General features: G+C 34.5%; 8 protein-coding genes and 1 long non-coding RNA gene across 20 annotated transcripts; 4 read left to right on the top strand and 5 right to left on the bottom strand.

Annotated features, from left to right (window-relative positions):
• Positions 1 to 1100: 1100 nt before the first annotated feature.
• LOC112281081 (peroxisomal membrane protein PMP22) lies at positions 1101 to 4284 on the bottom strand. Its single transcript, XM_024517253.3, has 7 exons — positions 3757 to 4284; positions 2914 to 3021; positions 2546 to 2650; positions 2241 to 2316; positions 1937 to 2007; positions 1597 to 1682; positions 1101 to 1406 (listed from the first exon to the last, which is right to left on the bottom strand). Exons 1-7 carry the CDS (start codon positions 3826 to 3828, stop codon positions 1349 to 1351), a joined length of 576 nt encoding a protein of 191 aa, XP_024373021.1. The 5' UTR covers positions 3829 to 4284; the 3' UTR covers positions 1101 to 1348.
• Positions 4285 to 14954: 10670 nt separating this feature from the next.
• Positions 14955 to 15682, bottom strand: LOC112281755 (ferredoxin, chloroplastic-like). The gene has a single exon (NM_001426571.1). The coding sequence runs from the start codon at positions 15522 to 15524 to the stop codon at positions 15087 to 15089; it is 438 nt and encodes a 145-aa protein (NP_001413500.1). The 5' UTR covers positions 15525 to 15682; the 3' UTR covers positions 14955 to 15086.
• Positions 15683 to 17759: 2077 nt separating this feature from the next.
• Positions 17760 to 18667, top strand: LOC112281692 (ferredoxin, chloroplastic). The gene has a single exon (NM_001426570.1). The coding sequence runs from the start codon at positions 17934 to 17936 to the stop codon at positions 18369 to 18371; it is 438 nt and encodes a 145-aa protein (NP_001413499.1). The 5' UTR covers positions 17760 to 17933; the 3' UTR covers positions 18372 to 18667.
• A 14221-nt stretch (positions 18668 to 32888) lies between these two features.
• LOC112280945 (peptidyl-prolyl cis-trans isomerase FKBP16-3, chloroplastic) lies at positions 32889 to 35417 on the top strand. The gene is made up of 7 exons (XM_024516912.3): positions 32889 to 33060; positions 33625 to 33878; positions 34043 to 34126; positions 34243 to 34292; positions 34497 to 34545; positions 34688 to 34762; positions 34917 to 35417. The coding sequence occupies exons 1-7, from the start codon at positions 33030 to 33032 to the stop codon at positions 35034 to 35036; spliced, it is 663 nt and encodes a 220-aa protein (XP_024372680.1). The 5' UTR covers positions 32889 to 33029; the 3' UTR covers positions 35037 to 35417.
• A 2115-nt stretch (positions 35418 to 37532) lies between these two features.
• Positions 37533 to 41006, bottom strand: LOC112281503 (glucose-6-phosphate/phosphate translocator 1, chloroplastic). The gene is made up of 6 exons (XM_024518102.3): positions 40954 to 41006; positions 39456 to 40184; positions 38655 to 38880; positions 38290 to 38515; positions 37893 to 38106; positions 37533 to 37716 (listed from the first exon to the last, which is right to left on the bottom strand). Exons 2-6 carry the CDS (start codon positions 40038 to 40040, stop codon positions 37702 to 37704), a joined length of 1266 nt encoding a protein of 421 aa, XP_024373870.1. The 5' UTR covers positions 40041 to 40184; positions 40954 to 41006; the 3' UTR covers positions 37533 to 37701.
• Positions 41007 to 51606: 10600 nt separating this feature from the next.
• Positions 51607 to 56449, top strand: LOC112281427 (ranBP2-type zinc finger protein At1g67325). Of its 7 annotated transcripts, none has more exons than XM_090249593.1 (11): positions 51607 to 51810; positions 52672 to 52745; positions 52981 to 53026; positions 53202 to 53323; positions 53462 to 53714; positions 53930 to 54012; positions 54215 to 54278; positions 54533 to 54648; positions 54848 to 54893; positions 55016 to 55173; positions 55821 to 56449. In XM_090249593.1, the coding sequence occupies exons 2-11, from the start codon at positions 52737 to 52739 to the stop codon at positions 55821 to 55823; spliced, it is 900 nt and encodes a 299-aa protein (XP_090105719.1). In that variant the 5' UTR covers positions 51607 to 51810; positions 52672 to 52736; the 3' UTR covers positions 55824 to 56449. The 7 variants fall into 7 exon arrangements, with proteins under 7 accessions (XP_090105719.1, XP_090105717.1, XP_090105718.1 ...); XM_090249591.1 differs by having other exon boundaries at positions 54197 to 54278; XM_090249592.1 differs by having other exon boundaries at positions 52645 to 52745.
• A 1211-nt stretch (positions 56450 to 57660) lies between these two features.
• On the bottom strand, positions 57661 to 58962 carry LOC112281429 (uncharacterized). The gene is made up of 3 exons (XM_024517941.3): positions 58461 to 58962; positions 58009 to 58228; positions 57661 to 57880 (listed from the first exon to the last, which is right to left on the bottom strand). Exons 1-3 carry the CDS (start codon positions 58931 to 58933, stop codon positions 57713 to 57715), a joined length of 861 nt encoding a protein of 286 aa, XP_024373709.1. The 5' UTR covers positions 58934 to 58962; the 3' UTR covers positions 57661 to 57712.
• A 445-nt stretch (positions 58963 to 59407) lies between these two features.
• Positions 59408 to 64345, top strand: LOC112281430 (protein DETOXIFICATION 46, chloroplastic). 4 transcript variants are annotated; one of them, XM_073533570.2, is made up of 10 exons: positions 59408 to 60953; positions 61194 to 61321; positions 61493 to 61581; positions 61800 to 61937; positions 62126 to 62194; positions 62416 to 62526; positions 62709 to 62837; positions 63038 to 63115; positions 63419 to 63523; positions 63844 to 64345. In XM_073533570.2, exons 4-10 carry the CDS (start codon positions 61818 to 61820, stop codon positions 63943 to 63945), a joined length of 714 nt encoding a protein of 237 aa, XP_073389671.1. In that variant the 5' UTR covers positions 59408 to 60953; positions 61194 to 61321; positions 61493 to 61581; positions 61800 to 61817; the 3' UTR covers positions 63946 to 64345. The 4 variants fall into 4 exon arrangements, with proteins under 4 accessions (XP_073389671.1, XP_090105721.1, XP_024373713.1 ...); XM_090249595.1 differs by having other exon boundaries at positions 59435 to 60953; positions 61194 to 61581; positions 62709 to 62759; positions 62796 to 62837; XM_024517945.3 differs by having other exon boundaries at positions 59509 to 60953; positions 61104 to 61196.
• Positions 64246 to 66693, bottom strand: LOC149989370 (uncharacterized). 3 transcript variants are annotated; one of them, XR_016502538.1, is made up of 2 exons: positions 65193 to 66693; positions 64246 to 65003 (listed from the first exon to the last, which is right to left on the bottom strand). It is a non-coding gene; the product is annotated as an uncharacterized LOC149989370 (long non-coding RNA). The 3 variants fall into 3 exon arrangements; XR_016502539.1 differs by having other exon boundaries at positions 65157 to 65506; XR_016502540.1 differs by having other exon boundaries at positions 64246 to 64943; positions 65157 to 65434.
• Positions 66694 to 70536: the final 3843 nt, after the last annotated feature.

The following is a 70536-nucleotide window of genomic DNA, read 5'->3' as shown; positions in this document are numbered from 1 at the left end:
CATCTACATCCATATCAATTATTTGTTATGCTAATTACAAATAAATTTGTTCTGATAAATTTTAAAATTTTAAAAATAATTACTTAGTATATAAATTTGGTATAAAGTTTTATTTTATTTTATTTACATTAAATACTATCTTTAAAAAACTTTGTTATATGTGGAGAAGTATTTAGATTTTTTTTAATGTGTTTTGAGCTTTATTATTATTTTAAAAAAAATTAATTAAAAAAATAATCTTTTCATAATTGAAAGGTTAAGATTTCAAAGCAGTCAAAGTCTAAGATTATGAATATAATAAAATATGTTGCATACAATCAATACCAACTATGAATTGTTTTACAAAAATAATAATCAATGTAGTATGCACATAAAAACTAATATTGTGTTAATGTTCTTTTATTATATTTATTTATAAAAATAAAACCATTAAATAATAAATTAAATTACGTATTTCATTGCTGACACTAGGATCTTGAGATGCATATTGTATGCAAATTTGTCAAATTAGATGAGATCCAAGTTAATATAAAACGAACTACTTGTTTATTTATTGGTTGCTATGAGAGGATAAGAAAAAGAAAGTGAATATATTTAAACAAACAAAGTCATCAGTGTTCCTAATGACAACCTCATCAATGAAGATTTTTTTTAAATGGAATAATTTATGTAATAGAAGACATATCTTAATATTCCACACGAATTGTTGAGAGTGAGGTGATTGAGGTCAAAGATCATCAAGAATACAGGATTATAAGAGATTCATGCATCAACATAGTGGTGGACTCGTAGTAATGCATATTTAGATTGAAGAGGGATTTACTTCCCTCAGGTAGAGACTACAGTCTTGTCTTTCCATCCCCAATTAAAAATATATGTGTACAGATTCCATCTGATGGCACCATTAGTTTCCTAACTTTCCCTGATACTTCATCTCCGTAAAACCTCACAAGGCACAGGCATGCAAATTCCAAAGAGGATTGCACCAGAAGTATTTCTATAAGATAAACGTGTTTCAATCCAACCGTTGGATTCTGGAGATTAAAATGGCGAAATTGAAAGATGTTTCGATTAACAAGAAGGGCAAGGGCAATAGGTGATTTAGTTGAAAAAGAGTAATCGATGAATTAAGTGCAAAAGCTGGATGGTTTTCTACAAAGAAATAATTAACGTGTTTCAGTTTACTAAGATTTATCCGAGATCTCAAAATTCTGCATCATGAAATTCTGTTACACAAAAAAAGAAATCAAAACTAGCAACTATTATACACCAACAGTCAAGAACTTTACGTAAGATCTGGATCCTAGGTAAAGCACTCACCCGGACTTCTACAGCCTCTTACAATGCTCTATGCAGTGGCAAGTTTGGGAACCGATGCCTTGGAACGAAGTATCAAGAATATTCCCCTGAAACGATTCCAAACAAACAAAAAGTCATGGAATCGTCATTTCAAGCTCGAAAACAAGAATCTCAATAAGCTGTAGAAATAAGCTGCTTCAAAGTTTCACAGAAAGATGACTTTGAGTGAAGTGCTCCCTTTGCAAAAAGCATATCCTGAGAGCAGTTTTCATGTTTACGAGGACCTCAGGCTCTTACCAGCACACAGCTGCTAAGTTGTGGAAAAGAACTCGCAGCTGAATGGGAAGGTACTTGTAATTAATCAACCCGACCAACGGCCAGAACTGCATCACATCCGCCACCCCACCAACATTGACGAGTGAATTTAACATTCGGTCTCAGTTGAACTTCATGCAGCAAATTTACAATGGCGTCACCGCTCCCCATTCTGTTTAGAATGTTAATTATATTCTACATGCAAAGAGAGGCTTGAAATAATTCGCAACCCCCTGTTTTTTCACACAGATACATCTGACCGTTGAAATAAAAAAAGCGCGATAACCATACAGAAAAGAGCATATCAGATGCAAAATGGTACCCTCCAAGCATTTAGCTGTACGGATGGAAAATGTGATTTAAGCTGACTCTTAACCGAGCTCCATTTTCTCCCTGGGAAGATTATCATTAAGTTGAGTTGTCAAAAACCAACACTTTCATTCAAAGGCTCACGAAGAAACAAGGGACCATATACTCACTTCATTCTGAATCATACACAAAAGCAAGTCATTGTCACCCTAGTCTCTGCTGTTATGTAAAAGGAAACTGCGGCCACCGATTCATACAAGATGGAACAATTGAGAATTAAGCAACTGCAGGAGATAAGGGGATCATCGAAAATTTACCTTCAACCACCATACCAAGGTAGGTCATAAAAAGAAAGTTGTTCCATGGGCTAGATGTCAGCTGCTCCACAATAACCTAAGAGGAATAATTGCAATTACAGTAATTTTCAAGAAAGTTTACCAACAATGCCTGGGTAATTACACTTGGTGATAATAATAACAATAAAAAAAAAAATAGTAATCATCCGTCATTTATATGTTTTTACATGTATAGAAACTCAAATACTTTAAAACAGTTCATAAAAATGAAAAACTGAGAAAGAAAATGAAGAAGCATCAAGATATTGTCAAGCTGCACAAAGAACTGACTTGCTGACTATTGTCTTGCTATCGCGAGCTGCAGGGACGAGTTTCTCCATAAGCCAGTGGAAGTAATGTCCGAATGGTCCTGAATAACAGAAACCATAGAGCTGCAACCCAGGAAATACAATTGGCAGGAGGAACTAGACAGGAGAAGCACTAAGATCCAGGTCTTCGGGCCAAAATTTAGAGAATCATTGTTGATCACCAGTGAAGGCCAATTCTCAAGCTGAAAAAATTGAGACAACCATAGTAACTTTGCAAGTATTGTTATGTACTTGGTCAGATGTCATAAACATAGCTACATTAAAGTGTGCATTTTGACGACTTAAAACATTTGCAACACGCATCCACTAAGCCTTCAAGTCCCAACCATGAGAAGAAAAGAACGCTTAAACTGCAGATTCTTCGCTCCAGCCAACTTCTGAGCAACCATGTCAGCACTTCCTGCCAATACTCCTGATGTTCCTGATGTAATGGCCTGCACCAACAACCAAAGGTGTTAAGACGTTAGCACATTCACATTGATAGACCCTACACTCGAAGCTGGAAATATTAAGAAGCCAGACAAATGTAAAAATAGTTGATTAGATGCTATCGCAAGATGGTCTTGAAATGAACCATTAATTGAAAACGATTATTAAATGAACTCGAGCACATGAAGCCCCAAGAACAAAAATTCTATAACTCTTAAAACCTCGGTATAAGGACAAAAGCTCAGCTCCACATCCCTCAGGCAAAGGTGCACACAAGGGTTTAAACATGAGATATGAAGAGAAACCTCTGCCTATTACATTTTCATTCCACTGTGCTCCTCTCCATTAACTGCCATAACAACGCTAAGAATTTACGAGATCATCAAGCAGGTATCACCTCAACAAATGATGACAAAGAAAAGCACACAACACTTGAGCATTCAGTCACTCGAAAAAATCAACAGAGTTCAGCATAGTAGTAGGTTTGCGTGTTACAACCCGATTAAGATGATCAGCTACAATGTCAGTGAATTAGAAGATGAACAAAAAAAATCCACAAGAGTAAAAGAAAAAAACAATTGCCAACCAGCGGTCGGATCACAGCCTTTGCCAACTTTGTCAAAAAATCAGAAAGAATGCTCGACGACGACGTAGTCTATAAATGGATTTCATATATCCCCAGGTGACAATCAACTAACTTACCAAACTATAAATCAATTAAAGGCTTTCCTATTCCTTACTTTGGTGCGCAACGGGTGCTGCTGCAAGTTGCTCAAATACCGATTCCATAGCGACTTCACTTCGTCTGCCATTACTCCAACTCAACTCTGCAGACCCCCACGATCCTCCTCCACTCACAACCAATTTCTTCTCATCCGCTCGTCCATTGTCCTCCTCTTACACTCGCTTCGCTCTCGCTCTCTCCCTCTTTCTCTCTCCTTCCGTGCAAATTAAAGAAGCCAAGAGAAAGACGCATCGCAGCACAGTCGCAAAGACCCCGTACGCCCAAAATACCTTAAAACAGGCCAGGTGGAACTCTACTTAATGATTCTTAAGGGCCATTTCTGACCAAACCAGCGGGATCAGTGTCACGCCCACGCCATGTGACCGTGACCCATAAAAGCCGTTCAACCTCTCTCTCTCCACCCTCTTCAAACAATTTCTCAAACAATTACCTGCTGCAATGCACAATTGACTCACTACTGCAACTCGTCCAACACAGACCCTTCCCCTCCTTCCTTCACATCGGTACAATCTCATCTGGAAGAACTTACGAGTCTCATCACAACGTGGCTGCATGAATTGCGCTGCGGCAGCTGCAGCGAGTGACGATCGGTGACGATCAGAAACTCGTGCTGCGACTTCCAGACTGCGGCGCCGTTGGTCCAAAAGGGAGTGCCATGCTTTGGGAATAGAGCCGTAATGAATATGTAAGAACTGGTTTTTTTAATAATAGATTCGACATTGTAATATTCTGACAATGTTTGTAGGAGTTTTTTATGTTGTTATTGTACACTGTCACACAAACATGTGAACATTACATCATAAATCCGTGTAAGACAGTAAAATTGGTAATAAGGTATCTTCTCGATGACACATAGTCTTTATACTGTCGCACATAACAATGTCAGATATTGATTACTCAAACGTGGCTTAACAAAATATTGAACACAATCATGACTCTGTCGTTTTTGTTGTGTCTAGTTTGGTACAGGGTTTTATGTTTACGAGATAAAGTGAGAAGTCACAATTTTAAATTTTTTTGATTGGTTGGAATTCAGAAGCTTCACTTAGTGGGCTGCATATTTAGAAAAAATAGCCTAAGAACATTATGAGAAAAAGATAAGGTGGAATGCATTTTTTTTTCTTGATTTTTTTTATTGGACCAATTTTGAGGGGTGGTTTTTAGAAAAAATTGAGAAGACATGTCAAAAAATTTCTCAAAAAAACCAATTTTAAAAAAATAAGAATATATTTTTTTATTATTTTTTAGTTATTTGAGTAAAGATTTGAATTGGTAAATTTTGACTTGCAATAAAAAGTGATTTGATCTATTTCTTGGTCTCTTCTTGTTTTTTAAAATCCATGACTTGAAAGTTTATCATATAAGTATTTCAAATTTCTTGTTAAATAATACTTTTTAAAATAAAAGAAGATAATGATATTATTAAAGCCAATTAATAGTATTTTTTATTAGTCATGTAATTATAATTATTTTATTTGAAATAAACTATATTTTAATATAAAAAAAAATTAAAAAATCTCAATGGCTTTTCCAACATATATCAAAAGAAGTACAAATTATTAGTTTAGTTTTAAAATATCTAAAAATATCACTTTTATTTTAAAGTGCATTCAAAATGAACTATAAAAAAGGTCAAAATCCTTCTTCCATATTGCACTACAACAAGATTAATCTTGTAAAGTTCAAAATCTCATTTTAATCAAATAACAATTTAGAATCCAAAAAGTAGAGGTAGTTGGAATGTAATTAGATTTTTTATCTATTTGACTTTAACAAGTCTTATAAAAAAAACATCTTAAATTTATTTTATAAGTAGCTCTAAGAGTTTTATAAATTTTAGAAGAAGATAAAGATAATAAAAGAATATTAAATTGTTAGGCCTTAAATTAAAAGTTATTAATTTAGTAACATATAAAATAAAAAAATATTCTAATTAGCCACAATAATCTATTTATGTACTAATTTTTTTTCTTAAAAATAAGTTATAGCATAAAATACTACAAGAAATTGACCAATCTTAAAATTTTAAATTAAATTAAATATTAAAAAAAAAAACAAATTTTATCTGAGTTCCATATTAAAGTAGCAATAATCTAGTCAACCATAAAGTTTAGAAGAGATGAAGCAAAGATTGCTTGAACATATACATTAGGTCATTAAATAGATAATAGATGTAGAAGAATTTATCAAAGTAGCTATTAAGATAAAAATAAATAAAGTAAAAATATCAAAAAAATATAGAATTATATAAATTCTAAGAACATGTAAAAATGGCTTATATACTTGTTGATAGATATAAAATATAAAAATAAAAATAAAATAAAAAATAAAAATAAAAACATAAAGAAATCCTAATTTAACTACAAGATAAAGTATAGTTTTTGAAAATAGTCTCTTATATCAAAATTTAACTTTAATAAAAATTTAAAAAATATAATAATGATAATAATAATAATAATAATAATAATAAAAAAAAAAACTATAGATATAAGAATATATAGACACTCCTTTATTGTGGCTATTTGCTATAAAAATATTCGAAAAAAATGAAGAAAGAATTATCATTGATAGATCAAAAATAATGGTTGTCATTTTGTTATCACATTTACCTTTAGACTATTAAAGACATATATATTTACTTAGATAAAGAATATCACGTAAATAAGTAAATATATATAGATTTAATAATATATTATGGTGAAGCTTTTTAGAATCTTAATAGATAAGAATTTGAGTTTAGATGTATTTGTAGTGAATTGGTAGGTTGAAAACTTGGCCAATAAGTTGGCCATGTGTTGTAGATGTTAGTGGCTTGTGGTACAAATTGGTCATGTAGCACACATGTAGGAAATTTATCTTGTAAGTTAGACACGTGTCTTATAGGTTGAATACGTGTTAGAGGTCTTATAGAACATTACCATGTAGCTCTGAAATAGTATATATGGAGACAAAAGTAAAGTCTTTTTCACTCTTGTTAATAAATTTTTTATTCTTAGTCTTGTTTCAAGAGTCTCTAATCTTCTTGTCTTTGTCAATAGCCATTCTAGTCTTAATATTATACCATCTTTGAGTGATTATCTATCATTTTTGAGCAACATAAGAGTATATTGACTCTTTGATTTTTCATAAATCATATCCTTGATAGTTAGATAAGAGTACTAATTAATTAATTTATTTATTTTAGAAGTAAAAGTATTCTCTCACTTCTTTTGTTATACTTTATAGCTTACAAATTACAGAGTATTAAATTAATATTTTTTTTTATCTTCTAACATTGATTCATTTCTTAAAAAAAATAGACTACTCTTCTTTGTAAAATATTTAATTTAATACTAAAGATTATAGATTATCCATTTGTAATTTTATTTGTGAACTTATTAAAGTTGTTTTTTATAAAAATAAAAATAAAAATTATAAATGCTACACTCAACAAAAGTAAGAATAGATTTGCAACTATTGTAGATCTTCACCAACTATTCAACATTCTTAAGGTAAAAATCTCACATATTATCAATGCCAATTATAGAAGTGCTATTCTTATACCTATAAAAGAAATTAACAATGAAGTTTAAAATCTATATCTAAAAGTTTTGCAGTTGAAAGAAGCAAATAGATCAGACACATAATTGAATGCAAGAAGTCTTACTACTACAAGTATGAAGGATGCAAGAATAAGTATATTAGAGAAGTTTGATAAAATAAGATACAAAATTTGAGGTTTTTTATAATAAGTAAAGTACTATTTAAGATTACATTCTACCTAATAGTTTGATGGATTTATTCAAGTTGGATCCATGTAAACATTTTTATCTAGAAGTGTTTTTTCTTGATTTGTATCCTTAATGGAAAAAGATTGAAGATTATTCTTTGATCTTAATTCATTCTTAGAATATTTTTAAACTAAATTTGATGAAAATAATTGTGAAAGTGTAGAAGAGACCAAATTTTCATCTTTATGACAAAGACTACATTTTTCTATCATATATGCTCCAAAATTCCAAAATCTTACTTGCAATGTAGACTAAAATGACAAAGCTCTTATCAACTAATTTCAATATGAGTTGAAAGATAATATGAAAGACTTATTATTGACAATATTGAAAGCAAAATTATTAGAACAAGTTATTATTTAAGTCATTCAATGGAATAATCAACTTTTTTGAAAGATGTTAAGAATAAAGATTTGATTAGAGAGGTACAAGTCAAGTCATGGCAATAATTATTAAGTTTTTATAAACTTATTGATCAAGGCCAAAATCAATGCAAATTAATATGGTACATTTAAAAATTCTTAATTAGCTAAAAAAAGATTCAATATTATTAAGAAGATTTATACTTACATTATAAAGAACCTAAACACATTTTTCAATATTTTTCGAAGAAAAAATGTAATTACAAAATAAAGAGCATGCTTGCCACAAAAGACAATATGTCAAAAAACATATTTTTTAAGCTACAATAGAGAATATGTTACAAGAATCTTATACAATACCTAGTAAAGATCATATTCTTTCCTCAAATCATTCACCTTGGTTTATAATAGATGTTTTTTTAGGACCAAGAAATTAAAAAGTCTTTGTCTTATTAGATTTAAGATCTTTAGCTTACTACATAGATAAAGTTTTTTTTAAAAAAATAAGAAATATCTTTAATTTAAAAAACTAAATCTATATATAGAAAATACAATATAGTATACATAAAAATAAAAAAGTAATAATAAATAAATTAAATGAATAGAAGTCTCCATTTCAAGCCATGTATGGACATTTTGAATATAATGTCATGTTTTTTGGATTCACAAATATATCAAGTACTTTTCAACATGACATTAATGATGTTTTTTTTAGAATTTATAAATGGTTTTATTTTTTATTATTTAGATAATTTTTTAATATACTTTAAGATTATAAAAGAGCATGAACTTCATATTTGTTGTATATTATGAAACTTAGAGATGTAGACTATATGCCAAGATAGAAAAGTGTGTATTTCACACAACTCAAATTGATTTCTTACACTATATCATTTCAATGATGGTCTTATAATGGATCCTAAAAATATTCAAACCATCATGGATTGAAAGAGTTCAAAATCAATAAGAGATGTGTAATATGTTTTGAAATTTCCTAATTAATATGAAAACTTTATTAAGAATTTTTCTTAAGTTGCAGCTCTATTTATATATTTGACTTATAAAGAAAAATTTGAGTAAAATAATGAAGTTGATGTGGCATTTGAAGCTTTGAAGAATTTTTTATTTTTGCATCAATTTTATATTGCATTGACTTTTCAAAGGCATTTTTTATAGAAACAAATCCATGAAATATTATTTAGGATGTAATATTGTGACAAATGAAAAAAAATGATTAACTGCATCTAATAGCTTTTTATTTGAAATATGTTTTTAGCAACTCAAATCAACTATAAGATTCATAACAAAGAACTTTTTGTAATTATGGATTCATTATAAGAATGGCACCAATATTTAGAAGGTATTTCTAGTCCAATCATTGTATATATTAGTCAAAAGAACCTTGAGTGTATCATGTCATTACATATTTTGAATTGTCAATAAACTTATTAGAACATGTCTATATTAAGGTTTGAATTTAATATCATTTATCAACCAAAAATATAACAAGGTTTGTTTAACATACTTTTTGAATATTCTTATCTTATACCAAAAGAATAACATACAGCTTTTGATGAACAATAAAGAATTCTTTTGAAGCCAAAGCACTTTTATTTTTTAGTACTAAAATCAATATTGACAATTGATTGAAGTTTTTTGAGCTCGTTTTTTTAAATATGTCCTAAAATCTTATTATTTATGATATAAAGAATAATCTATTTAATTTTCATAATACTTCAAATCTTGAATTCAAGAATAATCTTTTCTATTTTGAAAGTCATTTATATGTTTTAGAAGGTGAAGTACAATTATGAGATTTTGAAGTTCATTACAACTTTTCAACAGCAAAACATTTTGGATACAATAAGATTTCAGAGCTAATATCTAATGATTTTTGGTGGCTCCAAATATGAAAGATAATTAAAAACTTTTTATTATCTTATAAGATATGTTTCAGATCAAAAACTTTGTTTTATTAACTTTATAGATTTATTTTGCCATTATCTATCTCAATACAACTATGGTCTTCAATTTCTATGGATTTTATCATAGATCTTTCAATTTGAAGTTATAATTCTTAATTTATGATAATAGATCGTTTTACTAAGATGATATATTTTGTACTATATATTAAATCTATTACAACTAAAAAAATATCTAAACTTTTCTTTGATAATATTTTTTATGAATTGCCATAAGATATTGAATTAAACAAAAGAACTCAATATTTATCAAGATTTATTAGAAACCTTTCAAAATATTGAAGATAGATAAAAAAATATTTGGCTTTCTATTCTTAAACTAGTAGACAAACAATGCAGATGAATCAAATTTTAGAAAAATACTTGAAATATACCATCAACTATCATTGAGATGATTAAATAAATTTTTTTTATTAATAGAATTTGTTTATAATATAATTATATATTTTTCTTTTCAATAAATATTTTTTTGTAAAAATTATAATTATCATCCATGATTTGATAGTTTTGACTTCTTAAAAGTTGATAATCTAGTTGCCAAAGATTTTACTAATTATTTATTAAAACTACATGCAACAATAAAGGCACAATTTTAAAAAACTTAAGAATAAAAAAAAATCAACACAAATGCCTGTCACAAAGAACAACTTCAATTCTACAACAAGGTATAATTACTTTGTCATAATATCAAATCTATTTACCTTGTTATAAATTGGATTATTGTAGACTTTAATCATTTGTTATTTATAAATAAATTATTTAAGTTGCTTATTGATCATATTTATTAAAGTTTAATAAGATCCATCTAATATTCTATATATTTGTTATTGAACCATATAAAATAATAAATATATTGGAAAGAAGGCAAACACTACATCTTATAGAAGTAGATAATTATCAAGAATTTAATGTCAAAGAAGACTTAGACTCAAGGTGGCACTAAAATAGGTTAGAATATCTTATACATTTATGTGAATGTGATATTAGTGAATATACATGGAAGCCAACTAAGAACATGTCAAATACAGCAAAGAAGATTGGTGCTTTTCATTGCTAACATCCATCAAAATCAAGATGATAAACAACAAATTTTTGCTATAAAAGACATAAGGTTTATAAATGATTATATTCTACCTTCTATTTTTTCTATAATTTTTATGTATTTGTGGCATTAAGAAGATAGAGAACTAACAACTAACAAATTCAACTCAAGAACTATTATTTGCTAACTTACCAAGCAAGACATTACAATTGTCACAAACTTCAAGATAACATAATAGAGATGAAGAACTTTAATAACAATATGAATTTTTTTGAATAAATGGTCAAATACAACATATTTGATATCACAACCTTAAAAGAGACTTTTGATATTTAGTGATATTATTAGAGGTAAGAGCCGCATTTGACAATATTGTAAATGTTTTATTTGAAGAAAATTACAAAGGCATTAACAATGATTAAATATCAAGGTGATCTTGTTGCCTTGGTATAAAACACTATCAATAGTTGAGAGGACCTATCAACTACATTCAAAAGGAACAAATATCAAAGTATGTAGCAAACACAATTTGTTGCATTTTGGATATTTTTAACATATGACTACCACTCCTTGTGGTATATATTAATATTGTTTATACAAATTGGCCATATAACATACATATAAGAAACTTATCTTATTAGTTTGATATGTGTCTTATAGGTTGAATACATATTGAAGGTTTTATAAAAACATTGTTATATAGCTTCTAGTTATATAATATATATGGAGACAAGAATGAAGCATTTTTTATTTTTAGTAATGTCTTTCGAATTCTTAATCTTGTCTCAAAAGTCTCTAATATTTTCATACTTGGCAAAAGCCACTCTAGTTTAATTTTATACCAACTTTGAGTGATTATTTATGCTTTTCTAGTTAGACAAGAGTACATAAAATTTTGGTTTTTTCATGATTTATGACCTTTATATAGATAAAATGGAATTAAATCCTCATGAATATTAAAATATCAAGATAGTTGCAAAAATAATTAATCATTTTTTATTTTAAATACTTAGTACTTTATTAATTACTAATTTAAGTTTATTTATTAGTTTTAGTTTAAATTGAGTATTTTCTAATTGTAGATTTTGAATCAAAATATTCAATTTTCTAAATGTAAAATTAATATTTTACCTTTGTATTTGATTCATGTGTATTAATAAATAAAAAATTACCAAGACTATTTTTATAAAATAAAAATGAGTCAAATAATAATCATATTACATAATTTAATTGATAACTTATTACAAATAAAAAATAAATTACAAATTTTGTAAAAATCAATATAATTTGTTTATAATGTTACAAATTTTGCATTCTTTCATATTATTATAAAATTTTCTATAAATGTATCTACATACAGGGAGGAAATTGTAGTGAAATATTATTTACTAACATTATATTTTGTTGTTTTCATATACAAACATATATATGTATATATATATATATATATATAAAGAGAGAGAAAGAGAGGTGTTAAAGCCCGATTCTGCATTTACTTCTCATAGTCATTTCTGTCTATTTCCATTTTTATTCCTTATTCCATGTCCACCATCTCCTTTTCCCAACCCTAGCGCCTTGTTCCCTATCCCTATCCCTTTTTCACTATCTCCCAAAATTAATCATCACATAGTATGAAGGTATGGCTTTAACAACATTAAGGTGTAGTTTAAACGACTTCTTATTACTGTATATATACATATATATATATTGTTTCTTTACTATCATCACTGGTACATTTCCCATTTTGTGATTTTTCATCTAATATCGTTTAATATTATGATCTATGGTTTTTATGATTTGATCCCTTACAGCATAGATGCCATTTCCAGTCATCGTTGGACAACACCACACACTTGGCACATCGTGTAGCATACACAGCCACTTACCGCCGTGGCTCTTGTGAGGATGCCATGTGTAAAACCAGAGGTAGTTTTCTAGGGTGGCCACAATCTCACAGTCAGTAGTTTTAAAATGCCTATCTAAAACTCCGGCAGTGCATTTCTGCAACAATTTCATGATGAACACCCTCCACGATCTTGGATCCTCCGATAGCAAGAAGCATTCACGCTATTCTTCAAGGTTGTGAAGGGATCCATTTAACCAACAAAACATTGTGCATTGTAGATCATAAACAGCGGATAGACTACCCGCATGAGCAATTCAACGTGAAACAGAAAAAAAATATTGGGTTTTCCCTCCCATACGAGATCTTTTCCCAGTTTTCATAGTGGTTTAATTCACTCATGCATGGAAAAAAAGACAACGAAACGGAAACTCGAAGGATGGACAGGAAGTTGAAAGCTACGGGGTTGCCATATCAAATACACAGCGAAGTCCAATTTAAGAGTCGGGATAATATTCCGTCCAGGAATGCCCACAGGGACCTGGTGAAGAACTGTCAACAGGCCCAAAGTACTACACCCAACTGTCAACAAGTTTTCATCAGACATGAGAATAATCACGATTCCAACAACTTGTCACAAAACGCTGCTCTTTCTCGCCAAATTCGTATTCGTAATGAGGGAGTAAATGGGTGGCAAAGTAGGATAAGGAATTGATGGTTGAAACTTGTTAGCTGTCTCCTTAACATCATGAGGCACGAAGAAATTGTTATAGAGGTACATAACACAGACATATCTTCACTGCATTCTGTACTGGTATTAATTTAGTAAATGGACAGGGTATCGGCTATTCTGGAAGGTTCTTACTTATTCATGGATCTGACTATGTCAACAGTCCAACAAATATTCAAAAGAAACGAAGAAAAAATATCGTCTAGACTGAAACCTGCAAAACGGCGTCTGCTTGAATCAATCAGAGAGTGCCCAGTGCAAGATGAGAAAATGCCAGCGATACTGCAATCAGCGAAATACAAGTTCTGATTGAGTTAAAGGTACGAGATCTGCCGGAGATCTTCACCTGCATTAGCATGGCGTAGATGAGATAACCTAATGATTCCAAAACAGGGCAAGACCATAGTCCCGAAAGGAGATTTTTCGACATACAACCCCACTAGTTCCCGATATTATGGCAATCCATAATATGAAATATAACCGCAGGATCAAAAAAGGCGAACTTATTACGTACACATAAGAACTTTGTAGCAATGCGGATTTAACGCCATATGTCACCATTATGCCAGGCAATAGAGCTACTAGAATCAGGTAAAATGATCCGATTCCACCAACGCAAGACACTCATCTACCACCGTTGGACAACTCATCTACAACAGTTGGACAACTACAACTGTACCAGCTTTACTGTGAGAGTATAGATTAACACATACCACCACACTCCTAGGAATTGAACGACGGAGAATTAGATGCTGAGGCACATCCGACACACCTGGTGGCACTTGCATGTGCGACTGTAAATGCATTCCTGCAGTAACACTAACCTCTGCATGGTGATTGCACTGTCATCTGCAATTATGTACAAGGTACAGTAAGTTTTCCAACCTATGTGCCCAAGGACTTGCCCTGTAGTGATGGGATAGAAAAGACAACTCAGAACTGGATCACTTAGCGCAACCCCTACCAAAACGTATCTTGCATCTCCCACAGCTAGGTACAGCTGTTATATTTTATACTAACCTGTACATGTCCATGGCGAACACAGCCACGCACTGATAACAGATTTCCTGTGCCTGACCCTGGTTTCGGGAATGCGAATCTACTTCAAAGTGCGAGGGAATCCGAATTCTATATCTCCTGGGTAGACTTTAAGTCCGGCTGGACTTCCAGTCAGCGTATCATAAATAAAATTTCTAATTAATAAGATATGAATTATTCTCCTACATACTGTAGAGAGTGAAATTAATCCTGCATTAATAGGAAGTAAATTGAAGAACACCTCAAAATAAACTAGCCACGAAATGAGTGCACATGCATCTGTTTTCTGATAAAGATAATCCAAGTAGAAGTAACATTCTAGGTCGAGCGGATCAAAAGCCATAACACCGCAAGTCTGGCTAGAAACATTCATTCGAATACACAATAACCCTAGGTGATTAAGCACTACAGCAAAAAACCAACGACTTCGTCAATCATCAATTCAAAACTTGGTTTATTGGGGGTCCACTTACACCATGAAGATGTTAGAAAACAAAAATGTGATTAATGTAATTACTCTACAACGCCTCGTCTCCTCAAACCATACCCCTGAGTCCTCTACATGTTCTCCTCCTGGTGGGTGAGGATGGTGCAGTCGCTGACTGGGTAAGCCACGCAGGTCAGCACGAAACCATCATCAATCTGAGAGTCATCCAAAAAACTCTGGTCACTCTGGTCAACCTCTCCGGCCTTGATTATACCGGCGCAAGAGGAGCAAGCTCCGGCACGGCAGGAGTAAGGCAGGTCCATTCCGGCCCTTTCAGCGGCATCCAGCACGTACTCCTCGTCAGAGCATTCGACGACATTTTCCGCTCCAGTCTCCCCGTCCAGGAAGGTGACCTTGTAGGTGGCCATGCAGGTAAGGCGGCCCATGCTCCTGCTCTTCAAACCGAAAGCCTTCGCCACGGACACCGACGAGGGGCGCACGTTGGCGACCTTGGAGACGGGGGCAATGGATGCCACAGGCACAATGCTGGTCATAGCTGCGGCGGCCATGGCGATGGGTGGGGGAGTCGCAAGAGGGGAAACGAAGACGGCGAGAGAGAGAATGAGGAAGAGCGAGTGGCGAGGAGGCTAAGAATGTGGAGAGCGTGTGGAGAGCGTATGGAGAGCTTCTGGATTACAGCAAATTCATTGAGAGCGGTGAAGGAGACCTTCCATACAGTATTAGAAGCCGGGTGGTGGTGGGCTGTTACTGGCTTGGCCTGGGAACAAGGTGGGACCCATGTCCCCGAACCCAATCCCCTCTTGAAAGGCCTGGAGGAACTCTCTGCCTCAGCTTCTCCTCGCGCTGGGTGATGTGAGCCTCACAATCCCTGCTCTCTCTCCCTCTCTCGCACTCACTGCCTGTCCTGCTTCCATGGTCTTCATTCATGCAGTGGTTTCGGTGGCGCCACCGCAACTGTGGAGGGTTGCAACGTGTGGTAGCTGTGATTCGAATGGACATTCACCCCACTTTTACTTCTTATGCTTTTTTTTTTGGGGGGGGGGGGTTTATTGACTAATGTTCTCATCCATAGCTTTCTTTTGCCATCCTCATGGAACCCACCCAAACCAACCTCTGATTGTGAAAGGGAGGAATTGAACTTACTGGTGAGCAGATGATGTTTCTCTTCTCGAGGATTTCAACTAGAAAAATTTAAGTGTTGGTGAAGTAATTGTAAATTTAAACAGGTTTTATAACAATTGTTTGAAAAGAACCCATATTGTATCTTAGATAATAAAGTAATGATGAACATGAGATTTTGGCCAAAAAACGGACTTAATGTGTTGTATGTTTACTTATTCAATGATGATCATACTTAATAAATTGAGCCAGAAATTCAACAATTCATCGACCATAAACATAAATTTTACAAAGTTTGATGAGAGAATTAAACATTTATTCTTTGAAGACAATGGCTCCTTCGAGTTAACTTCAAACAGAATCTCCTACAACACATATTATACGAAATACAAGATGTTAAGTTTCTTTTTGAACTCATGCACATTCTAAGTAAATCTACTTAAACTTCTACAATCTTTAATATCTAAATACTGCTTGTATCAGGTCATGGCTTTTGAGTTGAATTGCAAACTTATTTGAGGAAAAATCATTGATCTTTTTCACAAATAATTGGCTTGTCAAAAATTATTCTTCTCTCTCTCTCTCTCTCTCTCTCTCTACATATATATATATATATATATATATATATCTTTTACATATACACATAATATACATACATTCATATACACATACATTCCTTCATAGCTTCTTTTTACATTAGTCCTTAACTAATCAACTAATAAAAATATATTAAATAATAATATTCAACTACAACTTGTAGCTAACTCTTATTTATTAATATATCTAAAACACCAAAGCATAACACACTTTTGTTATAAGCCTTGAAGTTGGAAAAAAGATTGAAAGCTTTGTTTTTTCAATTAAAAAACATGTGTCTTTGCAAAACTTTAGTATTTTATAACATCTCTTCTTTAGAGTAAATATATACTAGTTATTTATAAAGTGAGTTTTAGTTGTTTTTATTATTGCTTAAAGTAAAAAGTAAAATATAGAAAATAAAACAATAAGAGTATTTGTTTACATCTTTTGTTTATTTTTCTAAATTACTTTCTAAGAGAAACTAATAATTCTATTTGTAAAATTTTAATTTTATTCCACATATAATGTAACAAGTAAATAGATACATATTCATTTATATATATATATATATATATGTCAGGAATTGTTAAATTGACCCAATCATTTACTAATCCATTAGTGGATAATATTTTGTTGATGGTTAAGATGGGTGGGTTGATTTACTAAATGCTGTAATCAATTTAATAGGTCCCTATATACATATACATTAATTTTTAGTCCAAATTTTAAAATTCTGAAAAATTCACCAACAAAATTGAAGAATACATATTTTCAAAAACTGATACATTACAATTTTAATTTCTACACATGCAATACACTGGGAAAAAAAGAATGTAAGAGGAAAAGGAAAAACAAGAAAGTGAAAAAGCAAAAGAAGGAGAAAAGCGACGTTTTGAATGATGATCACCCATACGTGTGTCAAGGAAATGCCATCGTGAAGGATGGGATGAGGTGGAGAGGGAGGGCGGCCAATGTGAAGGCCCAGCGCAGGGAAAGGGAAGGGCGGGAGGTGGGGGGGGGGGGTGGGGGGTTGTTGGGGGGGAAGGCGATATGCAGATGAGGTTGCATAGGATCCCATTGGCCGCACATCTCCGTGGCTCTGTTTCGGCCTCACCCCTCCCATCGCTACATACTCTGCTCCTCTCCTCCTCATTTAGTCACCCAGCGCTCAATTCCTTTTCGCCCATCCCTCCCAATTCCCCTCCCCCTTCTTTGCTGATTGATTAGCTCGTCTCGCATCTGCTTCCTCGCCCGTCGCAATGGCCGCCGCAGCTATGACCAGCATTGTGCCTGTGGCATCCATTGCCCCCGTCTCCAAGGTCGCCAACGTGCGCCCCTCGTCGGTGTCCGTGGCGAAGGCTTTCGGTTTGAAGAGCAGGAGCATGGGCCGCCTTACCTGCATGGCCACCTACAAGGTCACCTTCCTGGACGGGGAGACTGGAGCGGAAAATGTCGTCGAATGCTCTGACGAGGAGTACGTGCTGGATGCCGCTGAAAGGGCCGGAATGGACCTGCCTTACTCCTGCCGTGCCGGAGCTTGCTCCTCTTGCGCCGGTATAATCAAGGCCGGAGAGGTTGACCAGAGTGACCAGAGTTTTTTGGATGACTCTCAGATTGATGATGGTTTCGTGCTGACCTGCGTGGCTTACCCAGCCAGCGACTGCATCATCCTCACCCACCAGGAGGAGAACATGTAGAGGACTGAGAAGAAGTGTGGGAGGAGTTGAGGCGTTGTAGAATAGGAGCAGAATTCGCTCAGTGGCATTTATTTTCGCATATGCTGACTTCCTCGGCAAGTTTCTTGTAATATCACAACAATCAAGTTAGTATTTAAGTGCATATGTTGAGCAATTCAGTTGATTTTTTTTCGGATGCGTGCAATGGTGGGCATGTCGACTTGAATGTTTACTGTTTAGCCCTGACTGTGATGTTGGGTTCTATCACGTTGTTGTAATTACGATATTTTACAGATTCTGGTCTGGAGACCATTTACGTACGGATGACCGCGAGTCCTTAATTTCAGTCTTTACTGGGCTCGTCCGTCCTGCTAGAACATCCTGTCGTAGAATAGGATCGGATTGTCATGAAATTGGGCAATGGCAATGATAGTAAGGTCGAGGAAGTGATGGTGAATACTGGCGAACTTACTCAAGCAGGCCGATTTGCAGAGATAATTTTTGTTGCCCCTGCAGCATTGTGAGTACTAGGTGGTGTATCACTGTCTTGGGATTCCTTTAACACTGAACTGCAAGGAACGCTTTCTGATTGCTACAAGTGACAACAATGCCTTCCGACAGTAATACTCCTCACCCTACAGATTCGCCACTGAGCAAATGAACAGTGTGCTTACTCAACCGAAGAGGACTAAATTTGGATCAAAACAATCAAAATCAATTCGCTGTATTGAATCACATGAAATCTCACATGGAGGTGGTGTCACCTCTCCTGTGATGAGAATTCTAAGGTCTTTGAGCTCTGCGGCCTTTTGAGGTGTGAATTACTCACTCATGTTCAACTGCAATGTCATGGTGATAGAGACTGTCCTCAATTTGTTTGTGGATTTTTGATGTTCATTTTGCTCACATTTAGGTACCGTCTCTATCGACGGTTGAGGCTTGTAGAATGTTGCATAGCTCCAACAGTTTCTTGTTTGATTCTTACAGAGAGCCTACCAGAGCTAATCATAGCTAGAATGTGGCTTGTCTGTTTTCAACAGATTTATATTTCGGGACAGTTCATCGTCACGCCTTGATCTTGAAGGGGATGCATTGGCTTTGACTTCAGGACTTGACGCAAACTTCAATCTTGATGGCAACATTCTTTAGTCCTGATGGATTAGACAGTGTTGGGGTGGATGTTAAGCTAAGACGTCTCCGCCACCGATTCCCGATTGTTCTGACAAGGAGCTACAATTTGCTATAAACCGTTTAATAGAGTCAAAAGTTAAAGAAGTAGTAGGTGTGATCTATTGAATTGGTTGTCGAATCTGAATCCCAGAGAGGTTTTCTTGTGCTGAGCCTAGATTAAGAGCGAAGAATTTTCGCAGCTGTCAATTGTAATTGGCCCCTCTTCATTGAAAAAGTGCAAGTGCACGTGTACATGCCATTGCTGGCAAACATACTCTTGCGTCCTTTCCCAATCAGTTGGATTTTATTTTATTTTATTTTTGAAAGAAAGAAAGAAAATCTTCATTGCGATAGAAAACATAAATTACAATCGACCCAACCGCATGCGGCTTGGGCTAGGATGACGGACACAACAGACACTACGGGCAATGGTTAAGCTAACATCTCATACACAAACTAATTCGCCCAGGGATGGCCGGAGAAGTCTATCTATTCTACTCGAGATCCATCCACCTCACTCAGTTGCTCAGCTATGGAGGTTGGAAACTAAACCCCGCCATTGGTTCCAACAACATTTATTAAGAGTTGCCATCTAGCATGGATGAGAAAACTCTATGTCAACACCATATTTTTTCAAACCGACTTGCAAGTTTTCCATTGGTTGCTATTTCAGATTTTTGGTGTTTGTAAACTATTGACTATTTGATCCAGCTATAGTCAAAGATCCCAAGCCACACCATATGTAACAGTGCCACCACATGTAGTTAAAGACTACATAGTTTTTCACCTTTTACAACGTCCATAAGATGACCATCCTAATATGTGACTAGAGAAGGTTGAATTGAGCAAATCTTTAGAAATTTTCTTTGAAAAGAGCCTCTGATGCCAAGAGAGGGGTTGCCATGGTCTACGCACACCTTTGTTGTATATTAATGTTTTAAACATACATATTAATATCAAAGAGTACCTAGTTAATTTGAGTAGGTAGAAGTATGTTAAAGTAAATAAATTTGATAATATCTTGTAGACAAGCTTCTTAGAAGCTTTATAAATGAGACTTTGTCTTTACATATGTTTGTAATTGATTAATATGTTAGAAACTTGGCCAACAAGTTAGCCATATATCACATATATTGATAGCTTGTGGTATAAGTTAACTATGTAGCATTTATATAAGAAACTTCTCTTGCAAATTAGACATGTATCATACAAGTTGGATATGTGTTGGAGGTCCTATAAAGCATTGCCACAAAGCTCCTAATTAGATAATATATATATAGATAAGTGTGAGTATAAAGTTCACTCCTCAATCCAAATTACATGATGGTCTCAATTAAAAATTGCTTGTAATTGGTGGTGTGCAGTAGAAGTAACAAGAATAAAAACAAAAGAAGCAAAACACAAAAACAAGTGAAATAAGTGCAATCAAGTAATTATACATTACAAAACTAATCACAGTTTGTTCACTAAATTTTTAATCAATAAAAAATAAAAGATAAAAGTAATTTTTTAGAAAGATATTTTTTTTAGAAATATTTTTATTTTGTCTTTCCAATGGTATAAGAAACATGTAAATCCGAGTTATTATGAATAAGTTATGAAGGTTTAAAAATAACAAGTAAATAAATAAAAAATTAAGTAAATAACTTTTACCTTAAAGATAATTTGCTTAAGAAATCAAGAGTTCAAGCCTCACGAAGACTCACAAGTAGTGTATATGGGTATTTAAAAGAGGCCACGAGGCCTTGATCTTATTCTCCTAACTACCTTCAAGGTGCTACAATCCATATGGAACTTGTGCACATCCTTTCTTAGAAGGACTACATTAGCTACTTGTCTTCTTATTTTCTATTAATAAAAGAAATATTTTTACATTTTTGACTTTTACATAGTATTTAAAAATATCCAATTAGCCTAGGAAACTTGAGGAGCATTCAATTCTTGCTCCATTTCTTCATAATGGCTCTAGAAGTGATAAAGCTCATTTTTACCAAAGTCTTAGAAATTGCTCTAAAATTCCTAAATAAATTCTAAATAAATTCTAAAAATTCTTATAATAATTCTATAATTCTAATATCAATTTAAGACTATAATTTCTTAATTTAATGGTTTTTTATAGTAATAAAATTAATTTAAATTTACTATAAATCTTAATTTTTATATAAATAATTAAAAAATCGTGAGATTCTTTTTCATGCTTCTTCTAGCTACTAACTAAAATTCATAGTTACTTATAAATCATACATATAAATATAAGGCCAATATAAATTTTAACCTCAATAAATAATCTTTAATATTTAATAATAAATAAAAAATACTAATCTAATTAAGATAATTACCTCCAAGACTTACTAAGACTCTAATTCTACAATTAACATTCTAATTTTCTATTTGTCTAAAGATTTCTATACTATCCACCACATATTATGGTTTTAAGCATTTTAAATGCATATTTTATTCCTAAAACAACTAATAAGTTAATTTGATGACTCATAGCAAGAATGAGGTCTTTCTCATTCTTGTCAATTCTTTTTTTACTTCTAATTTAATTTTAAAAGTCTCTAAATTTATACTCTTTGACAATAGCTATTCCAATTTTTTTTTGAATATATATATATATATATATATATATATATATTTACTACCATTTTATCATTTCTTTTTATACATATCTTACTTTTTTATATATCTCCTTTAAATTCTTGTCATTGATAGATTGACAAGAATACACTTATAGTATCATAGCTTTGTCTTTTTTTCATAAGACATCAATATATTAGAAGTTGCAGATTATCTACCTTATTCTTAGTAATTTTTTTATTTTCAAGTCTTTTATTCCACTTATCTTGAAGAATATTAGATATCTTTTTTTCTTTTATACTATCATGACAAAACTTATTAAAATGAAAAGTACAATGGCATAAATATAAGAATAATTGAAGAAATTAATGCTTAAAATACATCAACTCATTTTACCACCACAAAGAGCAATAAGATTAGCAAAAAGTAAAGATATAAAGATGATTGGAGTTGCTTCAATATCTATATCAAATCATGATATTTCTTTTATAATAGAACATCTTTTAAGTATTAGAGAACAAAGAGTTGTCTTATTCAAGACATTTGATGGTATAAGATTAAAATTTCGAAGACTCATCAATAAAGTATAATTGATAATTAAACTTCAATTCCAAAGCTATCCAATTTGACGATCACAATTGAAGTTTTTTGAAATACTTCTTTCAAATTTTGTTTTATCTTACTTTTTATCTTTTCTTAAATAAAAAGATCCAATATTAAATAATTTGGAGTCTTTTTGATAGAATTTTGATCTATATATAGAAAACATGATGTAATTTGTGTTACAATCAATAAAATTCATATTTTATAAGAAGGCAATTAATCTATAATGTTATATGTTTCACAATTTTAATAACTTATAATTGATATTAAGTAGAATGATGTTGCTCTCATTAGCCAATTTTTTTTATAGATTATAATATGGGATAAAAATATTGATGTTCAACTTAATTTTCAAACATTGAATTTAGCAATTGATTTTAGTGTGAAGTAAGAAAATTGGTTATTTGAATTTTAATTTAAGAATTACACAAATAGGCCTTAATATTTTTATAATTCAATGGCGACATCAATGTCTTCTCAACATATACATTTAAAACTAGAAGATATACAAATTGATGTAATATATATTAAATTTCTTATTAAGTAAGAAAAGACTTATTGTCAACAAGAAGGATTGTGTTTATATTATAGAGAATCTAAATTTATTCCTTAATATTGTCCAAAAAAAACAAAAGAACCATAAGATGAGAAGTATAGCTTGTGATAGAAGCTAACAATGCAATATATACATAAAATATTTGCCTTATAAGTTAAGACATGTGCCTTGCAAATTGAACATGTGTTAGAGGTTCTTTTTGAACATTGTCAAAGTAGAGAGAGCTTTGCTTTAAGAAAGTATTAAGCCTCTAGCATCTACTAATTACTCAAACAAGTTGTAAATTTATAAAACACAAATCTTATTTATAACTTCTCTTCATAAAGATAATTACATCAAATATACAAGTCTTGGATGTACAAGAGTCCTCAATATGTGATTAAATATCCTAAAACCACTTCTACTCTTATGGAGATTCTTTTTGAATCTATATTATTTAATAACTTGCAATTTAATCATTGAGTTGGATTCAAACTTTTTTATAAATTAACCTATATTTTTAACTACTTTCACAAAAAAATAAATCATAGATTTGTTACAAATCTTCAAATATGACCTAATTTCTAGCAAGTATTTCATATATCAATTTTTAGATACTCTCGCACTAAATCCACCATATCTCAAAAATCCAACACTTAAATACTATGAAATTTCATATATAAATGTTTAACATAATCATCTAAACTTATCAAAAATTTTAGCCAAAAATATCATCCAAAAATTTAAGATATGGGCCAAATTAAAACCTCTATGAAAAGAACTCCCTTACAAACTCTAATTTTAAAGCACTAACTTAAAATAGTTTTTTTTTTTTTTTTTTTTTTTTTATATTCCAAATCAAAATTTGTCAGTTATTTTATATAAAATGTAGTTCTTCAAGTTAGCTTTTAAACCTCAATTTTTGATCTCCAAAAGCTTCCACACAACTCCTTGTATTCATAAAAAGGATATTAGTAGGTATAATTTTTAGATCCTAACTTCAAGCGCCAATTTTTTATATAAACTCTACACTTTGAATTCCTTGATTTTTGCATGAAAATTGTATCCCTCAATACAAGCTAAAAAATCCTAATCTTTGAACTTTGAATGGCTTCCCTAAAGTGGATTTAAACTCTAATATGATCTTGAACAACATCTTCAAGTCCATTGGACATAATCTGCAATCAATGGAAATAAAGTCTTCTATCAACTTGCCTTATCTATCTACTTGAGATGGCCTAAAATTCAAAATATTATATCTTTGATACCAAAGTCCTTTTAATTTTTTTATGAATAAATCCTATAACTTTTATTTTTAATTATAAAACTTAAATTACAAACTTAAAAAATTAAACAAGTATTTTATTTTATTTTATTTTTTATTTTTTATATTTATTTATTGATGTTTATTATTTTATTTTTATTAAAATCCAAATTATCATAAAATTTCATATTATTTTTTATATATTATGCTACTTTTCAACACAAAAAAATTATTATATAGCTTTTAATTAGATAGTATATATAAAAATAAGAGTAAAGCCTTCTTCATTCTTTTGAATATCTTTCTAGTCCTTAGTCTTGTTTCAAGACTTCTAATCTTCTTGTCTTTGGCAATAGCCATTGTACTTCAATATTATACCATCTTTGAGTGATTTTTTAGTCTTTTTAAATGATATAAGAATTTATTGATCTTATAGTTCTTTAAAATTCATATTCTTAATACTATCTTACTAGATTCAAGAGCCACAACTTGTTTCTTAAATGAAAACTTTGATAAAAGATATAACATATCTTTAGTGAAGAAAACTAAACCTATTCATGTTAAAGTCATAAATAATTATCTATTGTCTTTTTAGAGATGTTATTCATAAAATCTTTATTATAAAAGTAGCAATTAATGATCATGATAGCTTTGTAATATTTAATATTATTAAATTTCTTTCAAATTTAGTCATTTTAGATTTATTGTGACTAAAAAAATATAACCTTCAAATAGATTGGATGTCTTATAGTCTTGACTTTTTTCAAAATATAATTAAGAGTTTTATTAACCAAGTAGAAAATCTTCAGTCTACCATAACCAAATCTTCATTTATAAGAGCAAGAGCTTTCTTGCATATAATAAAAGAGTGATCATCTTGTATTATTTATGTCATACATATTTCTAATGGTAAAAAAATTCCAAATTGCATTTTAAGCCTTTATTAAGATTATCAAGTTATTTTCAAAAAAATTAATAGAAATATTCTTCCAAAAAATTGCCTATATGATTACTCAATTGATCTTCAAAAAAGAGCTCAACTACCATTTGAATCAATTTATAGTTCATTATAAAATGAGTTGGCTAAACTTAAAGAATATATTAATAAGAATCTAGTCAAAACTTTCATATGTCATTTAAAATATGCAACAAGAGTTCCTATCTTATTTCTAAAAGAAAAAGATAGATCATTGTGAATATGTGTGGATTATTGAGGATTCAACAAGATTACTATCAAGAGTAGATATCTTCTACTCTTAATATTAAGACTTTTTGATTAATTGAATCAAGCTAAGATCTATACTAAAATAGATCTACTTCAATGAAGGCTCCATATTGAATTTTAATAATATATACATGGAATAAAAGAGCTTTCATAAGAAATTTTAGATTTATTATACTATTAATTATAAAAACAATCCCTAACAGTACTTCACATGGTCATTTTTTTTTGCATTATAAAAATGGCAAAAGATCAAAATTTACTTATTTCTAAACTTTTGTTGGAGTCATCATCCACCTTAAGATTATAACTTGCACTCTCTCATGCTTCAATTCCATGTGCTTCCAAATAATTTTGAACTAATATTTTTATACATCTCTTATTAAAGTTGATTGAAGAAGGTCCCATGCATCTTTCAATTCTACTTTTTCATATTTCCAAAAAATATTTCTTTATTGTATAATGTCATTAAAATCATCACAATCCTTTCAAGAATAAAAAATATTATCACATCAAATATATCTTTGTATATATCATTTTTAAAAAATATCCTCTAAGTTGTTTATAGAAGTCTTTTTTATAAGTCTTATAGATTTAATTTAAAGATCTTGCATTCTAAGCATAATTTTTTCAATTCATGTATCTTCTTTATTTCATATAGATACTAGAAGTTAGACAATATGTATTGTTGATTATTGATTGTATTTTAATTTTGGATGTTTTTATTATTTTTAAAATATCAATCTTATCCTTCTTCTTTTCTTGTTTTGTAAGTAATTCTACAACTTCAACATCCTTATATTTTATTGTTAATCCTTTATTTTCTTCTTTGTCTTTAAGAAGAACCTCTAATTTTTCTTTTGACTATCTATTAATAGCTCAAAAAATAATTCAACCTTATTTGGCTCTAATGTAAACTTTTCAATCTTTGATTATTAAAAATATTGTCTTCTAAACTACTTTAATAATTCTATTGCTTATAAATTCTAAGTAATATAATTAATATCTTTTAATAATAAGTAATACAATTAATATATTTTAATAAAAAGATTAGGCTTAATCTATTCTAAAAATAATTTATTAGTAATACAATTAATTTCTTTTAAGAAATATTTGTTCTTTAATGCATATAAAAATATATTCTATTAACTTCTAAATTTATCCATAATTAATTAAATATGTTTTTATATCTCTACTATTGCACCAAGCTCAAATAGCTCAATCATCTTTTTTTCAAAATTTTAATTCTTTTTCTTGCACATAATACCTTAAATACTTTAAAACATTTCTTTCATCAAATTGGTCAATTTTTTTAACAATTCTTAAAATATTTTGGTTGCCAAAGCTTCATTAAAATCATTATTTTGTTTTTGCATAAATAATATTAAAGCTTGAAACATACTTGCAATAATTGGATTCATATACATATCTTATCTTTTGATTGAAACCTCATTAAAAGCTCTACTTAAAGATCTATTCAATGCTTTCTTTAAAGCTCTATCTTCAACCTTCTTGTTTTCTTTCTTCATTAAATTAAAATTAAAAAAAATAAAATTAAAGACCTTTTATATCAATCTTTTATGTTAGATTTATTATTTATGTTGTATAATTTGTTCTCTTACTTAAGAATGCACCAAACACTTGATTATGGAAGGTAAATTAGAAATTGGAAAAAAAAGGTCTTAAAAATTTTAATAAAATTCTAAAACAATTCCAATTAAATTTTAGAAAAGTTAATCAATTCTTAATTATTTTTAAAGAAATTCAAAAAAAATAAAAAAATCATAAAGAAATTATAAAAAATTATAAATAAACTTCAAAAAATATTATAAAAAAATATTTTAAAATACTAAAATTAATCTAAATAAATATTAAATAAATCCTAATCAAATTCTAATGAAATCCTAAAAAAATCTTAAGTAAATTTTAATCAATTTCTTATATTAGTTTTAAATCCTAATAAAAATTAATTAAAATATTTATTTTGATTAAAAATAATTTTTTAATTCAATCTTTAAGCAAAAATCAAGTATACAAATTTTGAAAAAAATCAACTTTATCAATTGAAAAAAAGATTTCTAATAGTCTTAGATGTTGGTTGTCCTCTTTTTTTAATATAAATGTTGATCTTTTAGCAGTAATTTCTTTCAATTAAATAATTTAATTGCTCTTCAAATTAGTAAAATTATAAAAATTCAGAATTCTAATGTTTTCAAAAAATCAAACTTTAATCAAATTAGCAAAATTTTCAAGATCATAAAAAAATTCATTCATCCAATAAGAATATTTTTAGAAAATTCTAAAATATTCTACAATATTCTTAAAATATTTAAGAAGATTCAAAGAATATTTTCAAAAAATTAAATAAATTTTCTAGAAGTTTTGTCTTCATGCAATATGGAAACTTTTCAAGAAGCTTTTTAAGATTGTTTTATCTTCAAACAACATCAAAACTTCTCAAGTATTTTTCTAAGATTGCTTTGCCTTCAAGCAATATGAAAACTTCTTACCAACATATCTCTTGGAGTTCTAGCTCACCTCTCTTAGTATTAATCTTGTACTCATCTGATTTAATCAAATTCTTCTTAGATTTCTTGTTGAAACTCTTCTATTTAACTTCTTGTTTGATCTTCTATATAGTATATTTGTGACAATATTCTTCAATTTAATTTTTTAATTGACATCAAATTTATAAAAAATATTTAAGAGAAGCATAATTATAAACTCACAAATATTTACTTGTATATCTATTACAATATTCACAAATTCCAAAAAATATGTAAGTTTATTTTTATTATTTCAAAATCCAAAATCACTGAAAATATTTTATATTTCAAAAGCTCTCAAAAACTCAATTTTCATCCATATTACTTTAAATTAATGCCAAAAAAATCCTACTACAGACTTATCTCTAGTCTTGCTTTTTGATTTGTAATAGAACCTTAGAATTGCTGTATATATGGCATCATGTTTCAATAAATTCAACTTACTCATTCAAAAACATGTTTATTACTTTAAACTTTGCCACTAAGATATTTATAATGATAACCAAGTGTATATTTAGTTTTATTACTTATACCAAATTACAATAAAATCTATTTATGATTATTATAAATGTATGATGTCTTTAGTAATAAATTTGAAGATTATACTAATTATGGTATTTAAATTTAATATTTCTTTTTATAAAATTATTAGAATTTATATATAGTGTGATAATTAGTCTTTTTCAAGACATCTTGTGTAGCTTCCTATGTTCTACAAATTAAACTAATGATAAGTTATCTAAATCATATTTTGCTTCAATCAATCTTTTATTTTACATCCAATACAAATAATATCATGATACAATAATATTAGGTATGTTTGATAAACTTATTTTTTAAATCTAATTATTCAATATAATTTATTAATAGATATGTCTACTTCTAAACCAATTGATATTACACTCATCTTGTTATAGAACCAAAATCAATTCTATTTAAATCAAAAAAATTACTAATGGTTTATATTATATTATATATATATATATATATATATATATATATATATATATACATTATTTTATGTGAAAACTAACTTAGGAATGTACCTAACATCTAATTGTGGAAGCATTTGAACTTATCTTGAAGTTTGATTTACAATCCAAAATATTGTTTCAATAATATTTATATATTATTGAAACAAGATTTGAAACCACCATATATACCAATTACTCATGATGTATTTGCTTCTTTATAAAAGTTGATCCTACAAGTAGGTCTTTGCTTATACATTGTCTTTCCTCTTCACTTGATGCGGAGGTACAAAGAGTCATCCTATCTCCTCTATCTTTAAAAGAGATAGTCCTTGCTCCCCAATCAACTTCTTTATTCTCCATTTCTAACCATGGCATACCAAGGATAATATCATACCTTAGCCTTGTCACCTTGAATTTCTTTCTTAAGATGTAGGCGTCTATAAATCTCAAGGTTTTTTCTTCACATGTCTCATTCAATACATTCTCTTGGTCATCTGCAAGATATATACTTCTTCCTTTCATTGCCTTACTTTTAATTCTAAGCTGGTTGGTAATTTTAGTTGAGATGTAATTTTCTATAGAGCCACAATCTATAAACAATCAACATGGTTGTCTTCTTAATAGTTAGTCCCATTAGATGCACCTATCAATTCTTTTTATAGTTGTCCATGTTGAAGAAATAGAACTTTGAAGTCACAACATATAGCATCAACAATGTTGCATACAAAGAAAGTATGGAGTAAGATTTCTCTCACTTCCAACATCTAATATTTATAGGTTGTGGTTGCTGCCCTACAAGACAACTTTCACTCTTTGACTTTTACACACATGATCTTAGGTCCTAGGATCCTTTGGCATCTAACATACTTTGAAGATATCCTATGTTCCTTAGATTCTTTGATATCTTACTAACCACAAGGGTATCCTATACCAAATATTAATTACTCTTACTTAGACTTGGGATATTCCCGAGTTCATATTTTATCCTCTTGACTTTAACTCTTGATCTTTGACCTCGTCCTATATCCATAGGATGTCTTTTCCATACACCAAGAGTCAATCCTTTGACCATTAATAATTTACCTATGATAATATTTTTAATTATGTAACTTATTTTATTTTTACTTATTTACTTCAACAGTCCAAAGCTATGCCATTTGTCTTTAAGAGATAGTAGCTATTTCCAATACTACTCTTGGTGCCTTTACTAAGAAGCCTTGTTTTCCTGCTCTATCTCATTATCAACTTGGTGAATTACAAAACTGTGAACCTGCCTTGACTTATTAATGCTTGAATTTTGACGTTTTGAACAACCTCCGATCTGATGGTTTGGTTCCCAATAATAAAAACATAGTTCCTTTTGCATTAATATTTGTTGTCTTTGTGGTACCAATGATCTTTGTAGGACATCATTTTCTATTGGCATTGGTTGTTGTGTCATAGTATTAGATAGCGACATAGCACTTTCTGCTATAGGTCTTGCTCCACGATTTCTAAAATCTATAGCTTTGACTTTTTTGCAATTCAAATTGTCTCTTCAAATGTTTGTGATTCTTTAGCACCACTTCTCGCTGGACTCCTAGTTTCAAACCTCATAGGAATCGATCCATCATTTCTGTCTTTGAAATATTATCAATTTCAAGATATAAAAACTTGAATTGGAAGATATAATCTTGCATTGACCTAGATTATATAAGCTTTGTCAAGTGATCGCATGCTATCTTTTTTGTATTGATGGGCCAAAATTGATTCTTAAAGTCGATCTCAAACTCTTATCAATTACAAAATCTATCCTGAGATCTATTACTTTGAACTTGATGTTGCTACCAAATGGATGTCGCACCTTTCAAATAACTGGTTACATATATAATTTCTTTATTAGTATTTATCCAAGATAGTTAGAAGAATTGTCGCATGTTGAAGAGTCATTGACATACATCTTCTTATCTTAAAGTTCCAGAGTATGTGCTAAGCTTACTCAATTTTAGCTTAGCAGATATTGATTATCTTGTCCTTCAAGCTTCTATTTGTCCTTGCAAAGTAGCTATCTGACCTAAGAGGTATTGTATTTGAGCCTCTATGTAGGATTGCTCCACCAAATCTCCTATATTATAATTTCTTTGCTAGATTCTACTATTGTAATGCCTTCTCACCTCTCATTTAATTTTTTAAGAGTAGCTTGTAGTAGCTTCAATACGATACCCAATGTGACCACAACAATTGACTTTAGATCAGATGATTACTATTGACATATTACTAAAAATAAATAGTCTAACATTCACTCTAATACCAATGAAATAAGACTTGTTTATCTCAAAGACTCAAGATCCTTCTAATCTACAATAATATAAAATTTTATCACAAAGTATGACAAAATAGACCAAAATAAGACTGAATAGAACTAAACAAAATAAGACACGAAAGACAAAATTGAGTAAATTGAAATAGAATAGAATAGAACTGAACAAAACTAAACAAAAAGATGCAAAATCAAATTTTAATAAGAGAAAGGATCTAAAGCCATACCTAACTAGATGCTCCAAAAGGCCCTTGCTAGTCCTATTTATACTTTGTTTTACTACCTTAGATTTTCTAAAATATTCTTAGGTGGTAGATTCTACTTAGATTACTTTCTTAAACTCTTTTTAGAAGATTTCATGGTGGATCCCACCTAAATAACTACCTTAGGTCTTTTTTAGAAAGTTCTATGATAGATCCCATCTAGATAACCTCCTTAAATTCTTTGTAGAATGTTTCATAATGAGTCCTACTTGGTCCACTAATCTAATCCCAATTCTAGAAACTTCCATGGTTCTAACTATCTATCTCTATACAAATATCTTATCTATACCCTATTAGAAGCATATTTTTGTTATTAAAAATAATATTTTGAAATAAATAATCATGCAAAATATTTCATCTTTAAAATTTTAAAACAAAGTAATACATTCTAATTTTATATTTGTTTTTAGGATGAAGCTCAAAGCATTGAATTGCATAGAATCTCTCAATATTTTGTTAAAACAACGGAACATATATGAATACATCATATTATTCCAAATAAAATTTCACAACTTTGTCACTTCATTCTTGAAGCAAAACCAATACATATTTTATTAAATCAACGGTATCAAAAATAATAATTAAAAAATAATAATAATTAATAAAATCCACTCACCAAAGAGTTCAGTTTCATATGAAAGACAACTTCCAGCTCCAACTAACCGAGGAATTTAGCGGGGGAAGTGACGAGGGGGGGATTTAGCGGGGGAAGTGACGAGGGGGGGGGGATTTAGCGGGGGAAGTGACGAGGGGGGGGATTTAGCGGGGGAAGTGACGAGGGGGGGGATTTAGCGGGGGAAGTGACGAGGGGGGGGGGGATTTAGCGGGGGAAGTGACTAGGGGGGGGATTTAGCGGGGGAAGTGACGAGGGGGGGAATTTAGCGGGGAAGTTGGAGGATAAAAAGGCGGAGGCCAAGGCGGGGTGGCGCAGGTGTGGTGCCCAGGATTGGAAGCGCGCTCCAGCTCGGGTCTTGAAAAGAGCATCGAGTAGGATAAGGTAGCGCCAGCGCCACGGCCATTGCTCCGCCCCTCTCCCCCTCGTATTTGCCTCCTTCCCTTCCCTTCCCTTCCACTTTCCCTCCCCTTGCAACAGCAGCGACGTCACCCCCCCACCCCCCCCCCCCATCACTCACTCACTCACTCACTCACTCTCCCTCCCTCACCCCCACGCTCCCACCCATTTGCTCACCTCGTTGCTGTTGCATTCGAATTGGAGGGTGACCATGGCGCAGTCCTGCCTGCACTCCACCGCCGGTAATGCCTTGGCTTTCCCGACTCCAGTGTTTGGGTCCCTCCCCTTGTTGCTCCAAATTTGTAGCTTGGGCGGGACTGACTCCATTCGTGGGCATACCTGCATTCTTGTGATTGATTTTGGATTTTTAATTTCTTTTTAATTTTTTAATTTTGATTTGGTGAATTCAGTGATTGTTTGATGTAAAAGTTGTCTGCATCGTTTGTGTGGATGTTGTATCCGGGTTGTTTTGGGTAATTGCGTCGGTTTCTTGCAAGGTTCGCGTTGAATTGCATCGGTCTAGTCTTCGGCGATACTATTTCGTAGCTCAGAAATGATGAATGAAGCATGATGGCAGTATTAACTTTGGGTTCGAAGAATTATAGCAATAGGGTATGGCTGATCACACAATCGCAGAAGGGATTGGCTCTTCTTTACGCGCTCTTATTTGTTAAACTTCTGGGGAAAATGTGCTTTGAAGACTTCAACACAGCAGTGTCCACTGAAGCCTTCAAGTTATTGAGAAGGTGATCATTTGACTTTCAACTCAATGTTGTCACTGACTCGTGCGTCGCATCTGTGCACAGGAGCAGCTATCTGGACATTTCCAGCGGCCAAGATGGTGTCAACACCCAGACAAGCATCACTCGTAAGATGTTCTATGAGCAAGAAAGGAGAGAAGATGCAGGCTGAAATGCCGCGTAGAGAAGCTCTGGCAACCATAGCCTTGGGGACGGCTCTCTCTTGGCTGCCCAGTGGAATTGCAGATGCTGCTGGTTTGCCTCCTGGTCCTCCTGCTCCCAAGATCTGTGACGATACTTGTGAGAAGGAGCTTGACAGTGTAAGTTGAACAGCATTGTGGTCTGCATTTTCCGTAGACTTTTTTGCAACATCACTCAATGGATGACAAGAAATCCTGATTATACTACTTGCTTGAAATCTTAATTATATGCCGATATGCTGTCGACTGAGAAATCCTCTATGGGCTTACGATAACTATGGCAGATCCCAATGGAGACAACACCGTCAGGTCTTCAGTACAAAGACATTGTCGTTGGAACTGGGGACAGTCCGCCTGTTGGATTCCAGGTTATTTTACCGCACTCCACTTTCTGTGTACTCCCTGAAACTTGGTCAATGGTGCAGTTAAACCTTATTAGCTATCCAACCTACGGCCTCTAATTTGGAAACCTCTACTGAATCAGGTCGCAGCAAACTACGTGGCTATGATACCCAATGGCAAGATTTTTGACAGGTAGTTTTCGGCCTTTTCGCGTCAGTATGCCCTCATTCATTCAATCGTCCACGAACGCAATGTTAAATGTAGTTTTCTTAGATTTCGGATTGGATTACGAATAACGGATCGAAAATATCTAGGACAGATTCTTGTAAGGAATGGGACCTTCGCTTCCATGCCAATAGTAACAGGACTCATCTTACAATGGTGGTTTTGTACCAGTTCTCTCGAGAAAGGAGTGCCATATATCTTTCGAGTAGGTGCTGGTCAGGTGAGTCTTCGCTCTACCTAGAACTGCAATTTCAATCTGCATCATGGTCTATCCTAGTTAGCAATTCCCTTCACAAGGGAAGGCGATGGTCACGTCCTGCATTAACCAATTCTCTATCTACCATGAATGATCGTTTACACAGGTCGTCAAGGGCTTGGACGAGGGAATCTTAACCATGAAAGTTGGAGGCAAGCGCCGATTATATATCCCTGGCGAGGTACGCACTTTCCTTATAACTGCTTCCATATCCAGAGGCTACTCACACATGTCCCTTGATATATTATATGCTTGTAGAAGTTGCCTTTAATTCTGGCGAACGGTTCTGTTATGCATCCTCGAGTGATGGCAGATTCGTGTGTTGCTTGTGACAGTTGGCGTTTCCGAAGGGACTCGGTGCTGCAGCGGGTAGACCAAGAGTACCACCCAGTAGCCCAGTCATCTTCGACGTAAGCTTATTGTATATTCCTGGCATTTCAGACTTCGAGGAATAGTGTAGCTAAAGCTACCGTGCACACTCTCTTGTCACGAGTGACTCAAGTAGGATTGATCTGAACCATTTGGTTGATCAGTTGTAGAGATGTAACAAATTTTTTTTTTTTTTTTTTTTTCTAACAATTCGATCATTTAAGTTCATTCCGTACGTTCCACCACGTCGAATTGCTCAGTTTATTGATCAGGAATACTGAAGGAGCTTGTTGAGTGAATAACACCAGAAAACGTAGTGTGCAGACGCTAATATGATTATTATAACATAGCGCCTCATACGTGATAAATTCTTTGGTGCATGAGAGTAGAACATGTCAGTAATACCAAAATGGTGTAGTTGCAAGCATTATTTATAAACCGTGCGAGGCAAGATGAGTTTTATCAAAGTTACCTCAAAGAGATTCGAATGAATGTGTGTTTTCAGAATCCCACAATATACGATTCGTTAACACAGAAACTGCTCTCTTAATTTTTTTAAAACCAATTTTAATACATACGATAAAAGTGCAATCTTCATTATTCTTATTAATACAATTACTTTCATTTGTGTTGAAAAATTAGAAACCTTGTTTAACTTATTTTAAAGTTTTACAACATTTTAGAGATACGATCATTAATGTTTTTGAGAATGTTTTTTTTATCACAAGTATAGTTAAATTTTTTAAATAACAACTTATAGCTTGAACTCAATATAGTCAACTTGACATACATTGCATTGATTGACAACATAAACTATATATTTCATTTATTAATTAATCTATTTTTGTTTAGAAAATAAACATGCTTTTAAAGAATTTGTCGATTTCTCTTTGGAAGATATAAAAGTTTGTAACCCTTTTACATATTAATTTAATTTACTTTAAATTTCCTGTATTTCAGATAATTTGAATAATAGAAAAAGAACATCTTTGTAATATTGATGACTGTTTGGCTGCAATAGATTGGAAACTAAGATTTATATGAAAAGATTAGCTAGGATTTTATTGTAAAGTCTATTGTAGTTGCTTGAATTATTCCTTGAGTCTACAATGTTATCCCTCTAATAATTAGTACACATGCAACTTAGAGCATCAAATATAAAATGCCCTCAATATTCATTTACATTGAATGTTGTGAATGGATCACAATTTAAACTAGACTCAAAAAACCTAAAAGCTTAGGTCACATCAATAAGGTAGCATATATATATATATATATATATATTAAATCCATGTGAATGAAAAGATCTAATTGTTATGATTATTTATATTTATTATATATTAATATTTTTTCAAAAAAATAGTATTAATATATAGTTTCATAGTTTTAATAGTAAATTTTTTGTTGACAATAGAAAGTAAAATTTTCTCTTTATTCTAAATAAGTAATAATCTATAATTATTTCAAAAAGGATTTGTAAAAAAAAAAAAAAAAAAAAAAAAAAATCAACATGATTACTAATGAAGAAAGATGTGTAATATTTTAGTTCTAAATTTTTCTAATTTTAATTTTCTTCGGCAGCTTGTGCATAGATGTTTAAGATAATAATTAAATAAATTTATTTCCTCCAGTGCTCTTGTCAATAAAGATGTAAACAAATTTTTTATCATTGCATTTACCACTTGAAAAAAAGAAAATTGTTAGGTAGAATCTTCTTGTACTACACATCTTTGCATCCACACGATTGCTAAAAAATCAGTAGTTTTGATCTTGGATTATGACAAATCATGATAAATGTTATTTTCATTATTATAATGCCACGTTTTGATAGATTTTTAATGTATACATATATTCTGTATAATCATATATCATTGTTTTTGTCCTCACAAATTGTTGTCATATTTAGTTTTGAGTAACATAAACATAAAAGATTGTGTATGCTTACTGTCTTATTCATCAGTGTCCAATTCATGAAAAAAGAAGGATAAATTAAATAAATAATAGTAATAGCTCATTCCACATCAAAAACCAATTACTGTTTTGGAAAAGTATATGTTGAGTGATTGGCACAAAGGTGTCCACGTCATAAAAGAGTGTCTGCAATAGAACGATGTGTCCACCCAAAAGTTCGCTAAAAGCAAATTGGGTGATGAAAAGGATCCGGGTTCTTCAAACTAAGCGTGGAGTAGAGGGGTCACAATCCCGCTACACAAGAGTAAAGTTGTCCAATTTCAGAGATCCATACAAGTCTTTAGGGCACTGCAAACAATCAGTTTGACCACAGGAAATCTGTTCTCTGTAGGCAATGGCGCAGTTGCTACACTACCATCGAAACCCTAGCAGATAGCTTGCCATTGCAGGAAACCACAACAAATATGAAGGTTCATGGGGTTATTTTACGAAAATCATGAGGCAGCTTGTAGTGCCTTAAAGATCTTCACATAGTTTACACAACGTCGTTGCCTCTATTGTGATGTAAATCCGAATGCCAAGACGTTAAAAACCGCAGCTGCTGAATCCTAACCGTTCGCAATAGAGATAGAGTGTGGTGCTTTGCGACACTGGAAACAATGAACATACTCTTCATCAAATCAGCGGTTACCCGCACTCGAATCTCAGCTTACATACCAAATCCCCAAATACAGATATTGCAAAAAAGAATTTGACATCCAACACCTTCTTTACAGTTTAGACACACACGCTCGAGCCTAGACTACAGGTTAACGAATTCTGGGCGCGGCAATGCTCCGACTACTTAGAATTTGCCTGCACATCAATACGAAACACAATCCTCAGAAACAAGGGTTGCGCGCTAAACGCTGTCTACAAACGACGCAAAACCATCAAAAGTTATCTCGCTTTCAAACAGCCACATCCTCACATAGGCCAAATTTCTAGCAAACTTCCCTTACCAGTGAGTAGGAGGGTGCCGGAGAAAGTACCTGGGAATACAAGAAGGTTCCTAATATAGCAATGGCAGCACCCACAGCGTTCACTGGCCGCACTTGTGTGTGGAAAATGATGATGGATGACACGATAACCGTCACCCGCTTCATGGTGTTACCAATGCTGAACGTTAGTGGCGAAATCTCGTGCAACGACATGTACGACACCTGGTTGTACAAGTGGTAAAACACACTCTGCGCCACCACCCACCTGCACATCACCGTGTGGGTTGGTCAAAATCTCCCTCAATCCTCCACTCTAACCATGCTACTCGCATGTCTGTACATCAGGTCACTTCCCTCCCTGGTGAGAGCTCATGCACAAGGCCACACTCGAAACATCAACTACGTGGTACACGTTCTGGGGCATAGACTAGGAAGAAGATTCGACTACCAGAAAATCTGTGGTCCAATAGCCAAGTTAGCAACTTCCCATCCCGCCTGCCAGGCCTTGGGGCCTTCAACGGCAAGCGCGAAAGGAGTCAACAACACAAGCGACATCATGCTCAGGCATGCGTAGTAGTTCATGCCACCAACGCTCTTGCCGGTTGTCATCCCCTTCTTCGAGAAGATGTTACGGAAGACGAACGCAACGTTCGAAATCATGGCTCCCACAAATCCTGCCATACCAAAGTAATCAGATGATTCACCCTTTACCATCAACTCCTTATTGGGTCCAAAAACACCTGCATCCCTTTCAGATTATCCAGAATAAACACGCGACCTTGTTGAACAAACGCAATACTAACAGTACAATACCTGTCATGTTGAAGTTAAGCTCTGTGGCAGCAGCCAAACCACAACCACCAACGATAGGCAACAAAGACAGGTACACTGGCACTGGGAAGTGCTCTCCCAGCAACAATCTTTGAATGACCACGCTGAATGCGGGTTCTGCGCTCTTGATGATGTGTGTGAATGACACTGCAACCTTCGACATACTCACAGTCGCTGCCACGTGCCCAATCGTGTGCGCCAATGCCACCTTCAATTGCACAAACCATGAAAAGGTTAGAACAGCCCCCAATAAAACTGCTAGTGCTCGATCTCACAAGCACCAACGAACACTGCACACACGTTTGCCGATGCTTTTGTTCACAAAATCAACACTCTTTCCGAGTAGCGCGACTACAAGATACGGCTGCACAACCTGTGTGTAGCTAAAAAGGAATGTACCTAGTCCGCATTCCCCTTCCTAAGTGACCTGTACCTCTAGCTGCCTCACAATTCGTCTGATAGCAACTTAACTTCCAATCTCATTAACAAGCGCGTATAGCTGCGACAACTTGGTGCAAAGCGTAGAATGCAAGTGTAGGAAACAATTCGGACAATTTAGGCTATGCGGTGAAGATTTGGCATCATACTCGAGTGTTCATCTCCAGAAACACGCCGACCAACATACTTCATTCCTACAGCCACAGTGCATGCAAGAGTAACACCTGTGCCAATGCACATTGACTACTACAAAACCCTCTCTGTAATTACACTTTCATGACGAAATCGATTGGACATACTGGCCCGTGTGCACTACTTGGACGCGTAGAAAGGGCAGTGACGTACCGGAGCAAGGCCTTTCCAGAAGTCAGCATCCACGTCTGGTGCAGGCACAATCCGCAGTGCCCATGAAATAAGCATGATGGCTGAACCGGCTGCAAGGGATAGAGTGGATGTCAACCATGGGAATGGAAACGCATTCAGCACTTTCTTGTTGTAGATGTTGAATACCACATTCAATGCCCACCAAGTGGCGAAGTAGATTCCAATCTTCACTCGCCCCATTACGGGCTTCGCAACCTCGACATTGCCGACCTCCGGTGTTCCTTCCGGAAATGCGTCAGAAGCACCCGCATCAGCGGCCTGAGCAGATATTCTGTATACCTGTGCCCTCTTCATGGCTGGACCCACTTTTGTAGAGGAGCTCACACCTAGTGACTCACCAGCCAGGAACGGGTTGAAGCTCAACTTGCTAAGACTGATTGTTGTCTTCAGCGTTGTGGTATTTGCCACAGCTTGCACCCTGGAAGATTGTGAACGAGTGATTCCATACTGACTTCGAGCGATTGCTGAGCTTGAGGAGCTGCCCCGACAAGACAGGCGCTCGAGATTAGGAGAGGCCAGGCCTGGTAGAGTACGCATCGTCATCATGGTGCCTGGGCCTCCCAGCTGTGAACGACGCCTCAAAGCGAGTGAATTTGAAGGGCGAAATCGAGGAAGGACCGTATTCTCAAACAGATGAACAGTGCTGGTGATTACAAATTATTGCGCTGTCGCCCTCACTCCAGACGAGACCTGCAATTACACAACAAAACAAATGAACACAGAGGTACTTTTGAGACATTTTGTAAACGAATGACGACATTACTTGAAAAAACGATACAATGCAAGAAATAAAGACAGTAGGGAGAAAAAATCAAAAGAAAGGAAGAAAGAAAAGAAGAAGTACAGTAAAACGCCGAGTCAACGCAAGTGGCGTATTTGATGTGCACGGTACATACTTTCTAAAATTCTCAGCTTCTCAGCCAGGAATTGACTAGTACAATATGAAAGACGCCCAAAAAAGAAACATTTGCTGGACTCTGGTGTATTTCATGATCCCATTAAAACGATTGGTTTTAAGAAACAGGGATTCAGTGTTTCAAGTGCGAGATCCATCCGATCTCCGTATTCGTTAATCCCAATACCCGATGTAAGCGATTCTCACTTCCTTCGCTCTACACGGACCCACCGAGACCAAGCACTACGCTCCCAAGCCATCACCAGAGAGTACGTAAGTACTTCTTTGGAGAGAGCAACAGAAATTATTGACTTAAGACATTCATAGGCAACACAACACAAATTTGAGTTCACCACATATACACCAGTGCATCGACGTCTTCGAGATCAGCACCCATGCAGACAAAACCTCCCCACTACGTCATTCAGGAGAGCAAACAATCTAGTACGAGCAAAATCGTCAACACTTTCACAATCCGCATCCAACCCAACCAATTTCAAACCCACCCACTGCACATAAGCAGAAAACAATTCTCGACATCAGTAGATAGTGCGCGACACTCACCAGCCACCACCCTTGGAGCTCCAAACCACAAATCGGCCTCTCCGTCGATGCAATCTGCAGAATTATGCACCCTCTCTCACTCTCCGAGCCACAACTACACCCCGCGATCTTCTCCTCCACGTGCCTCGAGTCGTATCAATAAAAATATCGGTTGTAAAGCTGACAACGAGGGGGAAGGCAATGGGCCAGAGTGGAGGGAGGGATTGCTGGGATTACGGGGGGGGGGGGGGGGAGAGTGTTGAGACTAAACGAGTGATACCAACCAAGTCACTCACTCACTCACCCACACTCTCCGCAATCGTCCCTTCCGAGAAACAGGCTCGCACTCTTGCCAGCCGTCGATCCGACACCGACGTGTAGGGACCGGAAGAGCCCGACTGCCGCGGACCCTCCTGCACGGGACGCCGGGCAGAAGACGATTTTTTTTTTAGAGGGCAAACATCCGTATTGTCTTCTCATCGCACTTATTCCATCTGCCCGAAGGAAAGGTGCTGAGTTGGCGTATTACTTTTTAGGGTGCTTTTTCTCGGTCAGTCAGACTAGGTCGCGCTCTCGGATCCGCTCTCGCAAAGCGGCACTTGGCACGACTTCGCTGCGGGCCTAAGGATAGGATGCTTCTCCTCGTCCTGGTCCCCCATGGCGCCCACAATTTGCTTGGACGAGAGAACAGAATTCTATGCGGAGCAGGTTCGCCCCCTGCCTGCTATGGCCATATCCTCCTCCTCCCTTCCCTTCCCTTCCATCCCCTTGCCTCCCCCTGCTCATTTGCTTTTTCCGATCTTGGGCCTTTTTCAAACATATCTATCTTTCATCCTCTCTCATGGCGTTTCGATGTCTTTCATCCGTATGTGGATGAATGATCTGGGATTATGAGTCTCCGCCTCCAGGCGTGAGCAGCCGGTTCTTTCCTATCCTCTGACACTCGATCCGTCCAATCGTATTTTTCCACGTGTTCATGAACTGTTATTCCTGGAATCTCTTCTCTGCGTGTTCGGAATATTCCGAAAGTTGCTCAATTGTGGAAACTTTGATTACAGAGTTCAAATTTTGATTTACTTTTATCTTTTTGCTTTTTGCTTTTTTGCTTTTGTTTTGAACAAGTACACGCAGTTTCTGCTTATTGACTGGTTTATGAGCTTTTTATCTTCATAGTATTGTTCACGAAATATTTAGATTTAAAAGCATAATTCACTTATTTTTTTTATTTTTATTCGACATTAATTTCAAGGTGGGGTCCAATTGGCAAGGTTGAAAATTTGCAACTGGGAATCAAAGTGCCGTTCTCTTGTACCAACCTGTCGCTCTTTAATAATATAAGGCGATTGCAGACTAATTATTATCGAGGTACTATTATTACTAAGTGTATCCTTTTCACACTGTGAATTTTTTTCAAGTCAAATTGATTTAAAAAAAATGAGACATTGGGTTTGTAAATGACTGTTGCAAATGTGTACATGAGCTGATTGTTCTTAGTGATGTGTGATTCTCAAATACAATTTTATAATTTGATACTTTTCTAGTCTTCCGAGTATGTTGATATAACGTTGCTTAGTTGAATGGATCTTTGGGGTTTGTTTCTTTCTTTCTCTCTTCTAAGACTGCTTAAGAGAATTTAAAATTATATAATTATTTACAAGAAAACTATGAACAAATTTTGATTTTATGTACTATTTATAGAATGTTTTTAGTAAATTCTAGGTTAGAAGAGGTAATTACATCGTACTAAATTTCGACTGAATTTTGAATTCCAAACTCGAATAAAAATCTAACAAAATTAGCTATAAAGTTCTTGCATGAGTGCCATAGAATGATCTATTTTTAATTTTCTTTCAAATTACTGAATAAAATAAAACTACACAAATTTAAAAATTCATGATAATAATAATAACAATAATTTCTTATCAAAATTGATAATTTTTCTTTGCATGTAAGAAGAAGACATTTTTTCCATTAGCACTAAATTTTATATTTTCCAATGTTTATTTTATAATGTACGTAATATTGCATTATTTTATTTCAAGTAAAAAATATGGTTTTAAGAAACTTAATCCTGAATTAAGTTTCTTAAAACTATATTTTTTACTTGATTCACATAACATATTCACTTGAAGTGTTATTAGGTATCTTTAATTCATCTCATAGTATTTACGTTTTTACAAATCTTATTTCTAAAATAAAATTTTTGAATTTTATGATTCTCATAATAAGCATTTTGTGATAATGCTGAATTTTTTATTTTTTTATTTTTTAACATTTAACCTATTATTTTGAATGAAATATTTTCCTTCAATAAAATAATTGCATGTCCATAGAGGTGTTACAGTATCACACAGCAACATTTAAAATAATATATATATATGATCAGAATTCCTACATTTACAATTCACTTCTTTAAAACATAGAATTTTTATTTTTATTTAGAAATAATATATATTTTTTAAAAAAGTGAAAGTTTCTCATACATCACAAAATGATAATAATTTTTAGATCTCGCATCGGATTCAGTAGATTAGATCAAATTCTCATATTCAGTACATTAGAAAATATATATTTGAAGAGTTTTTACTTCTGTTTTTTTTTTTTTTTTTTTTTTTTTTTTTGCTGCATGGTTAGTTAAATGAAAATTAGATTTAAAAATGTATCTTGTAAATAGATAAAGTAAAGAGTTTAAGTCAAACTATTTACATTGAATTTGGACCAGTATATAATAACAGTAAGTTTAATATAATAATTACACATACATATGCAATATTATGATTCTTAACAATCGAATTGGAAATTAAAATAATCACATCAAATTCAGATTGTTTCATTGTTGTTTCAGTTTTTCATATTAAAAATTAAAAACTCCAATTATAATTTTCTTTTAAAATTTTTAAAATTTCCATCATGCTAATTGAAATTTTACTTTTACTTCTACTATATCAAAATGTATTTTTTTAATCCCAATGATCAATTTTTGTCAAAAGAACTAAATTTGGAAATTAGTAAGTAACTCTAGACAACATATCTATAGATATGTATCTATATATCTAGCCTATTAGCATTACTTGAGTAATAAAATTTATTTCTACTATTGTTTATACATAACCATACTTGAAACACCTAATTGATATATTAAAAAAATGTGTACTCAATTCATACGCAAGGATGCATTCAGTTCCAAAAATATCCTCCAAAAAACATTCACCAATACAAAAGATAAAAATAGGAAACCTCTCAATTAAATTAGGTTGACAATCTTCCCCCTAAGGATACAATACTATCTAAAGAAGTAGATCCAAAACTTTTTATTTAATAAGCTACTTTTTTGGATTTCTAACCTAAGAGCACATCTAAGACCAGGTGAAGTGAGTGGACTAACTCATGACCAATGTTGCCACGTAGGAAATGTGTCGAGGTGGCCAGGATGTTGACAGGTTCTACTTGTGTTCTTTCCCGCCTAAATGCTGGCGGTGTGACTGAATTTGAACGTCATGACAAGGCAGCGAGAGCGGGAAAGCGAGAGAGAGAGAGAGCGAGCGAGTGGGTTTTTGCTGATTCCCAAAGCCATTCTAACTATGGCGGGAAAGAACACAAGCTTGTCCGGGACCTGCATGTCTACGTTTCGTATCTGTACACAAATCGGTACAGAGCCTTCAAGCGATCCAGTTGTGCATTTGCGTCGCGTGTGGACGTCGAGCCGTTCGGAAGTTCAGTTAACGGGCGGTGGAGCTAGATGCAGGATTCTGAAACGTGCAAAGTGGAAGAAGAAGGGCCGAGATATCAACTATGTCAGGAGGAGCTGAAGAAGACCCTGCAAGTTTCGGGGCCTATATGAGGTATCGAGGGATCACATCATGCGGGTTTTTGTTGATGTGATGGACAGTCAGGAGGAGGTTGATGATGGGAGGGCGATCGAGGATGGTATAACCAGGGGTTCCATTAATGAAGATCTTAAGTACATGGATCTTCGACACAGCGCTGATGAGAGTGGAAAACTTTCTTGTTCAACTCGAGTCGTACTGGTTGCAAACGTGAATTCATTTTGCACAGTGCGCGTGCTTTACCACTGTGTACTCAAAAATTGGCTGAGAAGCCTCTTGCAAACCTCTAATGCACGATTGTTTGCCCTTTACTTGCTCTAGTTCTGGGCTGATTTCTATATTACCATGTAATGGAATCTATTAGCAATATGGATCAAAACTTCTCAATAGCTTAGCAGTTCTGATAATTTTACCTACATTCGTTCATAATTTTCCTACTCTGTATCATCATCTCATTCACAAACGATCCCCGGTCATTCTGGGGTGATTAGATTCCCAACTTCTACAATTTGATTTTATACCTGCACTGCGTGATCTTTATCACTCATCTTTGACGTCTTCTCTGTTATTTTCCCCCGTCTCTTATCTCATTGTTTCAAACAGCGATTATATATTTGGCTGCGAGAACGTGTCCAAAAAACGGTTCAGATTTAACAAAATCGTCCCTTCTACCTTTCACTTCAAATTGTTCAGATAAAGGTCTCGTTCTGCGAGAAAAAAATCATAAAATTTTAAAATTCAAAATAAAGTTATCAAAAAGGAAAAGAGGTAGAAGGAGAAGAAGAGGAAGAAGTAGAAGGAGAAGAAGGGAACATTTTTAATTTTACAGCACGAAGCAAAAGATTTGTTTGATGGTGGGGACAGGAAAGAGTAATTTCTATGCTTGAATTTTCTAGAATCCGGAGGGGCTTAGTTTCGAGCAGTCAACTCTTTTGGCCCGAGCAGCAGAACGGATTGACTACTGAGTTAGTAGAAGATGCACATCCAAAGGGCATGGATAATATGGTAGTAAAACGGGACCAGGATTTGCAGCAAAAGACGCAGGAACACTTGAATGGTTCATGGGAGCAGCTTGAGGGAGATGACGCATTAAAAAAATCTAAGCATTCTACTCAGGACATCAGAGATTCTCCAAAGAATTTGATGATGAAATCTTCACTGGATACTTCTGTCTCTCAATTATATCAACACACTTGTATATGCTTAGATGTTTTGCCCTTTTATTTACGTATGCTTTGAAATCACAGGTTACTGTGTCATTTAATCTTCTTTTGATTTGGTGTCTCAGAAGGAATGGGATGACAGCAGTTTCGTTGCCAATGATTTCGACACCTCACCAGTAACAAAGCCTGAATTCTGCTTCTCAGATGAAAACCTATATTTGGCCATGATGTTAGTAAAAGTTCTCGTCGCTGCTCTGACAAGGCTCATTTTGTAAAAGTTCAGTTGTAAAGTTGAACTGGCTGAATTTAGTTCGATAGTACTGAGCATCTTCCTGCCGTTGAAGTCATAATCATCGTTCTTATTATCGTTCACATTCTTAACGCAAACCATTGATATTCTCGTTGTTTAGCTGGATGCAAGCGCTGGTAACTACTGGACTAGTGAAATCAGCTCCGCTCCTCTCCGAGATGGCTTCGAAAACAAAAAACCAATTAGTTCAGTAAAGGTTCCTCTGCCAAAAATTCACTTAAATTCCATACACTTGTCAGAGTGATCCTGACGTCTGGGCAACTCGGTAACTCTGAACTGACGTGCTCATTATCGGACACATTTTAGTTGGATTATCATTTGGCATTGTTAATATAATGTTCGTCTTGTTCTACCCTGAGTTTATAGCGGGTAGTGTACTTCTCTTGGCGGCTGAGAACTTATGAGAGGGTTTGCTGCTTGCTTGCAAACATCCTCAAAGACCAATCGGTTAAGCTGGGCGAACTGTCGATAAAACTTGCTGGTGTTTTCTTGGAACCAGAGAAATTTTCCATGAAACTGAATGAAGAGCTATCAGAGCGAGACGTGCTTGTGAAAGAGGTTGAAGAGATCTCTTTGCAGCTAGAGAAAGCGATCCAATTTTTTAATTTTTTAAATTATAAATTGTTTTTCTTTCATTTAATGTCTATGGCTAGAACTCTTGTTGAAAGATAGTTTATCAAACCAAGAAATATTTGTGTTTCAAGTTTGATGCATATATCATTATGTGTTATACAAATTGCAAGTGATTACAATGTCATTTGCTTTGTACATTTTCTCTCATTCTTTCTTACTAAAATTAATATTTAGGTGTTAAGGACATAGTCCTTAGAACCTTCTAGAAACAAGTTTCTAGAACCTTCTAGAGACAAGCTTCTAGAACCTTCTAGAAGCAAGTTTCTGGAATCTTCTAGAAGCTTCTTAGTTGATAGAAGATGTTAGGGACATAGTCCTTAGAACTTTCTAGAGATAAGTTTCTAGAACCTTCTAGAAGCAAGTCTCTGGAACCTTCTAGAAGCTTCCTAGTTGGTAGAAGTTGCTTGAGAAGCTTTCTAAATAGGAGTATATATTGGAATCGAGGCTGAAGAGTTCTTCAGTCTCGACAACACATCTCTTGGAGCTCTAGTTCACCTCTTTGGTGTTGTTCTTGTATTCATCTGATTAATCTAGTTCTTGCCAGTTCTTCTTGAACTTCTTGTTAGATCTCAAGTCTGTATTTCTGTGTCCGTGACATTAGGACAATGTCAACATTCAAGTATAAGATAGAAAAATAAAAGGAAGAATAGTTGTTATAATAATTCACAAAATACTACATACATCACATGCTGTATTTAATATATATATATATATATATATATATATTAGTTTTATTTTTATTATAATATATCTTCTATATAATTTTATTAAAAAAATATATCTTTTGTATACACAAGTACATTAACTTTGATTATACAAGTGTATCTATTTTAGTTAATATTATACATTTTTTGTATATAACAATGTTCGTTTGTGCATAATAGAGCTTAATGAAATTATTGTAGTGCTATTCATATACTTATATAATTAATATTAAAATTTTGATATTAGATATAAAATATATTTAAATAGATATATTATTTTAAAAAAAATACCTCAAAAAAAATTCCTTAAAGACATATATACACATATTAATAAAAGATTATAATTATGCTACAAAAAAGAGTAAATTTCCTCCCTCTTTCTTTCTCTTATTCTCTCTCTCTCTATATATATATAACATAATTTTTTTATTACATATTTGCACTATTTTATATCAAATACATCATAAGAGATCCAAATATAAAAATATATATTCAATTTATTTTTTTAAAATAATATTATATACAAATCTATTAATAAAAAATAAAAAAAAATAATATCTTTAATAACTGTAATTACAGATGTATTTTTGAGTAAGAGGACTTTCATCAAATAATTAATAAATTTTGTAGATGAACAAATAACATAAAAATCTGTTATTTACTTCGGTCTAAAAATTAGATTACGAGTTTTACTATTTGTTACATGTTTATTTTAACAATGAATACTATAATATTATCTACTACTAGTAATTGTTAAATCATATTTTTTTCTATGATAAAAGCTAATTCAAAAATAAACCATTAATCATAAATATATATATATATATATATTATTTTTAATTAAATATCTTCTGAAATATTAGTTAAAATTACATTTATATTCTATATTGTACCTACAACAAAACAATTTCATGTTTAAGTTTCTAATTTTTTTTTCTTATGATCCAAATACATACACCAATTTTATATAAATCCTTTAAAGTGATATAATTTTATAAAAGAATATTTGTTTATTATCCAAATTATTTCTTTTAGCTTTGTTGTCTACAAGCAAAATGTATTTATTATGTAAAAACATATGAAAATTACCATATATACATGCCACACCATTTAAAATAATATTTTTTATTATATATATATACATATATATAATTGACTTTAATTTTTTTTTCAACCTCTTAACAATAAATTTGTAATAATACATTATCAAACTAAATGTAATATTGCATAGATTTATCAACAAAAATATATATATATATATATATATATATATATAATCATTGTATTCTAAAAATGGAATTTTATTTCTCTTAATTATAAATGTTAAAATTTTACTTAAATAGTGTATATATAGTTTAATATTAAAATAAATATATTAGAAACACAAAAATATCCATCTAAAATGTATATATTTTTTTAGTTGTAGGTGGTTATATTTTAAAAATCACAAAAAAAATTAATTTTGGTAGACCAAATTAAATGAATATTGCAAATGTATATAAAAATGAATCAGCCATAAAAAATGTTGTTTAGCAAGAAATCTGCTCAAAAGTGGCAAAAAAAACACTTTCCTAGTTTAATCATGTTTTTGTTTACTTAGTACTTATCTTTATTTCTTTATGCTTTTTTTTAATGCTTTTCTATATAATTTTTAGCATATATGACAATTAGAAGATCCAAGATGTCAATTGTTTCAATAGCAAACCTTGTTCAGGACTATCATTTGAATTTATTTTAAAAAGCTTTGTATGTAATTTAACAATTAAAATAATGAATGATGCAGATATGCCTTGAAAATAGTTTTTTTAAACTTGAGAACAATTTTTTCTATTATTTTTTAAATACTTAATCGAATTCAAAATAAAAATTTGAAATAATGTATAGAATTGTCTATTTGATAATTGATTATTACAATCAATGCAATATGATTATTTTAAAGTATATATATATATATATATATATTTGTTTCATTAGACATCATATCTAGAATGAACATATTTTTTTTAATTTGGGTATGTATAAGTATATATATATATATATATATATATATTTAAATTTATTCAATTATTATTTTATTTTAGTATATTATAAAAAGTAAAATTAAACAAAATGAACTACAAATGATTTCTAAAATAACTATAGTAACCTTAATTATTCTATGTGCCTCTTCTTTTGAAGTGTCATCTTTTTAATTAATTGATGTTGTTTAGTTTTATTTTTTATTTTTTTTATTTTTTATTTTTTTCCACCAACTTAATGTATTATTCTTGTTTCTTGGACGTTGGCCAAAATACATAAGTTTTATGTTTTAAAATGAATTTAATAACATACAAAAATTTCTATCATTATTTATTTTTGTATGATATAAAGCATCTGAAATAATATTTATTGCTCTTAATTTTTCTTTTTATACATTATGTTAATGTATATCAAAAAACCAGAATTTTGTTTTATTATCTCATTGATGACTATTGGATTTGAAATTAGTCTATTTAATGTCATAAATCTTTGCTGATTTATTTTTAAATACAACTAAATGAACTAAAATAAATCATTACATATTTATCTTATTTTTCATTTTCACTTTAGAATGTATTATAAAAAAAATAATAATGAAATCAAAATTTATATCTGAATTTTAATTAAAAATGATACATATTTAAAATTTACATGATTTTCTATAGAATGCCACCAAATTACACACAATTTAGGTCTAATAAGTCTCACAGTATTCTTAGGTGGTTATTTTAAGATTCACTATGAGACACATTAGACATTAGATTACAATTGCAATGATGACTATAATAACATTTGTTTTTAAAACAACATCTTAGTTGATTCTAGCAAATTAAAGTAGTGAAATATGTTGCTACGGCATAGTACAAAAATTTCAATTTATTTTCTAAAACTTTAATCAATTGGTATATTTGTATAATCTATATAAGACAACTAAGTTTAACTATAACACTATTTGATAGTTATGTTATGAGTTGATACATTTCAAAACATCCTCATAATAAGCCTTACAAAGCTATAATGTCTCTACATAATATCATATCACTACAAAAGTATATAAATACATTTTCACTATATGTTACTTATTTTACAATTCAAAAAAATCTTTCATATCAGTACTATTTGATCCATCATACCAATTAATTTTTCATTTTTATTTTATTCCTTTAAATCTTCTTTTGACCATACATTTTAATATAGAGCCTTACATTTAGCAATTATACTATTTTTTAGTTTGGTAGATATATATATATATATATATATATATATAGGTAATGTACTATTACCTATTCAGTATTGATTGTTTGACTATATAATAACATTTTAATCATTCATTCCTTCAAAATGTATGATTTTTCTTTTACTTCTAAATTTGGTGTGTGTGTGTGTGTTTTTTTTTTTTTTTTTTTTTTTCTTTTTATAAATAAAATTTTTACAATGATTTTAATTATAGTTTGTTTTTTGCATTTAAGTTTACATTAAAATTTTATAGTCTGAATATCATTTTAGAAAAATGATCTCATTGTTGTGCTTATGTGATATTTAAAAAAAATGGATGCGTATGTAAACAAATTTAATTTTTAAAAATATAGTTTTAATAATATGATACAAATAAATAATGCAATTAAAATCATTAAAATATGATACAAATAAATAATAGGACCATTTGAACAGACATCATCCTTCAAGATTCATCCAAAGATTAACGAGAAAATCGGTTATGCCGTCGTCGAAGTGCCAAAATCGACCGAAAACATCCTTCTCGACGGGACTTGGACAAACTTGATAAAACGTAGATGCCACAGTGCGAATACAGGTTAGATTAGGGAACATAACGAAATATGCTCGATTTTAGAGATTTCATAAGCCTTTAGTCACCTTCTGGTGGGTTTGGTCTGCCTTCTCTGGGATCCAGACTGTTTGCGTGTGGCCCGTTTTCCGCCGAATTCGAAGCTGCGCCCCGACTCTGCTTCGCTTACAGTCTGTCGACGGAGACTTTATTCTCGCCATTTGTGTCCGTCTCGAGGAGCGCTCTGGATTGTTACCAGTGTTGATCTTCGTCGTGCCTCCGCTCTATTCGTCGTAATTTCTGACTGATAGTGGCCTGAGGATTTCGCGGCTGTGAAGAACGGCGTTGGTGCTTCTGGTTGCGTCTAGGTTGCCTTTGTGTGAAGAAGAGTTTGTTGGCGCCCCGGTGCCTGGTTGTGTGAGGTGGTGGCTATTTGGTAAGTTAACTTGAGCCATTGGTCGCTTTAAGAGTTTTGACTTCGGATTGTTGAACATGGAATAGGAGGAAGGAGGGGGCGATAGGCAGAGAGGAGCGTTAGTCATCTGTTTTTGTGCTGGCTGGATGCTAGGTTTCTTTGCGAGTCCTTGTTCTGGGGAGTGTGCAGTCGTGCTCTCTTGTTATGGTTCAAGCAGTGCAAGAAACGTTGGAGAAATGCTTTAGACCATTTTTTGGGGTTTGTAAACCCTATTACCGTCACATTAGTAATCTTTGCAGTCGAGGCGGCTTTCGTGCAGGCACTTACCAGTAGTTTAGGGATAGGTTACTCTCGTTCTTCCGTAGCGGTTCCCCTCCCTCCTACCTCATTTAGACCTTTTATGTCCAGGTGTTGTGGTCTCAAGGAAAACAAACGGAAGGGAGAGTTACCGAAATATGCTAATATGTATCTTCAAGACGTGATGAGTGCTTTTGTAGAGTTCCTGTCGTTCAGGTAGTATGACTTTTTGGTGAAACCTGGTTTAAATTTTGTGATCAATGATCGGTTTGCAAACGGTTAGGGCAAGTCGTAAGTGGCTTTCTGGTATGACCTGCCTCGCTCCCTTTTTCTGGAGGGAGGTTTGGATTGAAGCACCGCGAGGATGCAAACAGAGTTTTCATTATTATTTAGGCGAAAACAGGCAGGTTGTAGGGATATTACTTATGTCCGTGAAGTCTCTTATTAGCTTTATGTTATTCGCTGCGTTGAGGTCGACACATGTTTATCGCAGACACACTCGTTTTAATAAAGACGAATTAACATTGTTCTAATTATTGTTCTGGTATTTCCGTAAAGCTCTTTTGCGGACGATTATTTGTGCAGGAAAGGGCGTAGAAGTACATTCTTCTTGGTGTTTTCATAGCGAGGAAAGCACTAGGATATCAAACATGCTTCAGGTGAGACTTACCTGAAACTTTCAGGTAATTTTTATGTGACGGGAAAACTATTTACAGCTGACGTGGTTACCTGAAAGTTGTGAGCAGGTTGTACGAGACTTTATATCTTTTAGTTGTTATACGAAGCTTTTAGTATCTGACCCCTTCATTTTTCTTCTCCCTCTTTAAGTTTTACATTCCAATGTCATCCATATTAACCAGAGTGATTATACTCCAATTATTCTTTTATAAACAGGCGGACTTTCGTGGAGCTAATGGGCCCAAACGAGCTCGTACCGATGGTGAGTTGTGGGTACTCATGTATCATATGCATGGTTTTCTGTATTAGTTCTTTTCAATTTCATTTACAATTGACCAGCCACAATCGTGTTAAATATTGAAGTTACCTTTTAATCGGGATGTAAGGGTATACACTTCGATCTTTGGCTGACGAATATTCCGCTGTTACTAACACAGATTCGGGAGCGCGTGGTGAGGGTGATTGGACATGTCCCTCATGTGGTAATGTGAACTTCGCGTTCAGAACCACTTGTAACATGCGCAAATGCGCAACTCCGAAACCTGTTGACGGTGGTCAGGTAATCAAGCACTCTAGTTATAGTCTCATTGGCTTAGGTTTCGAAGAAAGACGTTTTCAATGTGGGATTGGTTTGTTGATGCATGTTATTTTTGAGGTTGATTTGTTCTTGTTCTGAATTTTGATTGTTGAATTGTAGAGAGGTATTGGGGGTCCTTTGGGACCTGCTGTGTATGACCAGCCTCCTGCACCAATGTACATGGGTGGCCCTGGTGCTCCTTCTCCACTTTCGCTCGGACTTCCTACTAGTTATGGAGCTCCTATGATCATGCCTCAACAACCGACGGTAACAGTCCCTTATGATTATGGTGCTTCAATGAACAATCCCCAATCATATCAACAGATCTCCAGGCCAACATCGTATCCTCCTCCAGGAGCAGTCATTGGCGGAGGTTCGTAATGGGATTGGACCTTCTCTTAACTTGTTTCTTGACGCTTTTCTTGGTAGTAGTCGCGATTGCTCCCGTCTATGGTTACTCATGAAAACAGAAATAGAGCAGTATCGCTGACTTATCACCTCTTGCACAACTGTTTTTCCTAGCTTTTGTAGTTTAAAATCGGTGTGATTCTGAGGGTACAAGCGGAAGTAACATTGGTATGTTATCAGTGCAATTTGCAGGACCAGCCTATGGCGCTCAACCCGTCATGGATGCCTACGGAATGAATCTCGGAATGAACATGGGTCCTCCTGTAAGCAACCGGACTTACCTGTACCAAATTATTTAGACTCTTGTTGATTTAATTTTGGAAGCTCAATCTTGTACGTTTATATTGTATGCTCTCGTTATCCACTATGTTGTAGCGACTGGGTTATTGTGTTTACTCTATCTCAATTGGTTTCTTTGAGCGTCTTTACCAACTTCTATCTCTGTAGCCAATGGATTCAATGCAGATCCCGGCCCCTAGAGCAGCAGGGAATTACGGAGACGAAAATGGATCACGCAAGCGCAGAGGAGGTACACATTTCGTTTTACCTCAGATCATTGACGTCCTCTTTCGATTTGGTGTTCGATTTCTCCGAATGGAATGAAGCTTAGGCAATAGTTATATGTAATGTAGTGCATGGTTGGCTCTCCTTCTTGGTTTTATTGTGACAGTCAAAATTGTTGACATTTAGCTCGTGAATTGGGTTTTCCAAGTTCAGAATTCTTTGTTCGGCATACTTCTTTTTAATGGAGTTATTCATCCAGCATTTCGTTTGTTTGAACAGGTCCAGATGGATTTTCGGAGGGCGATTGGATATGTCCAAAGTGTGGAAATACGAATTTTGCTTTCAGGACTACTTGTAACATGCGGAAATGCGGTGCTACAAAGCCAACTGAGAATGTGAGACGATCATCCTGTTCACATGGTTGCTTCATTTGATTAATTTTGATGTCAATCGGTTTTCAATTCTATTTGATTGTGTCTTAGGCTCTACATCAAGAATCCCAGTCCAGAAGTTTGTGTACTGTATCTCTCTTCCTATGATCACACAATTAAGGCAGAGAATAACTGTAACTAATGCTTTACTTCGTTTCTGCAGAACCGATTCAATAACGGTCCTCCTCCTAGAGCTCCTCCTGTGACTCGTAAGCGTTACCTTTCTAGGACCCTATCATTTTCAGTTGATGGATTTATTCAGTTAATCTGGCAGGGAAGAACTACATATTTCCAGTGAACTGTGTAATTACATACTTGTAAGTGTATGCAGAAGGGCCTCCTCCAGATGGGAGCTGGACGTGTGAGGCATGCGGTAACGTGAACTACCCATTCCGGGTGAAATGCAATAGACGAAATTGTGGCGCTGACAAACCAACTGAGTCGAAGGCTCCACCAGTGGCTAACTCCTCACCACCACCAACTGATCAGGTTTGTGAAGCTCATGTTTCAATGTTATCGCAGGTAAAATGATAAGCATACACAGTGAACCGAAAATTAATACCCTAAAGGTAATCTAAGTTGCTAAAATGAGGTGTCACCTCGTTGTAGCAACCTACATTATTGAAGGAATTGCACGATGTAGGTCATAAGTTTCGTAGTATGTGTTGCATTTTGTTCATTTTCTGCCTTAATGCTTGAAGTTTCTCTAGAGGTTTGATTGTACTCGGAAGACCTGGTCTGAGGATTGTGGGTTGATTGCTTTTGGGCGCATGCTTAATTTATTGGGATGAGGGGTTCTGCTTGGCATTTTTTAAATAATTCCTGTCAGTATCTGCGGGATGGTAGAATTGCATGTAACCACATTAGTCTTAACCTGATAGTATTATGAGCCAGGATTTTTTTTCCCACACTTCTAAAGTCATCAATTTGGATGTTGGCATCTGAGCTTCATCACATGTTCTATTTTTTTAAGATTCTAACTTGTTGCAGATGTATGGGGTCATTTATACTGTTAGTCTATTAATACCTGATGACAATTTTATTTTCTCTTTCAGAAGTTGTGCTAACAGTGTTTTTTCTTGATTATGATGACCCTTGAATGGTTATTGATTGTGTTCCGTATGGCACTGTTCCAGTAAATGCCGTGTGTTGGTCCGTCGCAAGGTCTGGTGGAACGAAGTCCAGAGTACCCAGAGTTTCGTACGTCAAGTGGTTGCGTGGGCGTACCATTCTTCGGTCAAGGTGTCGTCTCAGAAGTCAGTCGAGGGCCGTCTCCGTCGTCTTCGTTCATACGTTGGTGTGCTGTGCCTATCAATCAAATATGGTTGGTAGGTTGCAGGAGTCAACTAAACCAGGTTTTCTACATGTTAGTTGAAACGTGAAGCCTGTTTTCTAATTCGGGCTCACATTTTGGTATGGATAGTCACTACTTGTACACATCAAAGAGTGTTAGCCAGAAGAGTGTAGTATGGGTGGTCTGATTACGAAAGAGAGCGTAGCCCGTGTGGTCTGATGTGATCCAGGAAGCAGTCTTACCAATTCTTACGGAAGTTTAGGGCAGCAGTGGTGGAGATGAGGGCTTATCTGAGAAATTGTGGGCTGCAGTCCATAGTCATACTCCGCTCTTCAAACAAGTTGAGACTCTTCCTGTAGCTTTTGGTTAGGTAGTGCTTGATTAAGTTCCTCCAGGGTCATCTGTGAAAGGCGTAGCTGGTGCTTCATTTTGTAGCTAGAATTCTGCAACTAGTGTTATTTCGCTGTTCAATGTTCTATAGTAGGGTTGGTCAGTTTTTGACAAGCGATTGGGAATGCAGACCTGAATAATTGCATGTGAGGGAGAGTTATTTGTATTGCGCTTCTCTTGTTCGGTCTACTGTTCAAAGTTTTCATTTATTGTTCTGTGGTCGGAATTCAGTGCCATCGAAGTGTTTACTAGCCATATAGAAAGGACACCCCCATAGTTAGTCTGCAGCATAAGTTCAATTAGGTGAATCTAACCAGTGAATGAGATGCGGATGAATCAGTGTCGCCCACTATTGCTCCTGAATTACACCCTGTAAGAGCTTGTGCTGCGTCCTTTTTTACTTAGTTGCTCAAGACGCCGTTCCTTTTGACCTTGATAGCATCGTCCTGGGCCTTCGTTCTGCTTTATGGACGTAGCTAGCGCGTTGTAGCTCCATGACAGTAAGCTTCAAATTCTTACAGCAGGCTACTTTTATCAGGTTGCAGATTATCAACTATGCAGTCATAGAAGAAAATTTCAAATTCAATAGGGTGTTGACATAGCAGTTGTTCATTTGTCTATATTCTACTTCTTTGACCACATGGCTAGAAAACATAGATACACAGCACCACGTCCTTGTATGGTGTTTTCCCATCAGGACCTCTCAGGTACTTCGAGTGCTTTGTCAATTTTGATGAACTGACACCGAGGCCAGTATACTCTCTACTCAAGGTATTTTTTCGCAACCTATTACTGACAAAGCTTTGGTTACGTTTTTAGTAAGATCCGCTTTAGCGCGATCAAAGTTGCTCGTATTCTGCCATTATAGGAACAAGGCAACATTATCCTGCATCAGCTTAGCTTCCATCTGAAATGTGAATACTGCCTTGGGACGTAGGCAGACTCCACATTTTTAGGAACAAGGCAACATTATTCTGCATCAGCCTAGCCTCCATCTGAAATGTGAATACTGCCTTAAGACCTAAGCAGACCCCAGATTTGGTATAACTGCCGGTTGCTGTAAAGGTACATCGGTTTTTAATATGTTACACATTTGAGTTAGTTCGTCTGACTCCCAAGCGTAGTATCTCACCACAAAATAACATTCAAGACGAGAAGTATAATGGAACTAGGACTTATTGTGTGTCCTTTCACTCCAAATTTTCACATTTTCGTATATTTGATAAATAGAGAATGCGATTGTATACTTCATCACCGAGAAATTTAACAAATCTCAACATCCACCTGAAGTCTGAACTTAAATATCACAAATTAATAACAGTAATAACATTACAGAATTTGGCGTTACACAACTGCTGCTGGCCCGACCTTTCGAGCAGCAATTTTAGTTCCCAGTGTAGTGAACTCGAAAATGATAATGTCTTTATCTGCGTAGTACACAGGATAAATGGACAATGAAGGAATGAAGGCACCTTTTCCTGTGATATTCACAAGCGTTCTTTCAATGCTCCCCTGCACTTGATAATATTCAGTGTTTAGTGAAATAAATCTTTCCAACAAAATTCCTGCGTGAAATCAATGCTAAGAATATTGGCTGAGGAAGAGTGTAACAAGAATGAGGTCGGTGGAGAAAAAGATACCTTGCCCTTGGGGTCAGGTTGCAAATTATCGCGGCCAATGTCCCACCAGAATGAATCAAATAGAATTTCTACTGTTCGACCATCTCGTACCACATAATCCCCTGCAGCACTAAGCCACCCGTCTCCAACTGGACTTAGGTAACGCACATTGCTGATGAAGCCAGAGTCCGTTAGAATATACCGGAGCGGCCTTATTTGCGTTCCCACTGCGCTGGTTAATCTGCAGCGTGAACCAGCAAAAGTCATTACGTCAATATCGAAGTTATTGGAATAAAATGGAAAGAAATGTTTCAACATCACCATATTCCGTGCATTTTCATCAATCGGTCAGTGCCGTGCATTTCTGTGTGTGCTAGAAGATTGTATAACGCGAGTGGCGGAAAGCATTTAAAGGACGCTTGCCCTACGTTGTACTGCAACTGATAACGAACTCGTGAATTCAATAAGCTTACCTGGTAATATGTGGTGCATAAAATACCTCCCAAATGCCGTGCCCGTCGATGGATTTCAGAAATTCACCGAAGTCTTGCCCCCGGCACTCTCCTAGCGTCTTCACTGCATCTGCTAGACATCCCTTCGTCTTCTCGTCCGCATACAATGCCCAGGAAACCTCCGCCAAACCTCCCACACCGTTGACCCCTTTGCTCATCAATATCTCATCAATTACTCGCTTCGCATCTACTATTGCCTCATCCGCAGGCGCCCTCGCAACAGCTGGTGTCCTCCATTTCAACTCCTGACCCCTAGAAGCAGGCCATTCCCGAGTGCTGATCCCTACCTTTCCTCCTACACTGAATCCCGAATTCGAGCACATCGAAGCGCAATTGGAAACGGTTGACGCAACATACCAAGGATGCAAACATTCCTGATTACTTTGACATAACTGGTGTAAGCAATGAGCGGAATTCAACATTAACCCAGCCATGGCCACAACCTAGCTGACTCCGAGCTGCAATGCTCACTCATAAATGCCACATTTGCCACCGGGAGTCCTTACACCGAATCGAGGTGTCAATACGAAGTGCCTGCATACGTCCCGGAAGATTTGCGGACTTTCACACCAGCGGTTGATTCATGCTGCTCCATTATCTCCAGAATGCTCTTTCTGTTCATCACGCAAGGCAAATTTGTCAATAACCTCACCCTGCACACTGGCTATGCTCAGTCATTGCGAAACGGTATCCTTGAAGTTGATATACGCATGTGAGCAACAACAAGTCCTTTATGACGGAATCCGGATATGAACATCGCAAAGAGTCCAATCCTTCATGTTTTGCATCCTTCGACACCCGCGAATGAAAAAGATACCATCCACGGTGAATGAGATGGCAAAAAATCCAGGGTCGAAGAGAAACAACTAGTGAACCCAAATCCTCAAGCTCGTGACATCCGTTCTTGCGGACAAGCTCGTCTTCGTCCTCTTGATTGCCTTGGTCTCCAAGCGTCGGACTCTGCACCAATTATGTCATGCGTCTGAGGCAGCTGTGCAGCCTACCGCGCCAATTGGCAGTTTAGCTCTTCTCTCTTTTCCTCACACGGCGCAATTTCCTTATTGTTACTGATTTGAGTGCTGGAGTGCACATAGGGTACCGTCGGGGAGGTAGACCTGCAGTTGTTGTACGCATCGCGCAGTAATTCAACAGAACTTTGTCCAAGGCTGTCAAGTGAAGAGGATCTCGGCTACTACGGTAGTTTTTGGTTGTTCTCGAGGTGAATTTTTATAGCGCAGCTGTATAGCTTGGATTTTAGATTGAGTGATGGCGTTCGAGTGTGATGACTCGTGCTGTCTACTGCGTCGGGGACGCGAACTCCAATGAGTGTGTGATGCATGGTTCATCGTGGTGGTTTTGATCACGGGAGGTTAGCTTGTGAAGGTTAGATAGTGGTAGATGTCCCGTTTTGCAACAGCAATTAAAGTTTTAATGAACATATTTGTCTGAGTTTTGCTAAGAGGTATATTGAATACGTTCGATAGTCAGAGAGGCTATGTGCGCTTGAAGGTCTCATCGGGGGGTATCCGTTATTTCGTCTTGCAGTAGTGATCGCCATTCAATTACTTTGTTCGCTTCCCTTTTTTTTGTAAGTGCACTCCGCCTATGAGTGACTTTTTGTGGTTCTAATTTCAGCTTGGGTTGTGGAGTAGGAAGCCATGGCAATTGGATCAGGCACAATGCAGCTGAGTCGGAATAGGGGGGTAGTTTTCTGCTCAGAAACAAATGCTGTAGATAGCTCGTCAGAGCCAGTACAGGATGAGGTCGATTCAGTGATGTCAAAGTCATCGCCAGCCATGGTCGTCAGTTCTTTTTCTGAGGCAGGTATCGAGGTAGTGAGGTCTATCGAAAATGCCGAGAATGTGATACTTCAGTCAGTATCTGCACTTGACGAAGGAGGATTCTTCGGGAAAGAAACCTATGCATCTCTAATCACATCAGCGCTGGATGCATCATCGACGGAGGGGCCTGTATCTGATGAGCCTGCTCAGTTGTTAATTGCTCCAGAGAAACCTTCTTCTGCGATGGTGTCTTCTTTAATGGTCTCCTAGGTTGCGAATGCCTTAAAAAGATTCGAAAAAGATGGTGAAAAGTCCTGTGATAATGGCGTGGTGGATTTGAAGGAAACAGAATTAGTAGATAAGCATAGTGAGTTGTTTAATGGACTCCAGCCACTCACCTCATCAGTTGAGCCTAGCCTTATGGTGACAGAAATGGCAAATTTCTTGTTACCAACAACTACACCCGCAAGTGATGTAATGTCCACCCCAGAAGCACAAGTGATGGAGGAGGGCTCATTATCTATAGTAGAATCCAAGAATATGCTTGAGCAACTACGGGAGATTGTTGTATTTGTAGGTCCAACACTTGGCATTTGGTTATCTGGGCTTATCGTGAGTTTGATTGATACGTCTGTTGTTGGAAACAACAATGCCTTGGAGCTTGCTGCCCTAGGTAAGTATTGAAGATTGAGTGAGAGAATGCGGAGGGTTCTATGAAAAGTAGTGAGGAGCTTCGTTCAATGGCCATTCTCTTATTTCTTTTTCCTTCAACGGAAACAATGACTACTGTTGGTTTTTTGTTTTCTCGTTTTTGTCACACAAGACCGGGAACTGTTTATGCGATCAAGCCTGCTACATCTTCGTGTTCCTTTCTGTGGCCACTTCTAATCTTGTTGCCACTGCTCTTGCTCAGAAGGTTAGTATGAGATCCTTTCCAGCCATGGTTGAGCTTCCGTGCTTACGGCGAGCTCGTTCCGACAGTGATGTATCGGTGATTCATTCCCATATAGATGAACAGGAAGGTTCCAATTGATATCCAAAGTGAGGTTCTTTTACATTGCGAACTTCTGTCTCCACTAGGTGATGTGAATGTATAGGTGTTATAACACATTATATGATTATGGATTTTTATTAAATGCCCAAGTGTTCTTTAACCTGGTGGGGGTTTCTTTTACAACTATTTGGTTATTTTTATTTGCTAACCTTTTGCAGACATCTTTCTAGACTTCTATTTATCTCTTTGACATGTGGGATCGGCATGCTTTTGTTCACATGGTTTGGGGCGGCTACTTTAATTGCTGGTAACGTGTACAACAGATTTTGCAGACTTCTTTCTATAATTCTTATAATTTTTTGTAAAAAGAGAGGCTAAGGTCACATGATTATGTTTTGAATCTCGATATGTTTTGAATTTCGAAAGTGCCATATTTGTTTACATCCTTATATACTTGTTATTTTTTTTGATGTGTGTAAATTTCATTGCGACATTCACAATGCATTTATTAGTGAGTTGTTGCAGTACGTTGCAGTGATTTTGATGCTCAAGTCCTTGAACGACAAGGGTTACAACACTCTTGCAATCAACACACCCTCTTTTAAGCAAATTATTTTCATAATTAACTTGGCTGCACCTATTGCGCTCACAATGGTGTCCAATGTAATGAGCTATGATGTACTTACTGGTTTTGGATTGCCTCCGAGTCTATAGAGTATATTCTTGAAGTTATTGTTTTTGTTTGAAGGTTCTGTTCTGCTTTGGAGCTCTAGTTTTTATAATCTTGATTTTTTCAACTTTGCTCAATAAAATGATTTTTTCTAACCCGTTAATCTTGGCTCTTTAACAAGATATTGTTTTACACAATTATAAGTTTCTTGGCAACATCGTTGGGACCGGTAACCCTAGCTGCTCATCAGGTATTGCTGGACACGTCATACATTAAATCTTTACACGCAAGTTTTTTTTCAGTTTGTTTTAGTACAATTTTAAGTCTTAGTATAATTTGTGAAGTCATCACTTCAAATGGTAAGTCATGAACTTGTAAACACGCTTTGCACGCTAACTGAAAGGATACAGTTCTACCTACTTGAAATTCTCCCTCCTACTGGTGTTTTGAGTTCATGCTTTGTGACTTTAGGTGATGATGGGGCTTTATATCCTTTGTACAACGTGGGGAGAGCCTCTTGCACAAACTGCTCAGTGTTTCATGCCTGCCCATATCTGTGGTGTTGACCGTAACTTGCAGAAGGTAATCATAATGCCGCAATAATTTGTAAGCGTTACGATCCTTGCTGGTTTTATTTGCAGTTCTGTTCAGCCTTTCTGAAGAACAAGAATTGTCCTCAGAATATGAAATCTGCGTTTGATTGCTCTTCTTAGGTTCTAGTTCTGAGTTCGACATTGCATTTTGCGATATGGATGACCTTGCAGGCAAGAGACTTGTTGAAGTCCTTGATGAAGATCGGAATTATTGTCGGTTTTACGCCAGGGTGCTGCGCTATATCAGTACCCTGGTTTTTTCCTCAAATCTTTACAAAAGACCTTGGTATTATCGCTCAGGTATATGGTGGAGCAGATTTGATGTCAGTTTTTGGGTAGATTGTTGCGTTCGTACTATTTTTTTCAACATTCAAATGACATCAGATTCCCCAGTTTTGTTCGCATTCTCACGCCTTTTGACCTTCAAAAATGTTCGAAAAACACTGATGTGGTGAAATTTGTGATCGAGTGGCTAATTAAGAGTGTCTAACATTTTGCAGATGCGTTTAGTGTCTGTTCCTTTCCTTTTCAGCTTGATGATTACTCCACCTACACTCTCTCTGGAGGGCACTTTGCTGGTATGCAACACTACTTTCTATCTAGTTCGTGAATATTGGATGCATGTCTGCATAGATGGTACATACTCGTCCTCTAATGTGCATCGATTACGATTATTAATCAAGGTTGTGAAGGAGTATTAGCATGCCTTTCATTGATTTCATCAGTGCGAGGGTGGCTTTTAATTAGTGTGAACTATGGTTAGATGTCACTTTTTAGGACATCGTTAGATTTCAATAATTCTGTATGGACTGAAGTGTATGATAAGCACTTCTTTTGGTTTGACAATTACTCCTGAAAAGCGTAATATATGTTTTGTGAAGGCTGTCAGAGACCTGCATGCAAGGATGCTAGCAGCTTCGGTTTGCAAGGATGCTAGTCACTTCGGTTTGCAAGGGAGCTGGTGGATGCTAGCAGCTTTTCAATGGGTAAGATCATTTCTGTCATATTTGATGCATGCTTGCTGATGCAATGAAGTTTCTTTGGAAGTATGTTCAGGTTTTCTATCTATAAGCGTCATTTGATTTTAATAGAACTAATAAACTCAACGACTAGTAGCATTGATAACGACATAGTTAAAGATTGTATGGAAATAGCATGTAGTCGGTGTGTAGTTGCTGTAATTTCTCAACAACCAATTTTAATTTAGAGCGAAGAATGTCGAAGTCAGAACAACATATCATTCTTCTCTAGAGATAAAAGGACTCTCGGGGTTGAATTCTAATCCTAATATCGTTCTTTTCGACAGACTCGTTTCTTCCAGGCGTATTCTCGGTTGCATTCGTCACGAAGCGTTTTAGCGAATCCTCCGTTATCGCACGACGAAGGTTCACTGTTGCAGGTCGCGTAAAGGAGCACGATATTTCTTTGAAGCTGACTAAGCAGGAGGGCTACTACTGAGTCTATCCATCTTTATGTATGTACTTGTGCACAGATCATTACTCTCAGTTAGTGAGGCCGCAATATGCTAGTTGCCATGGGACGGCCATCATTCTTCGTAGTCAGCAATTATCATTTGACAAGCTGCTTGGATGAAGGGCTCATTCGTACCGGATTCTTCTGGGGCAGTCAGTTTCATTTTTCTACATCGAATCATGCACCCCATAAAATGATTCAAGTAGCGGGCGATGGCTAAAATTCATTCAGGACGTGTAGAACACCTAAAAACTCATGGCTGAGCTATTTAATTCATCTGTCGAAGAACGAGATTCCACCGCGTTTATAAATGTCGTCACTTTCTCCCTCCGAAATATTCTCTCCTACAGTCTTAATCCTATGACTGTCTCTTTAGTGCGAAAAGCACAATCTAGCCTTTGTTTTAACCTCCATCTGCGGACCTCAATGTTTAAAGCACCAAAAATGATTGTCTCCATATACTGACTCGAAGGTTTCCTTGTGTACTATCCGACATTTAAGCAGGAACATTTTGTCAAGCATGTGGTATACACTCCACATTTCATCAACGTGGGAAAATTTCTCTGACATGGCCTCTGATCATTCACGCATGGCCTGAACTTCACACTGTACATTGGAGCTAATTGTCTCGAGGCTAGTGAAAATCTCATGAATATGACACGCTTTGTGCGCTCAGTCTGCATTAGGGAAGATGTCATTTCATTGAGAGAAAAGGGTTTGTGGCATTTTGGCACATGAATTTTGGTACTGAATGGACGAGTATATCATCGAGGCCCTTAGCTTGGAAACTGGTGTCCCAAGTGCATCTTTGCGAAGTCTGCGAACAATCTCGTCGAATTCCCGGGTAGTCATTGCGGAGTTGAGAACGTGTGCTACAATTTGCCACTTGTTCGACACTATGTGCGTGCGGTGTCTCAGGTGAGCACGGTGATTCTGCTCACAGACAACTTCAGATGAACAATTTTTCCCGAAAAAACTCGCCCTAGAATTCTCCTGACATGCAGTCACTTAACTTTTTATCAGTATTCAATCTACTAACAACTGTTAAGAATATGAAGGGTTCATTCGAATGCTTCTTTCAAATATGGTTATTCGGAGACGGACAATTTGATTGAGTTACATTTAAATGAACAAGACACAACTTACAAGCTAAGGTCGAATGTGAAATCGACAATGTAGCACCTCTACGAAGCCGCCAATACTTCTTTCATGGGATTGGAAAAACCACTTTGCTGCCGAGACAGACCAAGATGTTGATGGCTGCAAAATTGGATAATTGCCTTGGACTCGGCTGAAGGGGGGCTCCGTGAAATTCAGAGCCGCACTCCTGGACCTAGATCCGGATTTCTAGGAATGTGGATAGAAGCGAATATTGTGTGTTGAATCCGCCTTTTTGTTACGCATGAAGTGAAAGAGAATTGTTTTGATCAAGCAATCACTCCGCACCCTGCTCCCTCCGCACCCCCGTAATAAATCGAAGAGTTAATAAAAAGCGCTGCCAATTCCCTGTTCTTGATCATCTACCGCTGCCGCTCTGCAGACAACAGGTCGGCTGTCAGCGCGTTGATGCGCAGCTCTCCCTTTGCTCCCTATCGCTCAAAGTCAGCAGACTCTGACAGATGTGTTGCATTGTGATCAACAGCGAGCTCAGCATCTGCTGCTGCTTCTCGCTCTCCACACAATCCATCAAGAGGAAGAACTCCAGGATGAAGTCCTTGTCCCTGGTGTGCACACTCCGTAGCCGGATCGCCACAATTGACACAAGACCGTAGTGCTTCAGCAACAAAGACTTTATCTCCGAACCCCATAGCGACGGTTGAGCCCGCAGTCCATGCCTGAATCTCGCAGATCTAGAGCTAGAATACATGACACAATACAGCAATGCACTCGCACCAGTGTAGTGTATCCTTAGCCAAACATTTTACACCAATTTTGCGCCTTTTCATCAAAATGGACCAAAAGTTTTTAGTCGGTCGGGCCATAGCACCATTGAAGGGTACATCAATTGCCAGTCAAACAGTAGCAGGACCAATAGGTAGCGCACAGGAAAGAATCCCGCAAGAAAGTACAAGAGCAACAAATGAATCTACTAGATGTAGAAGAGCACCCACCAACCACTTGATAATCATTCCTAGGGAAGACTCACGGAGACTATGAGAAGTGAACAAGAGCAACACACTTCTGCGAGGAGCCACTAAGAAGATGCAAACGTTGAAGGAACAACATCAGCTGGACCCCACACCAACAACGGAAACACCAAGGTATTGGACTTCGATGCACGCACAGGTAACCCTTGACCCTCCATTCCAATTAATACCTTCATTAATACGTTTGAGAATGTTGACTGCCATACTCCGATACAACTCTCAGGGGTCCAATCATTACCACCTACGGTTCACATCCCAACATTCTCAACATCCCCTCCCCAATAGAGTGGACAGTGACCAAGCAGATTACGGTGGGGACTTGGACCTCGCAATTTTTTAGGCTATTAGGAATCAGATTCAGGGGAGAAGAATAGCAAGGCAAAACCTCATAAAGAACCACCTACATCTTAGCCTTACCTTCTCCAAAATGGATTACCAGGAAGCAGCAGCCTTAGTCACTAGGGTCGCTCCGGACCTCTCAAGTTTCCTACACGCATACTACCCCCAATTTCACCGAGAAACCAATTCTTCACATCAGGCGGACGACAAGCACACAGAGGATCTTCCATCAATCCTAGAAGAGATCTCTTCTACCCCACAACTCCAACCAATCACCAACAACCAGTTGACCACTGAGGCAAATGGACAAGTCGAACAAGGTGATATCAATAAATCCCAAAATACCCTGGATTGTCCCCCACTTCTAAGGATAACAATGCCACCTGATTGCCTAAATTCATTCAAGGAAAGGATGAACAAATTGGTAAACTTTATGGTCCTACGGCACATTTCAAGCCGCACCCTGGGAATTAGACAATTTTCTATATGGACCAAAACTACTCTACATAGATCCTTTCAGCAGTTAACAATTTGCTCCAACAACTACTTCAAAATTCAGTTTTCACAAGAAAAAGGCCTGCTACACACACTAGCAAAACACACGGCTTCACCTTGGAAGGAAGGAGGAGACACCACGTTCTACACCCCCTCCCCCTTATTTTTTAACACCAATCACCATGTCATCAAATCAAATCTAAAAACCCCTCCCCCTTATTTTTTAACACCAATCACCATGTCATCAAATCAAATCTAAAAACAAGCATATGGGCCCAAATTTGAGAACTCTTGCCTTTCCTAAAACCCAAGAGTTCCTTAAAAAAACCTTAAAAAACTTTAGCAAGGTCCTCTTTGTGGATGACGTTGACACATACTTAACTAGGTGAATGAAGTTGACACTACTTAACAAGGTGATGAGGCCTCAAAGTCCCTATCTTGACAAAAAATGTAAAATCCCTTCCACAATTGATCTTATTAGTGAAACTTGACTATGAGGAGATATCAAATATACTCTAGGATATAGCAACTTCCATTCATAATGCAACTATTGTCATATTTTTTATCATTGAGTCTAAAAATACTTAGGCTTAAGCTGTCTAATAAACAAACAACTAAACTTTAAACAATATGAGTGCAATATTGCCAAAGACTCGACAATCTTTGTATCTTTAAGCAGACTCAATGATATTGCCCCTCGTCTCTCCTAATGCAGAAGCAAATATTTCAACCTAAGTACTCCAAAATCTATCCAATAACCTTTCTATAGCAACCAAAAAGGATCCAACAAATTTTCCAAATCCACCTCTCTACATGACTTTTTACAAGGTCATAAGGCTACCAAACAACACAATTGCATGAAAGCTTTTAGACTACACTTACTCCTAGCTGACTCCAAAGGGCACTATCTCCTATGTAGTTTTTTTTTCGTCTTTTTACCAATATGAAGAAGACCTTCTTGAAGCTTTGATAGCAAATCTACTAATGAAACTACATCCAACTTTGCACCTCACCCATGGTATTGGCAAAAGAATCTAATCACTGTTATTGGCAAAATTATAGTCCTTATTAATTTTAACAAGAAAATATGCTCTTTCAAAAACCTTAGTATATTGAAATGGACTCTCTTCCCTTTGCACCTTTACAATCATTTATCACATTTTCTGCCATACAAAACACATGCATGGAGAAATCAATCACATGATAAATATGATTGATTTCTCCTCTTTTATTGGATGTAATGCACCAAAATTGCCCAAGGATTTCAACCTTCATCCATCTAATACTACATAATCTAAGAAAAGCAAAACTAACTTAGAGAAGTCTCCAATCCTACAAATATAGAATCCATATAAATAACGAGCTCACCATCACGATGCTAAACATCTAAGGATTTAAACAAGACATTATATGGTACATAAGTAATGCAAGATTATGAATTTCTTTCAAAAATCTCATTCCTAATTAGAGATATTTTTAATCCAAAAACACAATTTTTTATTAAAAGTAGAAAAGAGACACATAAGACAAGTTAAGTTTACAAAAGAGCCCTCTTTTTACAATAAGGCCACCAATAGTGCTAACATATATAATTTTGAAGGTGGCAAGGACATTCTTCTCTTGTCCGGACATACTTTTGTTGGCATTTATGGAAGACACTTCCCGATGACATTTGATTATCTACTTTAGACCAAAGTCTTTAACATACATAGACTTGGATTCCAAAAATAGTGATCTTTTATTTGCCATAGATGCACTTTTTGATGAGGTCAAAAATGAATTGAGAAACAATTGCATTGATATAACCTTTCATTAATCAAATATGGAATATGAACCATCTCAAAGCATTTCATCACAAAGTCACTACGAATTTTTCTTTACCAATTCTTCATTATATAAAGAGCTTGCCACATAAGAGATCAATCTTTAATTAATTCACTCATTCGACCTAAAATAAAAAATAGAGGATATCCTAGCAAAAGTAGAAATAAAAAGACATACACAACCACCAAACTCACCTTACACACTCTCATCCCAACAATGGGTGAACAAAGAAAGACAATGCCAATTTGATACAATTCTTTATGACCTTGAAGACCTACACCATTTAGTTAGTCAAATCAGCCAAAAACAATGCTTCTTTCAATATCATTACAGTACTTAAAATCTATGTGGCAGCAAGTCAACATCTTGAAGGGAGCAACTTTTCAGCATGGATGGCAAATGAGAGACAATACTTTAATCTTGGTTTTCAATATCTTTAGTAATATGGAAAAAAAAAATAAAAATAAAAAAAATCACATACCGAAACAACCATTGATCAAACGCCAAGTATACAATTTTTATTGAATATATCCAATCAATCAATTTTTAAATACTAAGATATTAATAATTGCTAGTAGCATGAACCAAAAGCATAAAGAGAATATCATTGCTACCCCAAATTATATAAACCTACAAAACATAAGTAAGACATATACACCTTTTGTCAAAGAAATATAATTATATTTTCATTGCAAGTCTTCTATTAGCTCTAGGATATAATATATGCCATCATGAAAGTACTAGTCTAATAGCTGTACATAAAAGTCACAACATATGAATAACTCTTTTCACACATCAATAGATCCTAATGATCTACCATTTTTAAAGACCATTGGTCCACCTTCATATAGCCAATGGCCACATGTGCTCAAGTAACTATTGTAATGCACTTTGGTATTTATTTTTAACCTTAGACAAGATTTCAAGGCTAATGGCTGCAAAGTCAAAGGCTTGAGTTTAAGATTTTGAATTCAAAGGTTCAAACTCCTATTATGTGGCCAAATTCTATTTGTTTTAGAAGTAAGGAAATTCTACATATAGTAGCTAGTACTAGATGTCCTTCTAAGATCTCCCTTGTGGCTCCATCACATTCTCATATTGTTGGATGTGCCAAGAGCATGCAAAAAGATAGGGAGAATTATGACCAATGACAATCAAAAATAAAAATAAAATAAAAATACATAATGTTATTTTTATAAACTTGAAGTGAAATTTTCAAATGAAATAGATATAAAATAAAAACTAAAATAAAAAACTAAAATCATAAAATAAAATAATTTAAAATAATTATTCAACAAAATATTATAAAAAATAGTTCTAACTATAAAAGATACAAGTTTTTAATATATAATGTATAGTAAAAAAAATATTTAAATTTAGGATTTTAAATACATGTATTTGTGTGTATGTATATATATATATATATATATATATATATAAATGCAAACATAAGAAAAAAATTATTCTTTTAATACTTCAAAAATAATAATATATAATTTTGAATACTTAAAAATATAATATAAATAATTAATATTTTTTATTTATAAAATTATAATTTAAACATGATTACATATATATAGATATATATAAATTGATGAATTCTCTTTTCAAAAATAAAATTTTTAACTAAGATTTTATATATAATACATTATTTAAATAAAAACATAAATTATTGCAAGAATTTTAAATATATATGTAAAATATCCAATTAATCATACTTT

This window comes from Physcomitrium patens, chromosome 4 (assembly GCF_059467195.1).
Source record: "Physcomitrium patens ecotype Gransden chromosome 4, ASM5946719v1, whole genome shotgun sequence".
Taxonomy (NCBI): domain Eukaryota; kingdom Viridiplantae; phylum Streptophyta; class Bryopsida; order Funariales; family Funariaceae; genus Physcomitrium; species Physcomitrium patens.
The sequence above is the reverse complement of the archived record's forward strand: the minus strand, read 5'-3'. Positions and strand labels throughout refer to the sequence as shown.

Bases quoted from the DNA above. Each gene is read 5' to 3' on its own strand.
- LOC112281430 (XM_073533570.2), top strand. From the start codon at position 61,818: ATGCTCAAGTCCTTGAACGACAAGGGTTACAACACTCTTGCAATCAAC. The intron at 62,195-62,415 runs GTATTGCTGGAC...TTGTGACTTTAG, and splicing joins TAACCCTAGCTGCTCATCAG to GTGATGATGGGGCTTTATAT. The intron at 63,524-63,843 runs GTAAGATCATTT...TCTTTTCGACAG, and splicing joins TGCTAGCAGCTTTTCAATGG to ACTCGTTTCTTCCAGGCGTA.
- LOC112281503 (XM_024518102.3), bottom strand. From the start codon at position 40,040: ATGATGACGATGCGTACTCTACCAGGCCTGGCCTCTCCTAATCTCGAG. The intron at 38,881-39,455 runs GTACGTCACTGC...GTGCAATTGAAG, and splicing joins TCTGGAAAGGCCTTGCTCCG to GTGGCATTGGCGCACACGAT. The intron at 38,516-38,654 runs GTATTGTACTGT...TTGGTATGGCAG, and splicing joins GCTTAACTTCAACATGACAG to GATTTGTGGGAGCCATGATT.
- LOC112281081 (XM_024517253.3), bottom strand. From the start codon at position 3,828: ATGGCAGACGAAGTGAAGTCGCTATGGAATCGGTATTTGAGCAACTTG. The intron at 2,317-2,545 runs GTTCTTTGTGCA...TATTCCTCTTAG, and splicing joins AGACAATAGTCAGCAAGTCA to GTTATTGTGGAGCAGCTGAC. The intron at 1,407-1,596 runs GTAAGAGCCTGA...GAATCGTTTCAG, and splicing joins AACTTAGCAGCTGTGTGCTG to GGGAATATTCTTGATACTTC.
- LOC112281755 (NM_001426571.1), bottom strand. From the start codon at position 15,524: ATGGCCGCCGCAGCTATGACCAGCATTGTGCCTGTGGCATCCATTGCC.
- LOC112281692 (NM_001426570.1), top strand. From the start codon at position 17,934: ATGGCCGCCGCAGCTATGACCAGCATTGTGCCTGTGGCATCCATTGCC.
- LOC112280945 (XM_024516912.3), top strand. From the start codon at position 33,030: ATGGCGCAGTCCTGCCTGCACTCCACCGCCG. The intron at 33,879-34,042 runs GTAAGTTGAACA...TAACTATGGCAG, and splicing joins GTGAGAAGGAGCTTGACAGT to ATCCCAATGGAGACAACACC. The intron at 34,127-34,242 runs GTTATTTTACCG...CTACTGAATCAG, and splicing joins GTCCGCCTGTTGGATTCCAG to GTCGCAGCAAACTACGTGGC.
- LOC112281427 (XM_024517938.3), top strand. The intron at 53,324-53,461 runs GTAATCAAGCAC...GTTGAATTGTAG, and splicing joins AACCTGTTGACGGTGGTCAG to AGAGGTATTGGGGGTCCTTT. The intron at 54,279-54,532 runs GTACACATTTCG...TTGTTTGAACAG, and splicing joins ATCACGCAAGCGCAGAGGAG to GTCCAGATGGATTTTCGGAG.
- LOC112281429 (XM_024517941.3), bottom strand. From the start codon at position 58,933: ATGGCTGGGTTAATGTTGAATTCCGCTCATTGCTTACACCAGTTATGT. The intron at 58,229-58,460 runs GTAAGCTTATTG...TTCACGCTGCAG, and splicing joins TATGCACCACATATTACCAG to ATTAACCAGCGCAGTGGGAA. The intron at 57,881-58,008 runs GTATCTTTTTCT...TATCAAGTGCAG, and splicing joins AACCTGACCCCAAGGGCAAG to GGGAGCATTGAAAGAACGCT.